General features: G+C 35.5%; 2 protein-coding genes and 2 long non-coding RNA genes across 6 annotated transcripts in view; 2 read left to right on the top strand and 2 right to left on the bottom strand.

Moving 5' to 3' along the window:
- LOC142173887 (uncharacterized) overlaps window positions 1–809 on the top strand; it is an 860-nt gene extending 51 nt beyond the window's left edge. The window contains exons 1-2 of the long non-coding RNA XR_012703247.1: window positions 1–118; window positions 542–809. The exon at window positions 1–118 is cut by the window's left edge and continues 51 nt beyond it. This is a non-coding gene — a long non-coding RNA (uncharacterized LOC142173887). The remainder of the gene's footprint in view (window positions 119–541) is intronic.
- Window positions 810–9,059: 8,250 nt separating this feature from the next.
- LOC107794302 (uncharacterized) lies at window positions 9,060–10,757 on the top strand. The gene is made up of 4 exons (XR_001649904.2): window positions 9,060–9,261; window positions 9,396–9,484; window positions 9,618–9,704; window positions 10,523–10,757. It is a non-coding gene; the product is annotated as an uncharacterized LOC107794302 (long non-coding RNA).
- An 11,736-nt stretch (window positions 10,758–22,493) lies between these two features.
- LOC107794301 (uncharacterized) lies at window positions 22,494–24,034 on the bottom strand. The gene has a single exon (XM_016616785.2). The coding sequence runs from the start codon at window positions 23,665–23,667 to the stop codon at window positions 22,660–22,662; it is 1,008 nt and encodes a 335-aa protein (XP_016472271.2). The 5' UTR covers window positions 23,668–24,034; the 3' UTR covers window positions 22,494–22,659.
- Window positions 24,035–30,868: 6,834 nt separating this feature from the next.
- Window positions 30,869–41,133, bottom strand: LOC107794300 (ent-kaurenoic acid oxidase 1-like). Of its 3 annotated transcripts, XM_075238832.1 has the most exons (9): window positions 40,992–41,133; window positions 36,264–36,378; window positions 33,171–33,648; window positions 32,662–32,925; window positions 32,477–32,566; window positions 32,299–32,377; window positions 32,096–32,202; window positions 31,436–31,557; window positions 30,869–31,190 (listed from the first exon to the last, which is right to left on the bottom strand). In XM_075238832.1, the coding sequence occupies exons 1-9, from the start codon at window positions 41,131–41,133 to the stop codon at window positions 31,082–31,084; spliced, it is 1,506 nt and encodes a 501-aa protein (XP_075094933.1). In that variant the 3' UTR covers window positions 30,869–31,081. The 3 variants fall into 3 exon arrangements, with proteins under 3 accessions (XP_075094933.1, XP_075094932.1, XP_016472270.1); XM_075238831.1 differs by lacking the exons at window positions 36,264–36,378; window positions 40,992–41,133 and adding an exon at window positions 34,318–35,105; XM_016616784.2 differs by lacking the exons at window positions 36,264–36,378; window positions 40,992–41,133 and adding an exon at window positions 34,786–35,105.
- Window positions 41,134–72,089: the final 30,956 nt, after the last annotated feature.

Genomic DNA, 72,089 nt, shown 5'->3' with positions numbered 1-72,089 from the left:
ACCTCCCTTTCCCCACTTTTCTATTTTATTCTTTAACCAAGGCTAAATTAAGACGATCGAGAATGACAAAGAAGAGCGAGAGAGAACCCAATCGCTTCTCTATTCTCGGACAGAAGAGGTAAGCTCATATCTCTATATTTTAGGGCTTGTAAATCTTTTTATATCTACTTCACTTGGATTTTTGGGTACAATTTTGCGGACTATTCCAGCAATTTAATAGATATTGTATCTTATTTTTGATAAGTAGTGATTGAGAATTTGAACAGAAGCAATATTACAAAATTCGGATGAAGATAATTTAAGTTGTTTAAAAAGTGTTCAAAATTTTCTTTTTTACTTCTTTTGTTGCTTTGTATATTTTCCTTTTGTTATCTATTAGAAATTCTTGTAAAATATTTATCAATACATGTTTTTTGTCTGCTTGAAATTCTATCAATATTTTTACTAATTGAGCTTTCAACTCAGTCGTACTTGTTAAAAATATATATGATCAATTATTTTTGTTTCGTGATGTTAAAAATATTTTTTCATTGACCGGTAGATTGGTGGAGTTAGAGCAATGACAAGTTAAGACCAAGATAAGGTGCAGTTAAAGACCCGAGGAGTGAAAGAAGAAGATGGTGTCGTAGAAAAATTGTGCATTGTGAATGCTTCGAAATTTACAATTATGTGTAACTTGAAACCTATTGTGGAATATAAATTTTTTTTATTCTTAGCTACGTTATTAAAAGCTTATGTGTAACTTTGAATTTGTTTTGGAATCTAAAATATTTGGAATTTTAGCTATTATGAAAATTATTTTGACTAGTTATTCTTGTAGCAAATTCTTTAATTTGTGGCAATAAAAGTTTGAATTCGTGGCTATATATATATATATATATATCACGTAACAAAAATATGGTTATACATTCTCACTTTTTGTAGCAAATGAAGAAATCTTTAGCTATAATTTTATATATTTCATGGCAAGAGAATGGATTCTTAGCTACCTAAATATTTGTGGCAAATACTTCAATTCATAGCTATGAATTTTTGAACTTGTAGCTGAGAAAAATACTATTGCCACGAAACTAAAATACAAAAATAGCCGCAAGATTTGAATTTTCGTGGCAAACAAATTAAGTCTTTTGCCACAGTAAAATACCTTGTAGCACAATACAAAAATTGCTATATAGTTTATTTGCCTTGGCAAAGGACTAAGATTATTTGCTATGAGTTATATATATTTCATAGCAAAAACGTATTATCAATATAGCTACAACGCAGAAAACATTCGTAGCAATAAGTATTAGTCCTTAGTCACGAATCATATAAAATCTGTAGCTAATTTTTAGCCACGCTACATTTTGCTACGGATGCTACGGAAAAAAATATTGTGGCTAAAGTGTTTAGCTACGGAAAATTTTATATTTAGTTACAATGTATTTTGTAGCTATATATGCAAAATGTTGTAGTGGAACTTGTTACTTAATTTTTTCCTAAATTACATATATATTTTTATTTTTTTCCTTTATTCCACCTTTTTTTTACTAAAACCCACACTTAAATTGCGCTTTGCGCTTAAAGCTCAGTACACATGGAACGCTTTTTAGAGCTTTTCGCCTTTGACAAAACTGCATAATTCTATAGTACAGAAAGTTCAACCATGATATTGTTGTAACTATTTACTACTCTATATATTGAGCATGATTTCTTAAATCTCCTTACAATTTTATACTATAACATCAACTAAACTTTAGTTCCAAGCTAGAAACTGATAGGTATATAAACATAAATGTATGGTGAAAAATATACCCACATCTAATAAACATGATTATACTAAAGAATGTGGAGTACAGCTTGAGAGTAGAAATAGGTATAAACGAATTTCTTGCTCAATAAGACTAACCAACAACATATGAGTTGGTTTGTGCTCTTATAGTAATCATGTTTTCCCTAAATGTCACCAAAGATCACATAGACACATAGAAAAGAACATAACAGAAGTTTACAATGAGTCAATGATATATGGTTTGGCAAGTTAGCAAATTTTCTTTTTCCTTCTTAACTTTCTTCTTTGGAGTATGGATCTGATGATTCAAGACATATTTCACATAACTTTGAAGAAAGGAATAGTTTGTTCACAGTTGCAAAATGCACATTTTGATGTTTACCATGGTTTATTGATGATGCATGATGATTCCTATCAATTGATAGTAGTTTTCCTGTTCATCGACTCAGCCAATGATTTTTTTCTCGATCAGGTAATTGGTTCAAGCTTGTCAATGTCTGTTGCAATGCATGAAATACATTGAAATAGTGAAGAGTTCAAGAACCAAATAGTGTCTCGCAAAAGATTTCCTTATCAAACACCTTAGATGCATCACTCTGCAACTGTATAGTAATAGTAAGAGACATTTATAGGAATCACATAGTATTACACAAAACTCAAAGAGAGAGAACAAAACTGGAGAACAGAAGCATCTCACTGCTTCAGATCCACTTTTTTAAGAACGAAGAAATCAAATCTAAAGAAAATCAGAAAAACAAACTTTTTGAATTCACCTTCAATAGGCAACTTCAAATAATAAAATTTGCACACAAAAACACTGTTACACAACCAAAATTAGAAACAAAAAACACGCACCTAAGTATTTATTTCCAAACATGCATATGAAAATTAGATAGAACTTCTGACATGTACGTAGATCTAGCAAGAAATTATTCAAAAGAATGTAAAAACAAACACAACAGAGGCTAGAAGATTTTTATCCAGCAAGTGATAAAATTAGAAAGAGACAGAATCCATGAAATTAAAAAAAACAAAAATAGGAGAAAACTCAAACCTATTGAAGTAGCTAAGCAAGAGGAAAATTGCAGAGAGCGAAAAATCTAAGATATGAAGAAAATCAAATCGGATCTATCAAAATCAAATCACCAAGAAATGGGTGAAACAAAGAAAGAAGGAGAATGAAGTAGAATCTACCAAAAATCACAAGGACAATAGAGTTAACGCCACAAGCAACCACAAACCAATCTATCAAACAATTTCACAATTTAAAAGATTGAAGAACAAAAAAAGAGTAGAAGAAAGCTGAGATACTCACAAGGGGTGTTCATGAAAACTAGAAAAATCGAGCCAAACCGATTTAGGTTTGGTTTGTTTTTTATTTTAAATTTTAAAAATCGATCAAATTTGGTTTAATTTTGGTTTTAATAAAAAAATAATCAAAAAAAATCCGAACCAAACCGACTATAAAAGTAGCTATTTAAATTTATTATTATACCTATATATATATATGTATATTTTTATATAAAGTTTCTAAAATTTTATGGTACATATTAGTCATTTGTATTTTTAGTCTAGTTCTTTACTATTATAATAATCTAATTCTTTGCCTTCTAGTTTGATTGATAGTTTTCTTTTGCTAAGTACAATAATTTATTTCATGTTAAAAATAATCAATTTTTAATTGAGTACTTAAATTATTCATCACTATTTGAGTCAATTATCATCAATATATCTTGGTAAATGATAAATTTCTCAAAAAGCAATTAGTTTGATAGTGTTACGTTAAAAATATAATCGCCGAAATATGCGTTTGGTAATATATGTCTCATATTTTTAAAAAAATCGATAAATAACCGAAAAAATTAAAAAACCGATAAAAACCGAATCGATAAAAAATTAATTTAATTGATTTAAAATAATTTTAATATTTAAAAAAATAACTTACTTGATTTAATTTTTTTTAAAAAAAAAATAGACCCAAACCGTACCATAAATATCGCTCACAAACAGAGATGGCTCACAAATAGAGATGGTCTTCTAAATGAGAGAGAAATTGTGAGTTGTGAAGTACTACTATACACTATAGTTGAATGTAAGTGCAGTACACGTGGTTTGGTCAAATTAATAGTAGCACACGTGTCCTTATGAGAAGGTATGAAGAATTACACATAGACTATATTTGAATGCAAGTGCAGTATACGTGGTTTGGTCAAATTAATAGTAGCACATGTGTCCCTATGAGAAGGTATGAAGAATTATCAATTTACCCTTAGATTTTTTGAAATCCCAGTGTTCGTCCCAATGTTCGTACACCATAAGTGCGGCTTCTAAATTAGTTAAAATGTGAGCTTGGCATTGTGTAAGTCTTGTTCTGAACCTATGAGTCCGTGATTGCAGAATCAATTAAGTCGTACTACCTCTGTTCAAATTTATGAATCTATTTTTTTGTCCGTTTCAAAAAAAATAATTATTTTATAAATTTAAAAATAATTTAGCTTAAACTTCTAATACTAGTATTCTTAATGAGAAATTTTTATAACCATATAAATACTTTGAGCCTCTTTTTAATTTGTTTAGGATCACAAATTCAAAAAAAATTTATTTTTTCTTAAATTATGTGTCCGGTCAAATAGGTTCACATAAATTAGAAAGAATAGAGTAATATTTAATTTTCTATATACATACGGCTGGGTTCTCTCTCCATTCCTCGTGAACTTTAGAAATCACCTCATTGATAGAGTCATATAATGATGGATCGAGATAAAAATGAGCAGAAGACGACCTATTCAACCTCCGTTGGAGCATTTTCACACTAGTTTATGGTGTTCTTGATTTATACATTGACGTTGGATTTGTTTTAAATTAACCTAGATCCCATACCCTCCTAATCTGTTCGATACTAAGGATGCGAAGAGAACGGTAAAAAAGAGTGCCAAACCTTCCTTCCCTTGTTTGATTTAAGGAAGAAAAGTGTAAGAGATATACAATTTTCTTTTACCTCGCTATCTTCTCTCATATTGTTTACTTTCTCTTCTCCTTTTGTTTTTATTTATTGTACGGTATATTTAAACCATGTAGCTCTGCCCAGTGGCTCTTTGGTCCCCAAGAATTCGCAGAACAACATCTCACCTATTCTAGAAATTACTCCATAATGTATAATAAGATGAGTTAAAAGAAAAATATTTACATTGCAAAGCTCATTTGACATCTGAAAGAGGTTTGACATGAATAACTTCTTTTAAAATTGACAATTTGCCCTTTATTTAGAGGCGTTCTAGTAAGATTTGTAATTTGAGTACTCTTGCGCTTTGCAGAAATATAAGGCGCCATTTTAGGAGTACTCCCTTTCTTTGTTCCATTATAGTTGGTTTGAGTTTTGAACAAAACTCAAACTAACTATATAAATCCCACTACATGCCTTGGCTTATGGAGTTGTCCGGCTGGCATTACTCAGGCCTAGCTTGCTATCCAAACAATTTTTTGAATTACATAAATATGTTTGAATTCATTTGACATATAGACACTTCTAATGTAGCATTAAAAGTGGCATTAAGGTGGTAGGTTCAAATTCTAAGCGTAGCTATTGTTTTTTTCCCATCATTATCCAAAATTATTTTTCTTTCTTTGGTTACGTAAAAGTCATTCAACTTTATGTTCATTATCCAAAAGTCATTTTTCTTTCTTTTGTTACACAAAAATTATTTTATTATGCTCTAGTTATCACAGTAATCACTTTGACCAGATTTTACAAACATTTCACCTGAAAAATCTATTATGTTATAAATCCTCTCATTTATGTAATACCTTCTATATAATATACTTTTGCCCAAATATTTTACGTATAATTAAAATAACTTAATATTATTTTATTTATTATTTTTATAAATATTCGTACATTTAATTTTTTTCGTACCTAAAGCAGGGAAGGGCCGCCCCGGCTAATTAGTCGATTTTAACAATAGAGTTTGTTTTATGACGAACAATCGAAAGGAACAGTAGAAGTTAGAACTACTAGTAATTTAGTTAGATAAATAATGTTTTATACAGTGATAATGACGTTAAAAAGAGACTAAGAGAAAAATGGTTTACCTTTTTCATTTTTTACCCTTTTCTCATATATCAGAAAACAATTAATCAGAAAAGCTTTACTACATAAATCAAGTAAAAGCCCTAACGGAAATAACCTGGTGGCCTGGTGCGACACAGAAGTAACAACTTGCATGTGAATTGTGAAATCATCTTGTATACTGTCAAAACCGTTTTCAACCTTATTACGAACTGGTCGAAATGGTAATGCATTGGATCGAAGAGAGTCTTCATAATATCAGGTTGAGGTTCGAAGTCAGGTCATCAAGCTTCGAGCCCTAGGGACCGATCAATGTCGAGCTCGATATCTTATCGAGCTCGAATCCAAATCAAACTATGATGCGAAGTGAAGTTATCGAGCTTATGAGGCAGAGACCGACCAACACTGATCCCAAATCAATACAAGGCTCCGAATCAGAATCGAACTCGAGTCAAGATCGAGAGCTCGAGTCGATATCGAGCTCGAGTCAATATCGAGCTTATAGACAAGAGTCGTTTTTGAGCGGTATAGAATACCGATAAATTGGTCAAAAAGTGCGCGTAAGTTTGTCAAAAATATCGATATTAAAAAAAAAAATCAAATCGAAATTTCAAGTTCCCGTATATATAACTTATAATAGACAATCAAACATGTTTTCTTGGTCAGATCTAAAAGGAATTTTTTTTTATCTGGATTTGAAAAGAGAAGCAATTATATTCATGTTTTAGTGGAAAAAAGTTACTACTTAAATACAACTAAAAAGTACGTAATAAATAATATTAGCCCTTTATCCACCAAATATTTGGTCGGTGACCTATACAGTGACGAATCCAATTTTCTAGCAAGGGTGATCCCATTTATTATATTTGACTCAAAATTAAACATATTTATGTCTACTAGTTTTAGTGTACGTGCGTTGCACGTGTACATCGCGTCAATTATTATAAAACGTGTAAAAAAGAATAAATTATTGAAAAATAACAATTGATGTTAAAATAAATGCGATATTTGTTCAAATGCTTACAATAAATGTTATTGCATTAATACAATAATTGAATTCAATATTTTCAAAATATATAAAGATGATGAATTTAGTTGAATTAGTTATATAGTATTTGGAGTTTTGGGATTTATTAATTATTATATAGATATATGTTATGTTGTTATATCACACGCAACATCTCTTTTATTAATGTTATATTCATAATATCATAATAAAATAAAATAAAATAAAATAATAAATTAATTATTACCTAATTAATTATTAATTTGGGACAAACAGGTATTTTCAATGCAAATAATTAAGCACACCGTTTTCAGTTGGTATAAATAAAGTATAAAAACTTTATGATAATCATCGTGTAAGGAATAAATTAGTTTTCTATTTTATTGGACAATACAAAAATAAAATCTAATTTTAATTTATCAAGATTCTAATATAAATATTTTATGTAAATAAATGAGGTTAAGTTACTTTATAACAAAAGATATTAAAAGTCTAAAAAAATGTTCTGCTCTTTTCTTTTTTTCCTTTCTTGGGTTTAGTCTAACATTAATTTTTTTAATTTAAATATTTATATGTATGTTTTTAGCATGTGAAATTTGTTCTTTATAACTTAAATACATAAAACTCTTATTTGTTCATTTAAAGGTCATCAAAATTATATATACAATAAGTGAACCTCTTCTTATGTAAAAATATTGACCAGATTCTTATTGGTCTAAGTCTAAATTCCTTCTATACATATTCATCGAAGACCAAATAAAAGCTAACATTACGTTAAACTCATTCTGAATAATCTCTGCCATTGGTAATTTTGCAATTTTAAAATCATGTTCGCTAAGACAATTTTTCAAATTTTTAGTTATTTCAAAGTTCCAAGTATATTAATTTATTTAAAGTTTAAATATCATTTATAGTTATAATTTTACATAGTATGGATATAGATTAATTTATTTTTAAAATTAACATTAACAATAATTCTAACTTCTAGAAATTTATACCTAAAGTTAAATCAAAACTCTTTAAAAATAAAAGGAAAAAAATAACATGCATTGGTGATGTCTTTTAGGTAATCAATTATTGAAAGTATTTGTAAAAGAAAAAGTTACTAAGAATTATATACATCAGAGGCTAAGGATACACATTAAACTTCAAAAGCATGCTTAAAGTCCGCAAGGATATAATGTTGGTTTAAGGAAAGAATTGAAGTAAAGTAAATTTTAATTGAATTTGAAGTCCCAAATATTAGGAACTTCTATGTAGTTTAAATAAGAATTTTTTTTAAAAAAAATTTAGTTGATTATTAACTCCTAAATATTAGAAAAATAATTAAATGATTGTTTTATCTAGTATAAAATCTATTTTTAAAGGGTAAAAAAGACGAACAATATTTCACTAAGGACCTTCATGCTTTTAATATAGTATAGATATAGATTATGCGCGTTGTGTGTGTTCTCTTATGATTGAATATTTAAAAATTTAACATACATATTATTTAAAATATGTTCGAATGTAAAATAAATTTTTAAAATTATAAGTTTCTAAAACGATGAATGCTTAATAAAGGAACCTTATGTAACATTTTTCTTTTCATTCCTACAATCAAACGGTAGAATACAAGTCCGTTTAGGCTTTTAAATTAGAAGCCTATAAGGACTTATATTCTACCGTTTGATTGTGGGAAAGAAGAGGAAATTGTTCAAAGTTTCCTTTTTTTTTTCTTTTTCTGTTTGATAAGTAGCAAAGTTTTTGAAATATCCTTACATAAAATAGACAGTTTCCTTCATACGCAGTTTTGAAGGATTTGTAGTTAAACTTAAATTCTAAAATATAAGTTTAGTCCTAAATATTAGAATATGATTTTTTTTATTTAGGTGCAAAGATCTAGAAAAGTCAAAGTGGTGTATTTATAATAAATACCAAAATTCGCATCACATAATAAAGTTAAAAAATAAATAAAGAAAATAATAAAATTTTAAAGATTAATTGTTATTACAAATCCAACATAAGTGCGGTTACAAAAAGTAAAAAGTTGATCACTACAAAAAAACAGTGAGTTTGCGGAGGTTGAATTGCGGTAGTTATTATAACTTCCGCAATTTATATTAACTTGCGGGGTTTATACAACCCTCACAAATATATTATATTTGGGGCGATCAATAACCTCTGCCAACCTTAAAAAAAAAAAAAAAAAAAAAAAAGAAAAAAAAAGCGCACTAACCCCAATTTTTCCCTCTTTTTTTCCCAAATCCCTCCCTCACTTCCATTTGGACCGTAGGGCTTTTTAGCTTTCAAAGTTGAGGAATAGCTTTCCCAACTTGGGTTCACGCTTGGACCGTCACTAATGTAAATTTTTGCTTTCTTCCCCATTCTATGAAAGAGATTTACAACGCTGAGTTTGATTGTGGGTTCAGATCTATAGTAATTCCTCTTCCCCATTCTTTGATTTTGCTTTTCTGTGTTTCTTTCTTCTTGCATGTGGGTTTTAGGTTTATTTCCTCCGTTAATTTGTGTTTTACCTTAACTGATTTTTCCTCTAATTTGTGGCTTTTCAGTTTTCGATTTTCTACTGAGAGTAACAAATTTTTTTGTTGAATCGGTGTATTTTGAAGAAGGATAGAACACTCTCTTTTAAATTAGAGATGTAAGTCTTCTTTCTCCTTCTGCATTAGGTATTTTAGGTTGTAAAATTTAGCTTTTTCGGTATTTTTGTAAGTTAATTTCTGCTATTTTGGGTCTACTTAATTGAAATATTTCCTCTTGCATGTGTGTTTTAGAACTCTTGAGGACCTTCAGAGAAGACGCAATTGTCACTAGCTACTATTCCTCTTTCTGCTCTACATGGTGTTTGAATCAATCTCATGGTACAAACAGATTTTTAGTTTTCTTCGTAGTGTTGAATATTATTTTCTTTCTTTCTAGGTTTGTAATACAAAATGCGCAGAAAATAGATTAGGTTGCATGAACATCAATTCTGCTTTCTTTCAAAAGGCTAATGAATCAATAACATATTTTCTATTTTATTTGTCAAGTGATGAGGAATATATTAGACTGATATTATCAGTTTATAGGATTTGGTTAACAAGTAATTACGTATGTATTGTAATTATTTTAGTTGTGATCGTTCATAACATTATTAACATATATCACATTTGCAGTTTCCTACAGTATGTTTCTTTGGCAATTTGACTTCATCTTCATGCCTTCTCTTCCGTGGAAGAAATTCTTCCACAGAAAATACTAACAAATGTATGTAAATTGCGGGTTTATTTGGAAAATATATGTAAATTGCGGGTTTTAGTTCTTTTTTATCCTGGAATTGCCTGGAGTTTGACACTCCCCTGAATTATGCTTCACAACATTGTTAAGATATTTTTTGTTGGCTTTTTGGAAATTTGGATGTTTACTGTGGAGAGCATTGCCATTTTTTGGGCTATATTATGGCATCATTGATAATTACAAGTTATTAGCAACTTAGCAGAAATGTGTAATGTGGTGCAAGTAGAATGTGTCTGGCTGAATCTAGCATTTTGCATTATCTTTCTAATGGAAGGATGTGAGATAATCTTTTTCCTGTATTTGGTAACAGACCTTTAGAATAGGCAATATCTGAACAAAATGTTAATCATAGGGGTTAGTCTTTCTAATACCGGTTTCCCTCACAATGTTGTATTTGATGAAGATGAAATCCTAGCTGGTGTTGATGTAAGTAAGATTTCCATGCCTGAAGAGGAATATCTGAATGGACCAGGGGAGACTTACTCTATCACTTTGAGTGAGAAAGGAACTTACAGTTTCTACTGTGCACCTCACCAGGGAGCTGGAATGGTTGGCAAAGTTACTGTTAACTAATTTCTCACTTCTGTATCATGTAAAACTTGATTTGAATTCGCATCATTTCACCATTTTCGTTTCAATATTGTCCTTCTTTTTTAGGTAAGGAGAACTCAGAAGAGTTACAATACCCTCTCCCAACTTGTATGGAATTTTCCATTCAAGTACATAATAACAGTTTGTGATATAAACAGGAAATGTATTCTCAGAAATGAAAAAACTTAAGAATAAAATTGTCATTCTTTCACATTGGAAATATAGAATAGACACAGATCAGATTATACAGCAAATGGACGAAAATTTTCACTCTACATATTTATTTTTAGTTCTGCTTTTGAACCAATTGACAAAGCACTTTTTTGTAATACCAAGAACTGAATTTTTTCCATTTGTTCTCATGCTTATTTAAGAATAAGAAGTTATTTTTATTTGGCTTTAATGGATGTTTCTTGTTATCTTGAAGTGGATGTCAATGGTGAAGAAATCTTTATTGTTGATAAGGTAGATTTTCTTTCATTTAGCTTTCTGCTTCTTCTCTTTTGACAAGTATGGAAGGATTGTTCTTGAAGCATCTGCAGCCTGATGTTTAATTGAAAATTGTGTTAAATCTTACTGGTGCCAATCGATTGAATGATTCTATGAGCGTATGCTCTGCTTTTGTGGTTGCGGCTTGTGGTCTAATTGACAAGGCATATAATAGGCAATTCAAACATAAGGAATAACGAATTACAAGCTTGATGCTAAAAACAGGCATCTTTCTGTTATCTGTATCTGCCAACTTCTCTCTTGTGGGGGTATCACTACTTTTATGCTTCATGTCACACCCTCTTTTTACCCCCCCCCCCCTCCCAAAAAAAAAGGTATAAAGTGGATTAAAGGGTTTTTTCAATTAAAGTGACAAAATTGAGTAGGGATTATTTTATTTACAGAGTCGCCACTTGGAATTGATTTTGTTGGTGTTCCAAGTCACCTTTTATTTGAATCCCTAATCAAAGGAAGATTTGACTCTATTATTATTGGTCTGCGAAAATAAAGTTCGGGTAAGGAATTCTGTTAACCGGGGAGAAAGTGTAAGGCATTACCCGAATCTGTGGTTCTAGCACAGTGGCTTTTATTGACTAACTTAGCTTAAATTAATTTTTGGATAAAACTGCGATTTATCGATTCCCATATTTTACCTACCCGTTTTTAATTATTAAAATATGAAATTATTTTTTGAAACGAATCACGGGTGTGAATTCGTATTGTTTATTGTGCTAAAATTATATTACGCGTACGTGTACACAATTAATAGAATTTTATTATATTAAGAATATTTTGACCAAAGTTGCGCGAACACATACTTCGATTTTAATTTTGAAAATTAAAATTATGTCACGCGAACGTGTACATAATCACGATAATTTGATTAATTAAGAGTGCACCTAAAGCATGTTATCGTATTCATAAGTTAATTAATTTCCTAAGTTTGGGATAAAATGTGAAGGTCTAACAGTTATGGAGTTTATTTATGGAGGAAACAAAATTAATTAGTTAAGAAAGATGTAGCTAGCTCATTTACTGGTCTATTTTGTGTTGGGCTTGGCAATTTGAAATTATTTAAGCCCAATCAATTCAAGTGGAGTCACTTTAAATCAATATCCTATGACCATATTAGCCCAAATCCACAAATCAACTGAAAATCCAAACCAGCAAACTAAATTCGCTCCAATTTAACCAAAATCTATTGTTTCATCAATTCATTTATCAAATTACATTAAAATATTGTCTAAATTATAGCATACTAAATCATGATAACATTGATACAAACATACATCAGAAAAGACTAACATGAAACTAAGTTTTAACATAGATAATTTAACATCCAACGCTATCATTTAGCAAATACGATGGACACATTCATTTTTTGTAAGATAGCACGGAAAAAAAAACACTAAAACTCTATCATATCAAATGTTAAAAAGAGATTGACATAATGAATCAAAGAACAAAATGAGAGAAATGGACCTTTTATTGTAGCAAAATATTCTCTTTCGGATTATAGATCCTTCAAAGTAACTTGTATAACAATAATTCTTTGGAATTTGACGAACCCAAAACCGGAAAAACTCGATTCGGCAACCTCACAAACTCGACTAAATAGCAACGAACGAGTAGTCAAACGTGACTACAAATAGACCTCAACTGCCCGGAAAGCTTCGAACCTCAAGTGACTCGAACGACGACTTCAAACAATGAGCCCGAATTCGCCGATAGCCTCTGTTTTGACATAGAAAGAGTGGCTGTTTCGGGGTGGTTTTGTGCTGATTTTTTTTTTTTTTGTTGGTATTTTTGGAGCTGTTTTCAGCTGGGTTTGAGGTGTTTTTTTGTGCTGGAATTTTGCTGAGTTTTGGAAATTCTTTTGGGGTGGTTGTTGGTTGGTTGAAGGAGGCAGTAGGGAGATGGAGCTATGTTTTTGTTCAGGAGGCAGGGATTTTCTGTCCGTTCTCTCCCAGGAGAAAGGAATTGGGGGTTGTTTTTAATGGGCAGGGAGAGTCGTATAGAGTTTGTGAGCAGGGATAAGCATGGGGACAAGGAAAAGTGGAGAGAGGACAAAGTGTAGGGGGACAAGCATGAGGGACAAGAGAATGTGGAATGGGGACAAAGTGTAGGGGACAAAGAGTGGAGACACGCGTGGGAAGATGAGAGCGGAAAATATTCAAGCACGATAAAAATTTAGGTGCTCACACTTCACTGGCAGTGCATTACAGTGCTAAGTAATTACTGATTACTGATACTTGAATGAAACTAAGTGATTATTAGTTAGGATATTGTTGAGATACTTTTTGTTAATTATATTTTATTTTGATTGTTTTATAGCCAAGTGATGCGGCTAGCGGATCCATTTTACCCATGGATATAAGAAGATCATCCGGTGGAAGTAATCCTAACGACAACTATTGAAGTTGCTTGCAAATATATTAGATAATTAAGTATCGTACTCGATTGAATGATCATAGTTGATCTTTTGTCCATAATGGTTGGAGTGGATGTTCTCTTTAAAGTTAGTTTTAAGACTTATAATATTGATGTTTTGTGTTTAATGGTTGAAGTAGTTGTGTTTAAAGTAAATTTTTGAGACTAATGATAATTTACTTTAATGTATTTTGTGGTTTATTAATATATTGATGTTATTTGATTCCAGTAAGCAATTTATATAATTTGTTGATGCCTCATTATATTAATATAATTGAAATTGGAACAGTTATGGAGTAACATTGCAGAAAAAAAAATTCAATGAATAGCGGAGGTTATAACTGCCACTATTTAACCTATAATAATATTGTGTTATAAAATTTGTGGGGGTTAAATAAATAAATTACGGAGGTTTAGACCTCCGCTATTTTTTTTAATAAGTGATAGCCAAACTACCAAATTGCGGAGGTTATACTACCGTCAAATACCTGCCGCTATATGATAACGGCGGTCTGTCAAAAAAAACCCCGCAAATTGATTGCGGCGAACATTATTGCGGGGGTTTTGGAAACTGCCGTAAAAGTATATTGCGGAGGTTTCTGATCGCCGCAATATGTAAATAAAACCTCTTCAAATTCAGCGTTTTTTTTGGAGTGGATTAGCTATGTTAATTTGAATACTTTTCAGTATTGAATCTTTTCTTGACATGTAGTTGTAGTTAATGTTTATCTTTAAATTTCTTTCTAATATTTTGTATAACTACATATAATTATGTAAAATAAGAGAAAGAAAAAACGGACTCCTAAACCTAAAAGAAAGGGAAAGTGCTCGATCAATAAGAATTGTTTATGGAAAATGTGTGATTTTCGTGTACTATTAATATTGGAGTATATTTTTTTATTATGTTACATAGTTAAAATAAGAAAAGATTTAATACAAGATTTAGTTGATTTCGAAATCCTAAATATTAGGAAAATAAAATAACTATTTTGTCTAATGTGAGGTTGATGTTTAAAGGGTAAAAAAAGGCGAACGACATTTCGCTAAGGGTATTCGTGCTTTTAATACAGTATATATATAATTTATAAGAGATAAAATTTCAATAAATTTAAAGTCCTAAATATTAGGAATATGTACATAAACACATAATCCTAAACCCAAAAGAAGGTAAAAGTGCTTGAGATTTTTACCAATAAAATAAAAATTTCCTGAACCTAAAAGAGGTGAAAGTGGACGAAAAGTTTACCTGAAATATTTATAAAGAATTAATAAATTTTCACCTCACAAAATTATAAAGAATTAATATTTTTCTTGTAAAGAACTAATCGGTTAATTTCCTTTGAAAAACTATTCCTACACCTAAATCAAATTCTCACTTTTTTATAACTTATAACAAAACAAACAACTCCTAAGCCTAAAAGGAACTGAAATTGCTCAAAACTTTTAGCTAGATTACCTAATTTATTAGAATTAATTATAGAAGTGTATGATAAACAAAAATACCCCAAGACGTAAAAGTGATTCAGAGTTTATGTAAACGGCTATTTTGAAACACTTTACATACTATTTTGATTTTTCTTCTGCAAATTTATTATGTCACATAATTTAAATAAGAAAGAATCTAATACACAAAATCTAATTGATCTCGAAATCCTAAATATTTGGAAAATATTAAATAATTATTTATATTACCAATATTAGAGAAATAACCAAATGAATATTTTGTCTAGTGTGAAATTTAATTTTAAAGGGTAAAAAAAGCGAACAACATTTCGCTAAGGGCCTTCATGCTTGTAATGACTCAACCGGTCATTTTAACTTTTAGAACCCCATTCCTTAAAATAAAATTTTTCGTATGTGCTTTTAATGATTTATGACTTGCGGGGATGGTTGGTTCGGGATTTGGAAGTGTTTGAGTTGAAATCGGAACACTTGGTTCCTTAAGTTGGCTTTAAAAGGCCAAGTTTGACTTCGGTCAACATTTTGAAAAAACGACCCCGGAATAGAATTTTGACGATTCCAACAGTTCCGTATGGTGATTTTGACTTAGGAGCGTATTCGGAATTTTATTTGGAAGTCCGTAGTTAAATTAGGCTTGAAATGACTAAAAACAAGAATTTAAATTTGGAAGTTTGACCGGGGAGTTAAATTTTTGATACCGGAGTCGGAATCCAGTTCCGAAAATTTAAGGTTGAAGTAATGATCTTTAGTATGTTGTGTTGTCGGGCCTATATAGAATAGGGTGACATGGGATCACCCCGAGTAGGTACATGGTAAGGTTACACGGCGGTTTGAGGGCTTTGGCACAACTCTTGGCAGGTTCGAGGACGGACGTATGTTTAAGTGGGTGAGGATGTAACGACCCAACCGGTCGTTTTGAGCATTTGCACTTCGCTCGGTAGTTTACGATCATGAGTAGCTCTGTATGATGTATTATGACTTATGTGAATCGTCGGTTTTGGTTTTTAGGTTATGCGGAATCGATTTGGAAGAATGAATTTCATGATTTAAGCTTTAAGCTTTAAGATGAAAGAGTTGACCAAGTTTGACTTTGTGAATTTGACACCGAAACGGAGTGTTGATGGTTCTGTTAGGTTCGGATGGTGATTTTGGGACCTGGGCGTATGCCCGCATTTGCATTTGGATATTTCTACAAGGATTCGGCGCTAAATGGCGAAAGTCGGAAATTTGAAGGTTTGGAAAGTTCATAAGTTTGATCAGAAGTTGACTTTGAGGATATCGGGTTCGGATTGTGGTTTCGGGAATTTGAATAGCTTCGTTATGTCATTTGGTACTTGTGTGCATAATTTGGGTTCATTCCGGGTTGATTTAACATGTTTCGGCGGGAGTTTTGGAAGTTGAAAGTTCAAAGTTCATTCTAGTTCGAATTTAGGTGAGATTCGCCGTTTCGATGTTGTTATGTGTGATTTGAGGCCTTGATTAGGTTCGTGTTATATTATGGAACTTGTTAGTATATTCGGACGGGGTCCCGGGTGGCCTGGGTTAGTATCAGACGAGGTTCGGATCATTTTCGTTTCATGTTGCATTGTTGTAGGTATGCTGGTTCTGGTGTTTCCGCATCTGCGGAAGAATGGGCGCAGATGCGGACAGTTGATCGCAGAAGCGCAAGTAGGCTTGGCTGGGGAAGATCGCAGAAGCGGAAATAGGAGCGCATATGCGGCCCATCAGAAGCGAGGTCCTTGGGCGCAGAAGCGAGATGGAACGCAGAAGTGCGTTTGGCTTCGCACCTGCGGTTGCGCAGAAGCGGATGGAGATCCGCAGGTGCGAGGAGTCGACTGACTAGTGTAGTCCGCAGAAGCGGAGCTCGTTTCGCAGAAGCGGCTCTTGTGTCCGCAGAAGCAGAATGACTGGGCAGAAGCTTTAAATCGAGGGTTTAGTCGTTTTGTTCATATTTTGAGATGTAGGACTCGAATTGAGGCGATTTGGAGGCAAATTTCATCACAAGGATTGGGGTAAGTGTTCTAAACTCGGTTTTGGTTATATTTTGATATTTTATCTTCATTTTTGGCAATTGGATTATGGACTTTAAAGAGAAAATTGGGGATTTTAGCCTAAAGTCTCATAGAGTGAATTTTTGAATTTTCAATGTCGAGTCAGAGTCAGATTTGAGTGAAACTAGTATGGTTGGACTTGTAATTGAATGGGTTATCGGATTTTGTGAGTTTCATCAATTTCTGAGGCGTGGGCCCGGGTTGGGCTTTTGTGTCGATTTCGGGTTTTTGATTAAGATTCGACCTTTATCAATTGGAATTGTTTCCTTGGGTTTTATTTGATGTATTTGAGTTGCTTTAGGCTAGATTCGAGTCATTCAGAGGTCGGTACGCGCGGGATGGCATTTTGGAGCATTGCTTGGCTTGCTCGGTACTGAAATTGGCCTGTTCGAGGTAAGTAACACTTCTAAACTTGTTGTTGAAGGTATGAAACCCCGAATTTCGTATTATGTGTATGTTGTTGAGGTGACACACATACTAGGTGACGGGCGTGTGGTCGTGCACCGTGCACCGTGTGAATCGTAACTCCATTATTTCTGTGGTACTGTGTAGTTACCTGAGCTTATCTGTAACCATGAAATCTCTACGTACTAGAGTTATTGAGTTGTGATCCATGTTAGAAACCATGTCTAGGCTACATGTTTATTCTGTTGGGACCCACTGAGGTCATTACTGCTGTTGAGTTATTTGCTTACATCGCAATTTCATATTCAGTCATGTTCATTCATTACATGTCATATCTCATTGTCTCTGTTGTTATTTATTGATACATCATATCATCATTTTGGGCTAGTTTCATGATATAGTGAGCCCGAGAGACTGGAGAGATTAATGACTGAGTAAGGCCGATGGCCTGGTTGTGAGATTATTGATACTATAGCACGTGAGTTGTCCGTGCAGATCCATATATTGATACTATGGCACGTGAGTTGTCCATGCAACACGTGAGTTGTCCGTGCGGATCCAGATATTGATACTATAACACGTGAGTTGTCCGTATAGATTATAGCGCTTGGGCAGAAGGAACCCTTCCGAAATCTGCACACACCCCCACTGAGCGCAGGTACCTATTGAGTGTCGAGTGCGAGTGCCGAGTGATTGGGAGGACTGGGTGGATTGATACTCTGAGAGTATACATATGGTTGTTCACTATGTTGTACTGCATTGACATGCACATTTGACATACAAGCATAGAGACGTATTTTTTCTCACGATGTACGGTATCACGTCATTTATGACTTCTCATACACATTGATAATGAAACATTTACCTGTTGAAAAGTTTGAGAAGGAAAATCACGATTTTACAAACTTACTCATATTTTGGTGTTTTCGGTAAAAGATTTGGGTTTTCACTTTTATACTTGAAAAACATGTCTATTTTCTGAAATCGTGAATGAGGTGAACATTTTATTTCTGAGTTATTTCCTGTACCACTTTTGTTATATTGTTATGAGTTGTTGTTGGCTATTGGTGTTGGACTTTGACCTGTGTTCTAGCTCGTCACTACTTTCAACCTAAGGTTAAGTTTGTTACTTATTGAGTATACGGGGTCGGTTGTACTCATACTACACTTCTGCACCTTGCATGCAGATGTTGATATTGCTGTGATCGATGGGAGCTGGATTTGAAGGCGTACCTGAGTTCCGGTTGTAGCTGCCTTTTGTTCATGATAGCCTTAGATTTATAAAAATCCCTTTATGTACATTTCGAATAGTGGATGTATTTATTTCATACCAGCTTTATAGATTCCAATCTTAGAAGCTCATGATTTGTACTACCAGTCCTTGGGAAGTTCTTGTATAAAAGCAGTTGTATTTTTATTTTTTTTCATAATAAATCTCATTTAAAATGGTTAGTTGTCAATTGACTTACCTGACGGGTTGGGTTAGGTGCTATCACGACTAGGTAGATTTTGGGTCGTGAGATTTCGAAGATAGACTGTGCCTTCACCTTTTAACAGAGAGGCATAATGCTGAGCAATCGACTAATTGCAATACAGTCAACACAAGGAGTCTTTTGCAATGCGCTCCGTCTATCTATGATCACTTTTGGAGATATTCTAGAATGGATTACCAGAGTATATGTTAAACGAGTGAATTCAACTTTCGTGATCAGAGAAATCCTGGTGAATTTTCAAGATGTCGGAATAATCCGAGTAGAGCATGGGTACTGTAACATGAACGACGGATATCGTATTCTGTACGGATCCGACAAACTTTCTTCTTTTCTTTGCTATTTAGTCACATACAATGATACAACTACATTATATTCTGTACAAATTCACTCAAACACATTGTATTTTTATATAAATACATTTTTTTGCTTGTATTTATGTATTTCGAAGGCTTATATTTTTTAATACAGCTGAATACACCTGTATTCATGCATACTGTACATAACAGTATGCATGAATACATAATATAAACATTAAAATATACTGAATACAAACATTAAAATAGAACATAATATAAACAGTGAATACATTTAATTTTAAAATACAGTGAAATATAATAAAATACACTGAATACAAATAGAAATACAGTGAATACAGCCAATGAAATATACTGAATACTGTAGTAAGAACATATATTAGGAATAACTAAATTACTATTAATACAAATACATTTGAATACACTGAATATAAAGTAGCGAAATACAGTAAATACGAATATTGAATCTAATGAATGTAACAGTAAAAAAAATATTGAAACACACTAAATATAAAAGTTAAATACACAGTTTTATACAACTGAAAAATCATTCTAATTAATTGGGTTGATAATGAGGCATGTTAGAATTGATTTTGTTGAGTTATATTAGGAGTGTATCACGCTAATTGATATTATTTCCGTTATTAGACAGACCTATTTTTAAGGTGATTGCCGTTACTGTATTCATGAATACATGGCGCGAATACATGTGAATACATACGCGTACAACTGGATTTTTAGACGCTTTTTGCTATTGTATTCATGTATACAATATCGCGAATAAAACGAATACACTACCGTAACAACGGAATAGTAGATATAGGAAGTAATTATGTATGTGATAGCTATAAGAAATTAATAACCACTAAAAAGTAGTGATTTATCAAAATTCCTCTATATAATTTACTATTGTAAAGCCTTAACACTGGATTGTTTGGTCATTGGTCATTGGTCATTGCATAATTCTCGTTGGTGCTCGGGATGGTTTAGGTGCACCAATAACGGAGTTAACAAGGAGGCCGCTCAAGGAAGCCACAAGTAATGTCATGAACTTCATTCTCCTATTTTTCAAATTATCTCATGTTCTTTTAGATACATCATATTGAATTAGAACAACATTAGAAAAATACTTATCAATATTTGTTGTTTACACCAAATTAATGATAAACATGATATATGTATTTTATACAAAGACGAAATTAGGATTTAAATTTAATGAGTTCAATCTCTAAGGTTCTTAGTATAAACCGTTGTATGTTTAAAATTAAGGGTTCATAATTTTTGTATTTTAGTTTATTTGTACACATGACATAAGTTTATGATCCACGTCAAAAGTACTGGATCAAATAATCCGGTACCACTATTTTACATCCTCCTCTGATTTTATATACACTTTTTCATTTAACTATACTTAATTAATATGTATTTACACCCCCCCCCCCAATATATAAATGCACTAAATTATGATAAATTATATTGATTTAGTGTAGACATTTCAATGTGGTAAATATTTACCAAAACATTATGCGTTTTGTTTTCATGAGTTAGCCCAGGGTAACTCACTATAACAAAATGACAGCTAATAGGGAAGAGAAAAGGATAGGGACTAGGGAGGAGGACCACTACAGGTATAAAGAATTTGCTGGCTAGAATTAGGTTAATATTAAAGGCCAACCACTTATTGCTTCACAATTTAAGATCCTATAGATATTTAATGCCCATTGTCATTAGCAACGGGTCGTAGAGTTAGACGTTAACAACGTGATACATGCATGATCAGTGACAGACCCAGGATTTTGTGCAAGCGAGTTCAATCTTAGAATTATATAAATTTAATCGTAAAATAGTAGTTGTCAAGTTGGTTCAAATAAAATATTTATGCAAAATTTACACAGTTTTAATCCTAATTTATACATATACACATTATTATTTTTTGTGAAGCGGGTTCAGCTAAACCCGCTAATCACCACTTGGGTGCTAGTCACCCTTGGGTCCGCCACTGTGCATGATGCATCAACAATCAAATCCCTACAATAGCATAGCCTAACAATATTGATTTACGTTGAGAAATTAAGTACCCATAATATTTTAACAGTATACTCTGTGCATTAACTTATGTTTCCTGTCATAACCAAATGAGATATATACCAAGATTTAGAGTTGGTGGGTTTAGAATAAATGTGAATTAATCATAATATATGTAACATCTTTTATTTGTATATCTATAAATAATTCGAGTTGAATGCAAAACATTTAGTTGAATCAACTAAATCCGCTCTAGATCCGCCTTTTATATAGCGTCACTAGGTAAAAATTTACTATAAATGTTCATCCACTTTTCACCATCTCCATTAGCTAAAGAATATCTTTCCCATATTATGCTTTCCAAAGTAGGACGTTGATTTAGAGGAACTAACTTGTAAAAAGAACAATTAGGACCAATTTGCTTTTAACTTTAAGCACTCTATAGCAAAACAAATTTTGTAGAGTAATTATTCTCCAAACGAATCTAGCTAGCAAATTCATACTAAAAACCTTGAGAATTTATTTCCTCATTTTAATTATCGGCATGACCACGACTAAAGGTAAAATAGGCTTTTGATTTCTATGACCAAAAAATATTTGGCATTTTAAACCTGATAGAGCATAAGGATAGAAATCAATATTTACATATTAGTAATACCTGTGATCCTTGTCAAATTCTCTATGTTAAAAGAAATTGCCGACAAGAAGCAGTGTATTTTACTAACACCTAATTCAAAATCACATGTAACAAAGTAGACAAACATTCAGCGCAAATAAAGATTAAGGGAATAAAGAATCTCCTGCTGCGAACCCCAAGTAAGTTTAACATACCCAAAGATTTCACCTACTTGTGTTAAGTAGAAAGAAAGAAGTTATAGTTATGCACGAAAGTGCGGCCACATGCACAAATCATCCCGTATTTGGTTCGAAAAAGAACCGTATTTCAAGGAATATAAGCATTTGAACCGAAAAAGAACCGCATTTCAAGGGATATAAACATTTGTGACTGCTTCCAGCTCAGTTCGAATCCCTTATCTATAGGTAATGCAAATACAACTTCACTTTTGTTCTCCTTCAAGTTATAGTTATGCATAATCAAATGAATAAACTTAAAATGAAAGAACACAAACAAAACTCTCAATTTAAGCTATATACACTAACAATGTCTCTTCATTGCATTTCCTTCCATTACAGAACACATAAGATTAAAGATAAGAAAAGTAAATGAGGGCTGAGATTTATTTAATTTGCTCTATCTCAAAACCATCACAAACTCATAAATCAAGCAGTTTCTCCACCTTTCATCTCCACCTCCAAGCTATCATCAATTTGCATGTTCCCTTTGAGAGGCTCATAATACTCTCCCAAATACCCACCAAGATGACTATACAAAGCACTCTTATCAATCCTCTCATTATGATAACTCTTACACACATAGTAAAACAAGCTTTGAACCAAAAGCCCCACCAAAATCACAACCACAAGCACACCAATCAAGATCCCTCCAATCAAAATCCTAGCAAATATACTGTAACTAGCCTCATGTTCCTCATGTGCACCACCATCTACAACAATTGCACTAAAACCACTGCTAATCAGACCAAAAATAACCAAATATCCTAAAACCATTACAGCTGCAATCCTCATCTTTCCCTTTAATAATTCATAACTTTTCTTTAAAGCAGTAACCCCTTGGATTGGTTCAAGAACAGTAACAACACTAGCAAGATGCCATAAGGCACTTAAATAAACATGCACTATGAGGAAGAAAACAGAGAGGACAAAAACAGAGATGAGAAACAGAGTTACACTGTTCTTGCTTTCAAAGACAATTAACATGAGCACAATGAAAAAGGACAAGACAGCGTTGTAAACAAGCATGGATAGAAAAACCCATATGAAAGTTATGAACAGACGTCGCAAGATGCTAGGAATAGCAGTGATTATAGAGGAGAAAGATACTTGCTTTGAAGTGTAAAGTGAGGCGACAGTGAAAACAACAGCAGCAGTTGAAAGGAGAGAAAAAGCCAAGAGGAAAACCAAGTAGCAGAATTGGAAGAAGAGGAGTTTGGTCCATTGAGAAGCGTGAGAGGATCTTGGATTTTCATGGAGCTGATCAAGAATTGGATGAGTGAAAAAGGAATGACCCAAGATTGCAAAAGAGAGTGGCAAGATTAAGCTGAGAGTTATACGGTAAAAAGTTTGTGGAGATCTCTTTGGTATGGCAATTGATTCCTTCAAAATTGATGGTAAGCTTAAGTGTTGAAGCTCTTCTGGTGGCAGATCCATGGTTTTCTTGGTTCAAAATTGGATCTTTTTGTTCAGAGAAGAAAGGTTGGAAACAGGGGGGTAGGTGCAAGAGATGGTGTCTCTGGTTATCTGAGGTGAGAGGGCAAAGACAAGAAATTATTAGAGTAATGAATTTGCCCCACAGTGGTCATCTACCCAAAGCTAGAAAACAAGAATACCATAAATTATTTGCATGTATCAAGGACGACAATACTTTTCAGAGCTAACACAAGTCTTTGGATGACTTCACGTGGAACACCTTTTTTTTCTTTTTTCTATATTGTCGTCAGTTGATTTTTAAACAATGATATGGAATTGAAAAAAATAATATCCCCTACTGTTTCAAAATTTTAGTCTGTTAAGTGAATTTTTGGGCATGAAAATTATCAGAAATAATTATTGCATTAATTACACTCTTTTAGTTTGTCATTTAGAGGAGGAAATCTTAGTTATGTGATAATTTTCCTGTTCTAAAACGATGGTAAGTCATGCCTTTGTTCATCTATCTTACTCGTTCTTACACTTACTTGGCTAGCCACGTGTATCCCACGTATCAAAAAACCTTGAAAGGGAGTACATAAATAGATTTTTTATGTCTTTTGTTTTTCATTTCTTTCATCAATATTTATAATAATACTCTCTCCGTCCCAATTTATATTGCAGTGTTTGAATTTTTAGAGTTAAAAAAAAATTATCGTAATTTTTCATAAATGTTCTAAATATTTCATATTTTACATTATTATGATTTATAATAATTCTTATGTAATAATTTTGTTTTTAAAAAAATAAAAATTTTATGTCCAAATTGTCTAAAGAAGTTTGAATCTCAAAATTCTAACTACCCATAAATTAGGAAAAGAGCGAAGTTAAGTGACCTGAAATCGATAGTTCATGCATAAAGAAAGAAGCTAAAAGAATATAAAAGTAAATTAATAATTTACTTAATACATAATGTACACTTGTCCGTTTATAGATTTTAGTAGCACAAAAATTCTTAGCAAAATATCGTTCGTTTTTTTACCCGTTAAAAGTAAATTTTATATTGGATAACATTATCATTTAGTGATTTTTTTAATATTTAAAATTTTAAAATTAAATAAAATGTAATTTATTAAAACTTTCCTTATTTGTATTAGGTTTAGGCCTTTAAAATCAAATAAAATTTAGTTTATTAAAATTTTCCTTATTTGTATTAGGTTTAGGCCTTTACAATCAATTAAAAGATCTTTTATACTCTGGCAAACAACGAAATAGAGAACGTGAAATTAAAAAAGAACAATTAACCCAAATAGCTGTTCATCTAACTACTTAAATTAAAAATAACCGATAGAGGTATAATATATATAGAATTTATGTATTATATGTGTATAGTTGTGTATAATCAATGTATAATTCATGTATATGACTAAAAAAAGTAAACAATGAATATGACCGGCTATTTGTGCAAAGATCCCTACGTTAATTATGTGTTTAAACACGGAAACTCGAAGGATTCTAATTTATTGCTTTCTAACGTAATAACTGATAACGAAATAAGGAAACGAAGTTTCTTTAGTTAATTATAAAGTTTTAACAATATATGAAATTTAAAGTGACCGGTCTCTTATTTAATTTAAATAAGGTTAAACTGGTTCTCTAATATCGGTAAAACAACATCTTCCCGTCGCAAATAACAATAGTAAAATATGTACAAATTTTGGACTAAAATAAATATGTTCAGGTCTTTAAAATTAAATGTCACTTACGTTAAATACGATTTTGAGCATTCATTTTTATGATTAAAATTGCCGTTCTTTTTTAGTTTATCATATTTCTTAATTCACTACAATTGAAGAGTGTATGTTATTTTATAGAGTACTGTCAGTCTTTCTCTTTCCATCTCGGGAAAGAAGATAAGAAAGGATTCATTTTTTTCTTTCATGTTTATCCGTTACTAAAATACCAATAATTAATGCATCTATCTTCACGTCAATTGTTATCTCAAATTCATTCTTATTTTATATTCTGTACGCTTTTTAATAACTAGTCTTAGGATACTATCCGAAATTTTTATATTCGAGATCGTGGTGACGCCTAATATTTCACTTGCTAGGCAAGCCAATATTAGAATAATATTAGCCATTTTTAAATAATTTTAAATTAATTAATAATAAAGAAATAAATACGGAAATAAAGTCTGAAATAAAGTGGATAATCCATAATAATATCGATATCTAAATACCATCCCAGAACTGGTGTCACAAGTGCACGGGCTATTAGAATAATACAAATAAAGGTCCGAATGAAAATGAAGTTGTCTCAAAGAAATACACAGCTACGATAAAGTGGAAGGGGATTTCAGAACTGCGAACGCCATGCAGTTATACCTCAAATCTCCTGCGAATAGCTGAATCCGAGCAAATCTACTGTACAATACTGGGACCAACTCCGGTATCTGCACAAGAAGTGCAGAGTATAGTATGAGTACAACCGACCCATGTACCTAGTAAGTGTCGAGCCTAACCTCGACGAAGTAGTGACGAGGCTAAGGCAGGTCACTTACATTAACCTATACGCAATAATAATAATAATAACAATAATGATAGAAATAAAACATGTAACTCATTTCAACAGTTGAAGCCAACTCGGCAGTCATAACCAATTATTATTTCAATCAATTTCCGTTGCGACGTGCAACCCGATCCCACAATATATTCATATTCAATTTCGTTGCGGCGTGCAACCCGATCCCACAATATATTCATATACAATTCCGTTGCGACGTGCAATTCGATCCTCCAATATATTCATTTCAATCGATTCTGTTGCGGTGTGCAACCCGCTCCTCCAATAATATAATTTATCAATTCTTATAAAACAAATTGCTCCAATAAATTCAACAATTAATATGAAATTATAAAACAACAAGCATACAATAATTATGATTTATTTAGAAATAAGTGATGACAAGTGGCAATTATTGTGGAAATTAAGGAGGAAATATGCAATTTAAATATTAGTATGCTAAATGTCAAGTAGCAATTAAGTCACATATATCAAATAAGCATGTAGCAACTATAGCATGGATTCAAGGCATAATATTGAGCAAGGAATATGAGAGAAATAAGTAATATAATAATTAATTTATGATTTAAAATAATTTATAATTTTTAAATAATTATGCAAACAATTAATTTGACGATGTATAGACACTCGTCACCTCGCCTATACGTCGTTCACATGAATTTCACATAACAAATAATTCAAGGGTTCTATTCGCTCAAGTCAAGGTTAACCACGACACTTACCTCACTTCGCAACCAATTTCAAGATTTCAATAAATCTTTGCCTCGCGAATTCATGTCCGAAAGCTTCAAATCTAGTCACAAACAATTCAATATACTCAACACGAATTGTAGGAATTAATGCCATATGAATTTACTAATTTTTCAGATTAAAATCCGAAATTCATTTTAAAAATCGACAGTAGGACCCACATCTCGAATCCCAAAAAAACTCACGAAATCCGAACACCCGTTCTGATACGAGTTCAACCATACAAAAATTATCGAATTCCGACATCGGATTCACCTTCAAATCATAAATTTCGTTTTTGAAAAGTTTTACAAAAAGTATAATTTTCTTCTATCTAAATCTGAAATAAATGATGAATATAGACATGAATTTATGAAATATAATCACTATATGATAAAGAACACTTAGCCAATTCAAAATCGTGAAAAACTCCTTTGAAATCGCCCCTAAGCCGAGCTCTAATGGAGGGTTTGTGAAAAATTGGAAAAATCTCATTTTTGGTCTGTTTTAATCACTGGCGTCAGGCCTTCTTCGCATTCGCGATGTGTAGCAGCCCAAGTGGCATTCGCGTTCGCGAGTCCTCCAACGCGTTCGCGAAGGCTGCTTCCCCTGGCTTTCGCGTTCGCGAGCCAATACTCGCGTTCGCGTAGAAGAAACAACGATTCTCCCTCTCCAGGTCACAAGCCTACGCGTGCGCGGGAAGCTGGTCACGTTAGTGAAGGGTAAGGACCCCTATTGCTCCGCGTTCGTGATGAAGAAAATTCCCTTGTTCCAAATTCCTCTTCGCGTTTGCGAAGCACATGATACCAGAAAACCAACAGAAGTCTAGAAAACAAGATTTTTCAAAGAACTAAGGTCCGTAGGATATCCGAAACTCACCCGAGCCCTCGGGGCTCCAAACCAAATATGCACACAAGTCCAAAAATCTCATACGAACTCGCTCGCGTGATCAAAACACCAATATAATGCCTAGAACTCCGAATGGGACACCAAATCAAATGAAATTTTCAATAAAACTTTAGAACTTCTATTTTAACACCCGGTCGTTCGAATCACGTAAAACTAACTCCGTTTTTCACCAAATTTGACAGTCAAGTCATAAATATAGTAATGGACCTATTTCGGTTTTGGAACCAGAGTACGGACCCGGTATCAACAAAGTCAAATATTAGTCAAATCTCTTAAGTCATTAAACCTTTAAACTTTAAAATTTTGACAACAAGCGATAACTAGAGTTAGGAACCTCCGAATTTGATTTCGGACGTATGTTCAAGTCCCAAATCACTATACGGACCTATCGGAACTGTCAAAATACTGATCCGGGTTCCTTTTCTCAAAATGTTCACCGAAGTCAACTTAAGTGAGTTTTAAAGCTCTATTCCATATTTTTATCAATTTTTCAAATAAAAACTTTTCGAAAAAATTTACGCACAGTGCACGCAAGTCGAGAAAAGCTAAATGGTGCTATTTAAAGTTTTAGAACACAGAAATAATATTTAAAATTAAAGATGACATATTGAGTTATCACAGATACGTGCGTTACGCGTGCATCATGTCTTACTAAATATATATTTTTGAAAAATTACATAAATAATTTATTAAAAAATCTACGTTTGAGTTTTAAAATGAAAGTTAAACAAAAAAAATGGGTTCCTAAAAATTGATGATTATTTATCTAACTCAGCAAATAAAGAAACAATGATAATAGAAGTCCTCGATCATCTTGGTCAATATTTTCAACTTAAGTTTTGTTACAGCTTTATAATTTCATTACTATAATTTCACAAGTTGTCGTGCTTTCTTTTCACTTTCACTAAGAAAATATAAAGTCCGGAAGATTTAAGAGGTGTTTTTTTGAATTTTTTTTAAAGTATATACTCTTAAATTTATTTTAGAAAACAGAAACAGATTCAGTTAACTAACAAAGTAGTTTTTGTCACAAGCAAAATGTAAATATCTATTTCTTTGATCAATAAAAAGTACTATAGGAATTATAAAATAATTCAAGAAAAAGAAATGAATTTTGAGGATTTGGCCAAACAGGCTCTATGTTGGCGAGATAAGGGTTGCGGAACATTATCAAGGAGATTAAAGTCTTATATTCAGTTGGAAAAATCTATTACTATATAGCATTAAGGTGCAGACCTAGACGGCAAATGTTAGATCGATAACAATTATTACTGACATCCATATTCCTAGCATAATGAGGTCAATTTCATCTTTTCTATAGTTTTTCCATGCACTCTATCAATTGTACCTTGTAATATCTTTATATAAGATTGTTTTTTAGTAAATATTTTAGTCTTATGTTTCTAATTTTATGTAATTTTTTCATCATTTAGATTTTTTTATTTTTTTTTTGCAAAACAATATATTGCATGTTCACAGAAAATAGACACGCTAAATACTAATATTTCTCATGTACTATACATAAATAAGTTTATAATAAAAATATAATACTTATAAAAAACTACAAGAATATCGTTTAACTTGACTTGTAATTCCGCATTTGAATTGATAGCTATGTAGATCTTGAAGTCGTTTATTTTGGTGTTGCACTCTTTGTTAGTATTAACTATTAAGGATACTAATTAAAGGAGTAGTTTATTTTCTTGTTAATTATTTTCTTTATGCTACGGCTTTATTTAGTTTATTTGTATTTACTATTTTTTCCATTATAAAGTGCATTAACAGAGAGTAAACAAGGCGAACGACATTTCGCTAAGGGCCTTCGTGTTTTTATTACACTAAGACTAGTTTTGTTAAAAGTTTAAAGAACCAAAAGGTTTTGTAATATTCGAAATTATAATTAAGGATGTATATATAACAAGTCAAACTGTCAAAGATAAGTAATTTGTACGCAATTCTATCTTAAAGACTGATACGATCCGTTGATTGGCCTTAGTCATTCATATCTTAAAAAATCTTGAAAAAGGTGTTTGACAATTCTAAAGGATTTCAAAAAGAGGAATTTTAAGGTGGCTGTGTGAGAAGATTTAGGCATTGAATTGAAAGGGAATAAACACAAATGATCAATTCTAATTAAATTCAAGCCAAAAGTAGATATAGATATAGAATAAAAAGAGTTAAAATCAACCCAAACATCAAATTGTTTTGCATTGTTCACTTTATTTTAACTAATTGTTATTGTATTTTGCATTGAAAATTTTACATATAATGCAATATAGTCATAGAACAGCACAAGTTTATCGGATCCCTGTAGAGGTTGTGGCTTTGTGCAGTTGTGTTTTGACCTGTCCTTTTTCAACTGTGTGGACAAGGGAAAAGCTTTTAACCGGGAATTTGAAACTTTAGTAGGGAGAAATGCTTTTTCTATGCTGTGAAGGATGTTGTTCCTACAGGCCATGCTTGTGTTCTCTGGCAATGGCAATGGCAATGCAGATTTATGCCTCTCGCTTGCTTTATAGCTGCAATTTACTGTAACGATAAAGTCCTCGAAAAACTTCAATACACACTATTATTCTCAGTAAGTTTCCACAGCCCCAGCCTCTAGAGGCAGTTGCCAATTTGATCTCTCCCTGTGTTTAGCCAGTTTTTAGTGAGGTATAGTATTCTTTATTCATCAATTGTTCTCTTTTTCTGCTTAGGTTCTATTCTTTTCTTCCTTAACTGGTCCTAAATATGACCACTGTGGAAACACAAATCTGTTGAATTGATGTTAACCAAACCAAGTATTTATCTTAACCAAGACTGATCAAAGTTGACATGAATGATTACCATGTACATTGATCAACAAATGAAATTGTCAAATCTGTGATTTGGAATTGTACGCAATATTCTCAAAAAAGACTCCTGAGTTTTCTTGTGCTATAGAAAGCAATATATATATATATATATATATACTAGTTGTTAACAGTATTACCAAAGAAGGAATCAGTCCAGCAAATGTAACCAACTTTTCTTCTGCATTTATTCATTCTGAGCAAGAAATGTGGAAGAAAGTAAAAAAATGACTGAATTTTTTTGGACTTCTTTTTTGCCTTTTTTTTTTTGGTTCCTAACTATTTCCAAGCATCTGCTTTGCTGGTGTAGTTTTCCACATCCAGCTAAAATTCTAAATAACAGAGAGGGAGAGAAATGTGGTTTTCTAATTTTGGACCTATGCATTTGTAGTTGATAAGACTCTTTTTACTCTGCCCAAACAGTTATCTTTAGGCCTACAATGAGGCAAATACATCAAGGGGCAAGAAGGGTTTTCCCTTTCAAGCCTGCAACAAAAACAGCAAATCACCAATCAATAATCAACCAAAAAGATTTTAAGTGCTCAAAACCTATGTTGCACGGACTCTCCAAAATGCTGCCGCAGCCGTGATAGATCCTCCAAAACTACATTGCTTTTGGAGGATCCGACACTACCCGGTGACATTTTCGGAGAGTCCGAATAATATAGCTCAAAAACAGATTTGAAGGGGAAATAAAAGAAAAAAAAGGAACGGAAGAAGATTTAACTCACTCATAATCTAGAAGAAAATAATGGAGAAAAATAGATATTTCAAGCTTGGCAAGGTCATTTCCTGGGCACAATCTGCTTCCTGCTCCAAAAGGAAGGAATGTTCCTGCCTTTGGTGTAAGTCCCTAAAGATTCAAAAGGCATAAATTTTTAAAGAAAGTATGATAGTTAAATCACGTTAAAACGCTCTTCTTTTCCGGAGGAATGGTAAAAAATTTATCGACACTCGGTGTTTAAGCCAAACCACATCACTTTACATAGTTGAGTATAAAATTGAGGTAAAGAAGTGTACTTTAAGTGATAACAACAACAACAGCAACAACAACAATCCAGTATAATCCCACTAGTGGGGTATGGGGAGGGTAGTGTGTACGCAGACCTTACCCCTACCCTGGGGTAGAGAGGCTGTTTCCAATAGACCCTCGGCATCCTTCCCTCCAAGAACTCCCACCTTGCTCTTGGGGTGACTGGAACTCACAATCTCTTGGTTGGAAGTGGAGGGCGTTTACAATCAGAGCAACCCACCTTTAAGTGATAACAAATGTATGTAAAAGACACGCCATGAATTCATAAGATTGTTGTAAACACAAACACCGAGTGTGGATAAGTTTTTTCCCAAGCGGTGGTGGGATTTAGGTAAAGCAAAAGGTTTTTCAAACTTACATCCCATCTTGAAGGATTAAACTCCAATGGATCATCATAGATTTCAGGATCTAAATGAACAGACCTAAACCACACCAAGACTTTCCATCCTTTTGGAATGGTATAACCTGGAAAACAAGACAGTTAATTTGTGTTAGCCATAAGCACATAACTTGGTTATAATTGAAAGAAAACATATCAGGAAATGATATATTATAACTAACCATTAATCATGAAATCTTTCTTTGCTTCCCTAAAGACTACAAAGGAGAAGGTAACCACACGAAGCGTTTCGTCGATCACCTATAAAGGAGCAACAAAATGGTTTCATTACATTAACAGATTGGCTTGAGAAATCAGAATTTATATCCAAGAATGTTAAAAGGAAAACACAAGAATTACCTTTGAAAGGTAGTCCATCTGCCTAATTTCCTTGAGTGTCACACCCTTTTGATCACATGGCCTATTTTTCACAATAGCCTCTTGCTCTGCCTGTTTTTGAATCCAAAATATGACTTCTTAAGAAACAGAGAACACTTCCAATGTGAAGATTGAAAAATGTTCCAAAAATGGAAACTTTTGGCTACCTTAGCTTTTTTGAAGATTTCAGGATGTTTCTGAAGAAAATAGGTAGCCCACATTGTAATATGACCAGAAGATTCATGACCAGCATTAAGATACATTACCAAAACATCAATAATCTCCTCATCATTCAATTTCCTTCCATTCTCATCCTCAACTTCTAATAGAATATCCATCATGTCTTTCTTCTCTCCTGGCCCTCTTTTTTCCCTCCTCTCCCTTCTATCATCCACGATCGATTGGAAGATTTCCACAAGCTTTTTACGCGCCTGAAATAGATTGTACAAAGCCTCTTTTAACAAATAAAGATGATTTTTCGCGCAAAACATTTATCATTAAGAGACAATTTTGACAATGTGACAAAGTAAGGAATATTTTCTCGTATTAAAAAAGAAAAGGGCAGCCCGGTTTGTTCACGCAGGGTCTTGGGAAAGACCGCACCCTAAGGGGTGTGATGTAGACAGCCTACCCTAATGCAACCGAACTCGTGACCTATACATAGAAAAAGGGGTACCTTGAAAGCTTTATGATAAGCAAATCCTGGCAAGTTGATAGCCATAGCTCTAACACCATAATTGAGAGTTGTGTATTCCCTTTCTAAGGCATCCATAACTTGTTCACTTCCAGAGCTAAGAAAAATGTGCATGATAATCCGAAAAGTAAGCCTTCTTAGCTGTGTTAAGAACTCAATTTGTCCCATGGTTGCCCATTTCTCCAAAGCTGATATTACATTTTCTTCAATATATTTTATGTACATTGACAACGCCTCGTGCCCGTTAACAGGTGCTGCAGTTAGTTTCCTTAACCATTTGTGTTCTTCATATGAAATGCCAATAAATGATTTTTTCCCAATGAGTTTCATTGTAGAAGTAGGCCAACCAGGCTTGAAGGCTTCATCATCAGTTAAAACTCTCCTGCAAGCTTCTGCTGTTGTAACAATAACACTTGGACTACCAAACATCAATGTCTTGTACATTCCTGTTCGTCCGAATCTACCATATATAATATATGGAAAAGTCAGCGACCGACACAGTCAGGAATTTTAACAAAAAGAAAATTGCTAGAAAGCCGCATTTGTGAATCACTTTTGTTATTAACTTCCGAACATTGATAGTTTAAAAATAATCTCACTTAAAAAGTAATAGGATTAGTAATTTTAAAAAAATTAATAGAATACCTGCTAAGATATATTAAAATATATTAAATCAAAAGAATACAAGAATCCTTTTTTCCTAGGTATTCAAAAAGTAAATGGCTTAGTGGGGGCAGGTAAGATGCACGTTGTTATCTTGTCAAGTTGTCTACCAAAGTAGTGGCAAATAACTAACGAATAGACTATACTTGTGAGATTGTTGTTCCAAAGATAAGATTTTAGTGTTTTTCAACAGGAAAAAGTATGTGACAGTTTATTGAGAAATCGTATGTTCAAATAATTTTCTCTAATAGATACTATTTCTATTTCCAATCCCAGGGTGTCTATTACTGGAGTACTAAAACATGGAAATGTACAGTTATTCTTATCTCCTCGAGATCCAAATATTGGATATGTTTTACTACGATAAAAATAATGATCTAATAAAAGAGAACGTCAAAATATGTTCGACGGATATTCAAGATTCAATGGGTTGAAAAGTTTTGACATAATATAATAAGATTAATACCTTAATCAAACAAGTCTTTTCTTCTTCTGTTTTTTTATTTACTCACTTTTTTATTAAGTTCTAACAATGTATTTTTCTTTAAGGATAATACATAATTACTCCTCAAAAGCTTTCGAGCCCCTTCACTGGGAAACCCCTGCCCGTAACCCCCATTAACCTTTCCCTCACTTTCTCTCCTGATGTCGTCAACCACCAGAATAACAACTGACCACGCTTCAAATTTTTTTTTGAAAAAAAGAGTTTAATTAGAAAAATAAAGGAAACTTTTGAACTTAATCAACAAAATCCATATCACACTGGAAAAAAACAGCGCATTCCTAGATTCTCTCATTAACAAAATTAAATCAATTTATGAAGGAGAGGAATTCCACGGCTAGTTTCACTGCTAAATCGTTGCATCAGAGAAAAATGATTCGATTTCAGCAATATTCGTTTCATCTCTAAAATATGTAACCCAATAAGACCCACAACTATTTCGAATCGGAGCTCCGGCGACTTTGTTCTTCCTGAACGGTCTTTGGAAAACAAAATCGTGGGATTTCATCAGGGTTGCTCCGACGACTTTGTATTTTTTTTTATGGTTGAAGCTTTTTATGTTTTTTTTTAAAATCGATGTGGTGTAGATTGTAGCAATCAAAGTGATGGGGGTATGATTTAATGGCTGAATATGTGGAGTGCAACTTTTTTTTCTGTTGAAGAAAAATTCTGGTGGATTTGGTGGAGACGGAGGCAGCAAAGTGGCGGAGAAGCACCTGTTAATAAAGAAGAAGGGAGAAGCGAAGAAAGAAAAGGAAAGAAGAGTAAAAAATTATACGTATTTAATAAAAAATCTTGCAAAAAATTAAAAAAATTAACTTTCTTTTTCTGATCCCATCACCCTCTTTAAGCAAGTGATATACACTCTCCAATAGACCCTTATGTATTAATGCGTATTCAATTTATGATAACTCATTTGACTGGACACGAAATTTAAGAAAAAAAAAAAGATTTTTGAAGTGTGAAATAAAGCATATATATTTTGTGTGATTATAAATCATTGTATATAGATAAATTATTTTTAAATAGAGAAAAAAATACTTTTTTTTGATACATACTAAAAAAAATAGGTTCATATAAATTGAAAGGGAATATTTCTTTTCTTTAGTAGTACTATTACTTTACAGTTTTAACCAAACTTTAATTGTGAGGATTGGACAATTGTGAAAAGGGAAACGTAAGTTGATATAGGAAAAGGAGAGAAATTATAGAGAATGTCGTTTTGTTCTTGTAAGGCCAAAGAAAAGTGACAGGTAAAATGACAAAATGTTGTCTGCCTCTTTTCTCGATTTAATGAAAAACTTTGTGAGACATGCAATAGTTTTCTTTTTCCTCTTTTCTTCTTCTTTTGTTGGTTTCCCTTTGACTAATATCTCTCACTAGATGACATTAGAAATGAGGGAAATGGTTTTTACCATTTAGAATTACAGAAAATGGACAACTTGCAAAACCGCCGAGCAAATTTCCACTAAGTTGCTTATACAAAAGGCAACCTTTTTTTTCAAGATTATACTTGGCTAATTTTCAAAATTTTCTAGCAAACCAATGCTACAAGCTTCAATAATATGAATTCATTAGATATCTGACATTTTAAAAAATTCTATAAAGAATGAAAAAATAAATAGAAATAATCTTTTAATGATTCAGATTTAAGACTTCTGAATTTATGACTGGAATTTCCCTTGGTCAAGACTCAAGAGAAGAAAAAAAGGTTTTGTTATTCCTATCATGTAATAGGTACCGCTAGTAGCGGTGATTACGTAACAACGAATTTAAAATTTAGACGTAGATTTTGAAATGTACATCTTGTACTAGTTTTAAGTTTTAACCACATATTAATATGTACGGTTCGATTCCTAAATACTGATGAGAGAGAGAGAGAGAGAGAGAGAGAGAGAGAGAGAGATGACCTGGAAACAAAGGAAGAGATGAAAGAATCAGGATTGCTGGACTTGAAAGCTCTGAGGAAGGACCACATAGTACCAATGAAAGGCCAACCTAAATCACCTGGTGGCAATGATAATGCTGCTCGGTGGGCCGGGCCTGAACCGGACCGGACCGGGCCCGCGGTCCTAACGGGCCTGGTGGGCCTGGTGGGCCGGTCCTGGGTGGGCCGGTCTTGGTGGGCCTCTGAGCCCGTCACGGGCTGGTCTCCATGGTTGAGCCCACGAGCCCGGGACCGTTTGGCCCGGGACCGGCAGGCGGGCCTGGGCCGGTCCTGGCGGGCCTGGCGGGCCCAACGGCTATTTTAAAAAAAAAAAAAAAAAAAAAAAAAAATCAAACGGCCATATTTAAAATCTAGCCGTTTGGGCTGAAAATATGACCGTTTTTTAAGTTAAAAAAATGGCCATTTGGCCCCCAAACTTTATTTTAACCCCAAACTTTATATAATTACACTTTTCCCCATTTCTCAACTATAAATACCCCCTCATTCTTTCATTTTTATTCACCAATTCATCAATATCTCTCAATATCTCTCAATCTCTCTCAATCTCTCTACTACAATTACTTAATTTATTGTTGAAATTTCGTGAAAAATTGTGAAGTTGTTGAATTGAAGTTTTCAAGTGTTCAACGATTTTCAATTTTCAAGAAGTTGTTCGGCAATCCGGTAAACTCGTTTCAACTCTTACGTTTTTATAATATATTTTTGTGTGGTTTAGTTTGCATAATTATAATTAATATGGCATTTACTTTGAAAAAAATGTTTGGTAAAGGAAAAGATAAAACCGGTGAAAGTAGTGGCCAACCAACTACCCTTCCCCCGGCTCCCCGACCTAGAAAAGATAAGCAAGTTGAAAGTAGTCGCCAACCTAGACGTCCTCCTCCTTCCGTAATTCTTGATAGTGATCACCCTTGTTTTCAATTTACCGATAGTGAATTTTATCATAATGTTGCACCAGGTGATAGATTAGATGATGAAATTATGAATGCTCTTTATCCTAATGAAACCATCTTAGAAAATAATGAGGAAAATGAGGATGATGATGAAACTCAAGCACCGGATTTAGATGATACACCTACTAGTCCTCTTAATAACCCAAGTGATGCACCGGTCGACCCACCTGTAGAAACTCCTACTTTTAATAGAGAACCTGCTAAACGCTTAGAAACATCATTAGTTTGGAATTTTTTTACTCAAGTAAGAGAAAAAAATAAGGCTAAGTGTAAAACTTGTGGGAAATTAATGTCGCATAAATATGTAGGAGACCGTAGCGGCACAGGTAGTTTGACTAGGCACATAAAAACACACCCTAGAGATAAGGCTAGATTTTTTCAAATGAAAGCGCATCTAGAGGGGACAAGTGTAGATTCTGCGATTAACCCTAGTACAGGTTCAAATCTAGTTCAACCAGGAATTAACACTGTCACTGGAGGTATTTTATATTACGATCCAAATAGAGATCGTGAAGAATTAGCAAAGATGATTACTGTTATGTGCTTACCTTATACTTTTGCTTCTAATCCTAATTGGGTTCATTATATTAGAAGAGTGTTTAATCCTACTTATAAAGGTTGGCCTCGCGCAACAGTTAAGAGTGATATTTATAAATTCAAACATGAATATGAACAATATTTGCGTTATTTATTTACTCATATACCTAATCGGATTTCTATTACTACTGATATTGGTAGAAGTGGTAATGATTGTGATTACCTAACTGTTACAAGTCATTGGATAGATGAAGAATGGATAATGCAAAAACGCATAATTGCATATAGAATAATTAATTCGCGTCACACAGGTAAATTTATAGCTAACACTGTTGCAGATATTTGTAGATATTTTTGCTTTAGCGATAAAATAATGGCAATTTCAATGGATAATGCTTCTAGTAACACCAGTGCTATAGGCATGCTTACAACAACACTAAATCCTGCATTTACTAATATTTTCCATGTTAGATGTATTTGTCATATTTATCATTTAATTGTCGGTGATGGTATGCGAATATTAAACATAGAAATTGAAAAGGTTAGAATGGCTCTTAATTGGCTTTTTTATTCAAACCGTAGAAGTAGACTTAGAGAGTATTTTAAAAAATGTGATGAATATGGCCTTAGAGAAAGAAAGGTTCCTAAACCTTGCCCGACTAGATGGAATTGTATGTACGAAAGTTTAGTAGTAGCATATGAATATAGAAACCCAATTAATGCAACGTTTAATTCTCGGGTAGGTGGTGAAGATGATGATGAAATGCTTACCACTCAAGATTGGACTAATGTTAAAATTCTTTTAGATTTTTTAGAACATTTTCAAATTGCAACAAATGCATTTTCTGGGCAATATTATCCTACTATTTCAAACTGTTTAGTTTATATTGCAGCACTATCTGATTTGTTTGTTGAATTTAGTGAGGGTGGGGATATTTATGAACTTGCTATAAATGAAATGAAACAAAAGTTTAAAAAATATTTTTTTCCTATCCCTCCTATTTATGGTCTTGCTGCAATGCTAAATCCTACAATGAAATTGGGAGGTCCTCATTTTTGGTATTCAAATATTTATAAGGCTTTAGATCTTTCAAATGAGGAAATTGCGACACTTGCAGATGCAAAAGCTTCAATTAAGATTAACGCTCAAACAGTTTATAATGCTTATCAACTTGCCTTAGAGCATGCTAGGCCAACTATTCCAACCCCTACTTCGTCTAGCTCACAATCCTCTAAAAGAGTTGCGGGCTTAAAAGCTCTTAAATCTTGGACGGAGTTCAGGGGTCTCAAGGTGAAAATTATGATGAAACTTCACATCTAAATGAGCTTCAAGTTTATTTGTCTCAGGGACTTGAAAAGGAGAATCCAGACGGCTCTTTTGATCTTTTGGAATGGTGGAAGGCAAGGGAAAAACATTTTCCTGTTCTTGCAAGGATGGCTCGGGATATTTTATCAATTCAAGCTTCAACTGTTGCATCAGAGAGCGCTTTCAGTCAAGCAAGACTGCAAATAGGTGATCATAGAGCGTCTATGAGGGATAGCTTGGAAAAATCAGTATTGTTTAGAGATTGGATCCGCTCGGAAAGAAGAAACTTTGGAATTGCAGAAGCACAACCGGCGATAGATGAAGCTTATGAAGAAATGATAGCGGAACTTACGGAGGATTCGGCTTCGCCCGGAAGTGGTGATGAACAAGCTTCTTTTCCACCACCACCAACGCAACCTCCTCCGAACCTTGAAGGATTTATGAGATTTGTTAGAGATAATACATAGAATAATATGTAACTTGTATTTTGGCACATCTTCCTTAGTTTTTTTCCTTCTAATGGTGGTATTAGTACCTTGTTGTGCTCATTCCATTGGGGGAAGGATGACTAAGAAAGATATGTCATTTTTGGTAATAAAATTTATTGCTTCTACCCATGAGCTTCTTTTCGCAATATTTCTTTGTCTATACTTAGAATTATTTATATGCTACAATATATACATAATATACAATATATATACTACAAGAAAATATATTTATAAGATACAATATATACATAAGATACAATATATATACTACAAGAAAATATATAAGAGAATATATATACATAAGATACAATATAATATACTACAAGAAAATATATTATGCTACAATATATACATAATATACAATATATATACTACAAGAAAATATATAAGAGAATATATATACATAAGATACAATATAATATACTACAAGAAAATATATTATGCTACAATATATACATAATATACAATATATATACTACAAGAAAATATATTTATAAGCTACAATATATACATAAGATACAATATATATACTACAAGAAAATATATAAGAGAATATATATACATAAGATACAATATAATATACTACAAGCAAATATATAAGAGAATATATATACATAAGATACAATATAATATACTACAAGCAAATATATTATGCTACAATATATACATAATATACAATATATATACTACAAGAAAATATATTTATAAGCTACAATATATACATAATATACAATATATATACTACAAGAAAATATATAAGAGAATATATATACATAAGATACAATATATATACTACAAGAAAATATATTATGCTACAATATATACATAATATACAATATATATACTACAAGAAAATATATAAGAGAATATATATACATAAGATACAATATAATATACTACAAGAAAATATATTATGCTACAATATATACATAATATACAATATATATACTACAAGAAAATATATTTATAAGCTACAATATATACATAAGATACAATATATATACTAAAAGAAAATATATAAGAGAATATATATACATAAGATACAATATAATATCAAGAAGTGATATTTATGCATGACAATTTAGTGTTTTACTATTGTTTTGTTATTTTCTTTTTCGTCAAGCACTTTAATAATTAGATATACATATATACTACATATTAATATAGCCATGATACTACAAGAAATTGTCTTTAAAAAAAAAAAAAAAAACCCGCTAGGCCCGCGAAGCCCACGAGCCCGGCCCGTTAAGCACAGGACCATGTGGGCTTAGGCCCGTCACGGGCCGGTTCCACCCATTAGGCCCACGAAGACCGGGACCGCCAGGCCCGGGACCGCCAGAGCCCGGGACCACGAAGCCCGGGACCGCGAGGCCCGGCCCGTTAGGCCCACTAAGGCCCGGGCCCGGGACAAAATACAGCCCTAGGCAATGATAACCTCTTCTTGTCACTCAACTTTAATTTTTCAAAGTACCAAACATTTACACTTCCAAGTACCCATTTCAACCCCAAAATCACACACAATATGCTCACAATCAATCCAATTAAAGCCATTGTAATAGCTTGGAGTACTACTTAAAGCTTATATAATTTGATGACTAATGATGAAAGAGAACTATAATGGAGTTTACTTTTTTCTTTATTCCTTTTCAAAGGCTGAAAAAGGAGGAGGAGGAGGAGGAGGTTGAGGTTGAGAGAAAAGAAAGAATTAGTGTGAGATTCAAAGACATATGTTGGTCCTATGTTGCATTACTGATGTCTATATCTATATATATAAGTGTGACAATGGGGAATTCTAACATTACAAAAGGACTTTTGGGATTTAACTTTTTCGTAATTTCTTTTAATGAGAGTCAAAAAGTATGTCGTTTAAATGCCATAAGAATTCTTAAAATGGAAACTCATACGAAAATTTATAAAATATGTATTAATTTGGAGTTCCATCTTTTTACCGCTTACAACAGGATTGGTTTAAAAGAATATGAACGGAAATATGGTAAAAAAGAAGATTAGTACGTTTTACGAAGACATAATTAACTAAAATAAAAATTATGCTTTTTTTAACTGTTTAAACTTTTACATAAAGTGATCGATCGTACAATTTAACATGGGAAAAAATATTTAATTAAACAAGTGACAATGAAGTAATAATTAATTGATATAATTTATAAAAGAAAATAATCTATGCACATTAATAGTCATTTTTCCGATTGGGTGAAAAAAAATTATGAACACAAATTTACGATATACAGTTTATATTCGTACGATCAATATATAGAAGATGACAAATGGAAGTGTTTGGATGACTTTCTTGCCGGCCTATTTTCTACTTTGTGTTGTCGTCTTGTCATTAGCTTGCTCTACTTTCCATCTTCTTTTTTTATTTTTTATTTTATGAGTTTGCCACTTGAATGAGATATCTTACCGCAAATTAAATGTATCTCAATGGTCTCATACAGTACGAATTGAATTAATTGAACCAATAAATTACGAATATTATATGATCATAAACTAAAAAAGAATTTTACCTTGCCAACTTTGGCTACATCATACTGTTGTCCTTGTGTATATGATCATAAACTAAAAAAGAATTTTACCTTGCCAACTTTGGCTACATCATACTGTTGTCCTTGTGGGTCATGTAACTTTTGGTTCAAATAATTAAATTTATATAAATGAGGGTTAATCTTAGCTAATAATAATATCCCTAAGATGAAGTTCTTAAAAGAGCTCAAACACTGTGCAGATATAATCGTACAATGGCGATAACATGCAATAAATATTCCAGAAATCAAAGACAATAATGTAGCATTCAAAATATATGAATAGCAATAAATGACATTTAAGTAAATATAATGAATGAGTCACCCAAGAAAGGATGAAATAAGTGAATATTCTTTCGATGAATGATGGACAATCCCTTGAATATTTGAGTTATTCTCGGATCTAGTGGAAAAGTATAGACAAGAATCTAAGTGAAAAAATAATGTTTGTATCTTAGCAATGAGAACTGATTCTCTTTCTCAAGTCAAAATGTATTTTTACAAATGAATATCACCTCCCCCCTATCACTGTGTCTTTTTCTATTTATAGGCAACATGCTCCTAAGAAACCCTAATAGTACAAGTGTAGAGAATATCCACTACATATTCTCTTTAACATCCTATCTTGAAACTAGTCGTTACAACTATGTCAAAGGTACTCGACCTCGGCCTCGACCCTTGTTGACGCCTAGACTTCGGCCCTTGTTGACTCCTCGACCACAAACTTTGCTGCTTCTTGGGCCATTTCGACAAACGACGACTTAAAAACTCTTCCCTTGTTACTATCTTGGCTTAAATATTCTAAAGATAGATTTGACCCATACAGTTAGTCCCTCCGCTTATCGAGGCTGATTTCAGGCAGATTCGATTAGCGGATCTTGTTCTTTATGGTCGAAACAATCGAGCGAGCTACACAGGTCGTGGTGGTTGCGGCAAACTGGCAGCGTGGCGCTATGTGGGCAGCACATTTCAAACGCTTCGATTTTCCAGGGCGATTTGCTGGGATTATGTTGCCCATGAGTTAGGATGACGTCATGCGTCATTATGACACATATTCCCGATGCGTTGCTTCACTTCACGTGTGACCTTTGATTAAACCTGCCGCTTTGGTTCTAGCGCCAGTAATGATGAGCTGTTTTCGGTTCTGGTGCCAGGACCTTTATAAATAGAGGTATTTGGATGCGATTTAGAGGTTTAAGTTTTCTGCTGTTTCGAAATCCCATATTTTTCTCTTGCTTTCTTCTTCCTGCGAACTTTTCTTCTCTGTTCCAATGATTTGTTTTATTCTTAACTCTTCCTTGTTTGATACCTATCTTTCCTACATTAAACTATGTCTAATATATCTACTGAGTCTATTGAGGGAAGTCATGTGGCCCCCTTGGCAATGGTGTTTCCCTCCAATGAGGAGAGTGTTCATGTCACTGTTGAGAATGGAACCTTCTCGTTGGTGGAAGAGATAATTCCACGCAACTCTGAGTCCAGATCCGATTTCACCAAATCACCTGATGTTGAACATGGAGCCTTTCGGTCAGTGATGATAGTGAAGGAATGGGAAGAGCTTAAGGCTAGGTTTGGCCTTCCCGATCACATTGAGTTAATCCAGTTGGGTGGGATACAGTGCAGATCCACCGTCCTGGGTATTACGCCTTTTACGCCTACCCCTTCTAAGTCGGCTATTCCCTTCCTCTCCTACCGTTGGTCAAGGAGTTATGTCGTTATTACGGCGTTTGCCCAACTCAGATCGCACCATACGTTTATAAGCTTACAAAAATGCTTACCAAATTTGCCGAACTAGCCGAGGTCGAGTTGACACTTCGGCACTTAATACATCTGTTCGCCCCTAGCTTTTATAGGGGAACGATGTTGAATCTTCGCCACCGAGGGGGCAAGTGCTTGGTGGTAAAGATAGATGATAAATCCAACTGTCAATTCTGGTTCAACTTCTTTTTGGTCAGAACCGAGGACGTGATGGCCAATGTCGACGGCTTTCCTAAGGCTTGGAATTATTCCCGTAAGAATCTAATTCCCCTGCTTGTAGGTATCTGGTTTTTCTTCTGTGCTTGGTCGTGGGTTTTGACCACTTGTCTTCTTCTCATGCAGCCAAGACCTCGCCTCTTCCTTTGGTCGCTCAAATTTCTGACTGGGTCGATCAGCTCCTCCCTCATATCGTAGAGATTCGTGAATGGCCAAGTTTTTTCAAGAAATTTGGGCCTTCTCTCCCTTCTACTAGTAAGTTATTTTTACCATCGGTGTCTTAGCTTCATTTGTTTGTTTCCGTTTGCTGATCTTTCCCTTTCCTTGTGTTTTTGTAGATTCAGCCAGGGGATCTTCGAGGAGGTCATGAGCTCCTGCACCCTCGTTTCGGAAGAGGAAAGCTACTACGTCCTCGACTCTCGCCCCTTCTTCGACTGCAACTGATCCTGCTTTTGTCCCGGTGCTTCCTAATGTTGCGTCCAAATCTGTCCATCATTCGGCCGTGGAGACTTTGGCTTCTCCCTTATATGCCCTCATAGACGATGGTGATGAACCTTTGCCTGGTGATGGAGATTTGATGCCTCGTAAGAGGAGGGGCGGGAGAGAGGTCGACGGCATCCGATGTAGGAGACTGTGGTTTTGTCCTTCGAGAGACGGCCACAGAGCATATCGGGGAGAGACCAGAGGCTAGTCCCGTGGCCATTTGTTTGGAGAATATAGATATACGACATGTGAAGGACGCGGTCGAAGGCATGGTGGGCAGTGACGGCCTTATTCTTCCAAGAAGCGAAGAGGCCTCGTCTTCTAGGGTTGTGGCGGACGTACCTTCTTTGACTGATGATAGACGAAAGGCTGTTTCTTAGGAGGATGTTGGATCCGATTCCGACATGGATGTAGACAAGTTGAGGATGATCGACGAGGGGCTTACTCAGCTTGAAGTGAGTTTGGAGGGGGGTTCAATGACTATTACGATCCCGATGGACCGTAATCTTCTCGTGGATACCAAGAAGATAATCCCCTCTCTTTTTCCCTCTTAGTTCCGAAGTTGAGGGGTACGACCCTCAAGACTATGAATGAGAGCGACATGTCAAATGACATTGCCGGCCTCGCCCTTCGAGTAAGTACATTTATTATTTGTTATTTTCCTTAAGTTTTGTCCTTTCGTAGGCCCTAACTTCATTCGTTTTGTAGACGGTCATCTTGGAGATTGAGAGTGCTCGTAGGTAGAAGAGGCGTAAAGACATCTATGTGAAGTTGAAGGACAAGTACTTCAGAGTCCTTGAGAAGTACCGAGAGCTTTGGTGTCGGCTTTGTGAAGGCGGCGATATGCACCAATTGAGGAAGGACTTGAAGGCCATGGACGAGGAGCTGGTGCGGATGGTGGGGAAGTGCAGCGTCCTGGAGGGGACGTTGAGGAGCAAAGAGGAAGAGCTTGAGCTTAGCAAGGGGGTCGAAGTCCAATGCAGTGATCTCCAAGCTCAGGTAGTCATGTTGCACGGCCAGCTCGAGGAATGTCAATTTAGGGCGGAGGCTCTTAGTGGCGAGTTCACTGAGAAGCAAGAGGAGCTAGAGAAGGCGGAGTCTGCGCGGTCAGAGTCGTTGAGGAAGGCAGAGTCCCTTGAGGTGGTGATCCGGACTCTCCGTTCCATGCGAGAAAATGATTTAACGATGGCAAGGCTCAAAGAAGAGTGGCTCGATGAAAGGATTGGGAAGTTGGAGAAAGAGACTTCTGATCTCCACGATCGAGTTGCTGCTCTTGAGGCCGAGAAGGCCCAATTACTAGCACAACCCTCCTCTTCCCGTACTTCAGATTTTCCTAATGTTCATCTAGAGTTATATGAGGAGTGGATTAATGACGAGGCCCAGATAGATGTCTTTCGATATTTGCATACAGCGGGATCCATTTCTGAGGCTGCCCTCGAAGATGTTCGCGTTAAGGCTCATGAAGCTCTAGTCGCTTGTGGGTATGATCCCACTACGCCTGAGGCCGGTGAGGATGAGGGGGACGAGGGTGTAGACCTCGAGGAGAGTTCCTGGTATGATGCCACATATCCTGAGGGTGAAGGTGGTGATGGCGAGGGTCTTGATGGTCAGGGTGGCGATGCTGTTGAGGGCCAAGTTGGCGAGGATGTTGAAGGCCGTAATGGTGGTGACCAATAGTTTTCTCTTTTGATTTTTCATGTATCTTTTGTCGGCGTCTTCATAAGCCTATTGTAAAAAGTTTTAAGTATATAAAATATCAAAGTTGTTTCTTGCATCTTCTTCTCTTCCTATGGTTTATTTTCTGTACTTGTGTATATTTTTGTTTCTTTGTTGGGATGTGGCCGAGGGCCTATAGGTATTTGTTCGAGCGAGATCGAACATTATCTTTCCTTAAATTGCGGCTGAGGGGCGGTAGGTGTTTCTTCGAGCTTAGTCAAACATAACCTTTCGTTAAATCGCGACTGAGAGTCGGTAGGTGTTCGTTTAATCGTAATCAAACATAGCCTTTCATTAGATCGAGGTCGAGGGCCAGTAGGTGTTTGTTCGAGCTGGGTCGAACATAACCTTTCGTTAAATTGCGGCCAAGGACCGATATGTATTTGTTCGAGCTTGGTCGAACATAACTTTTCATTAAATTGCGGTCGAGGGCCGGTTAGAGGTGTTTAACGAGCGGGCTGGGATGGGCTGCACACAAAAAAACCAGCCCGTCCGTTTAACGTTCCGGGCTGTTAGCGGGCTGAATTAGCGGGATGTTAGCGGGTTGTACTTTTTCGGGTTTTTTTTTGTCCGTCCAGGTTCGGTCTTAGCAGGCTGGACCGGGCCGGACTATTTTTTTTTAAAGTAAATTTTATTTTTCTTATTCAATGTAATTGATACTTAAGTGTTTGCAAACTTTTAAGGCTTAGAATTAAACTTTGAAGTTTAAAGTTTTAAATTTAAAATTTGAATTTTAAAATTTTAAAATTAAAATTTGAAAGTAATTGAAGTATGTTTGTGTGTGTGTAAATATAAAAGGTGAAAAGTGTAATTTATCAAATATTAGCGGTGTGGAGGCTATTTTCTTAAGGGGGTAGGCCGAAATGGCCATTTCTGCAAAAAAGGGCCGTTGGCCCACGGTCATTTTTGAATTTGACCGTTAGCAACGGTCCAGAAAATAAAATAAAAAAAAAATTATAACGGATACCAGGTTGAACTGGGATGTAGCCCGTTAAAAACTTGTTAACGGGTTAGCGGGCTTAGCGGGTTCCGGTGCACTGGTATCAAAAAATTATTCGTTTGAAACCCGCTTCCCGCCCAACCCGTCCCAGTCCGCCTCCAATGCTACAGTACCGGGCTGACCCGGGCTGAACCGGGTTGTAAACGGGTCAGCCCAACCCGATTAACAGGTATAGGGCCGGTAGGTGTTTGTTCGAGCTTGGTCGAACATAACCTTTCGTTAAATCGGGCCGAGGGTCAGTAGGTATTTGTTCGAGCGGGGTCGAACGTAACCTTTTGTTAAATCGCGACCGAGGACCGATAGGTGTTTGCTCGAGCTTAGTCGAACACAACCTTTTTGTTAAATCGTGACCGAAGGTCGGTAGGTGTTTGTTCGAGCTGGGTCGAACATAATCTTTCGTTGAATCGTGGTTGAGGGCCGGTAGGTGTTTGTTCGATCGTAATCGAACATAACCTTAACATGAAAAAGGCGTGTTGATAAGCGTAAGTTTCTTATTGCTTTGACATTGTTGCTTTGGTTACATACTTGGAGAAATTTACAGATTTTTGGGCGTTGGCTGGCGTTCCAGTCCCAGTCCCAGTCCCAGTCTATCTAGTCCCTTCATTGGTTGACCTAGAGAGTATTGATAGGTCGAGCAATGAAATAGTAACAATGACCCTACCTTCTTGTACTTCTATTCGAAGCTTTCCCTTCGTCGCCTCGTTAAAAACCTCCTTGAGAAAACCCAAATGGGACAAAACTCAAGTGAGGGAAAAAAGAGTATGACTTGGGGGATATTCTAGTTGTTTGGTAGTAGCTTTCCTTCCATTGTCTCTAGTTGGAATGAACCCTTGTTTGCTTTGGCTATGATTTTGTACGGACTATCCCAGTTTGTTCCCAGCTTGCCTTCTCGGGGATCTTTGCTCGCTAGAGTTTTGGCTTTCAATACGTAGTCCCCGACTTTAAGCGGCCGGACCTTTGCTTTTTTGTTGTAATAACATTCTGTTTGTTGTTTTTGGGCGGCCATTCTTATGTAGGCCATGTCTCTTCGTTCATCAATTTCGTCGAGTTCCTGCCTTTTGCTCTCCTCGTTACTCGTGCCGCTTTCATAGAAGTACCTTAGGCTGGGTTCTCCGACCTCGATCGGTATTACTGCCATAGTCCAAAAACAAAAGAGCAGGACATCTCTCATGTGCTCGTCTTCGAAGTAGTTCGATAGGCCCATAATACTTCTGATAGCATTTCCGGCCACAGTCCCCTGGCATCTTCGAGATTTTTATTCATGATATTTAGTATAGACTTATTGGAAGATTCTTCTTGTCCGTTACCCTCTGGATGGTATGGGGTTGAGAGTATCCTCTTGATATGCATTTCTCAAAGAATTCGGCGGTTTTCTTTCCTGTGAACTGGGGTCCGTTGTCATAGCTGATTTCCATGGTTAGGTCGAATCGGCATATGATGTTTCTCCATATAAAGGTGATTACCTCCTGTTCCCATATTTGGGCGAATGCTCCTGCTTCCACCCATTTAGAGAAATAGTCAGTTAAAATCAAAAGGAATCGTACATTACCTCGCTGCTATGAGGGGGCCCACGATGTCTATTCCCCATTTAATGAACGGCCAAGGGGAGGTGACCGAGTGGAGGTGTTTGCTTGCTTGGTGAATCATTTGGGCGTACTTTTGGCACAATTTGAATTTCTTCACGAAGTCTGCGACATCCTTTTTCATGGTGGGCCACTAGTATCTCGCCCGTATGAGGCATCTGACCAGTGCTCGATTGCCGGAGTGAGCTCCAAAATGTCTTTCTTGGACTTATTCGAGGACGCGTTGGGTTTGGTTCGGGCCCAAGCACTTCGCCAGAGGGGCACTGTAAGTCCTCTTGTACAGGTCGCTATGAAGGAGATCGTATCTGGCCGCTTGCATTCATAGTTTCTTGGCCTCTTTTTTGTCGCCTAGGAGTGTGTCGTCCTGCAAAATATGCGATAATACGATTGCGTCAGTCCTAAGTTAAGTTTATGGTTCTTATCTCGATTTGTTCTAGTAATTAGTTGAGGAGGTGGACTACGCTTTTATCTCCGATTATGATCTTTTTAGTAGTTGATGGATTGTTTGGCGAGGCCATCTGCTTCGGCATTCTGTGCTCGTGGGATTTGATCGAGCTGGCATTCGTCGAACTGAGGCAATAGCTTGCAGATTTCGGTCTGGTATTTTTGCAATATTTGTTCCTTGATTTGGAAAGTCCCTGTGACTTGATTGACTACGAGCTGGGAGTCACAGCGAAGTTTCAACCGTTTCACCCCATATTTGAGTGCTAGCCTTAACCCTACAATTACGGCCTCATACTCGGCTTCATTGTTAGTCATATTCGAGAATCTTATGGACTGGCGAATTACTTCGCCTATTAGGACCTCAAGTATGTGTCCCAATCCGGACCCTGGTGCGTTGGATGCGCCATCGGTGAATAGGACTCAGAGGTCTTGTATTTGGAGGGAAGCTTGGACGGTTTCCCTTTCGACTTCAGGCATTATTTGTGCACTGAAATCGGCGAGCACTTGTAACTTTATCACCATTCGTGGCTGGTATGTTATATCGTGCTCACTTCTATTTGGCCAGCCTCCTCTTTAGCTCGGATTTATGCAAAATGCTCCTCGGGGAAAAAGTTGTGACGACCGAGATAGGGTGGCATTGGATATAAGGTCTAAGCTTCCGTGAAGCTACGACCAAGGCCAGGGCCAGTTTTTCGAGGTGTGGGTGCCTCGTCTCGGCATCGACGAGTGTTTTGCTATTGTAATAGATGGGAGATTGCATACCTTTATTTTCGCGGATCAAGACTGCGCTTACTGCAACCTCGGATACGGCTAGGTAGACAAGGAGTTGCTCCCAAGGTTCGAGTTTCGAAAGCAGGGGCAGTGATGATAGGTATGCATTTAGTTTTCGCAGATCCTGGACGTACTAGGTAGTCCATTCGAGGCCGTTGTCCTTCTTGAGTACGCAAAAAAAATTGTCACATTTATCCGACAATCGCGAAATAAACCTTGATAGGGCGGCGATACGACCAGTCAACCTTTGGACTTGTTTTTTGGTGGTTAAGAGTTCTGTATCGTCTGAGTATGTCGAAAGTTTCTTTCAAATGATCGATGTGATTCTCTGTCCTTTTGGACTTTACCAACATATCGTCTATATATACCTCCATGGTCTTACCGAGCTGGCCTTTGAACATCTTGGTTACCAACCTTTGATAAGTAGCTCCCGCATTTTTTGGTCCAAACGGCATGACCATATAGCAATACGTTCCTTGGTGGGTGATGAACGTGGTCTTCTTCCTCCATGAGAAATTGATTATAGCCTGAGTAAGCGTCCAAGAAACTCAATAGTTCGTGCCAGGCTATTGCGTCGATGAGCTGGTCGATGTAGGTTAACGGGAACCAATCCTTCGGACATGTTTTGTACAAGTCTGTGAAATTCACGCACATCTGCCATTTCCCATTTTTCTTTTTGACCATTACTACGTTGGCAATCCACTTAGGGTACTTCGACTCCCTGATGGAGCCGTTTTCTAACAGTTTTTCCACATTCTCCCAGACTGCATCGTTGATGACGGAGTTAAATTTACGTCTGACTTTCCTTACTGGGGTGGAATGGGTCGACGTTAACTTGTGTGTGGCGACTTTCTTTGGGATGCCCGGCATATCTGCATGGCTAAAAGAAAACAAATTTGCATTAGCTATTAAGAATTGACTGAATTTACCTGGTTCCTAGAGTTTACAACCGATATAGGCCTTCTTGCTATGATTGTTGAGGTCTAATTGAATGGGGTCGAGGACTTCTATGGTCGAACCTGCATCCTCGACCATGTCGGGATCCATGATGACATCCCCGGTTTCTTCTTGCTTCCACCTCGACCCTGTTAATTGTTATGTCTCTTTTTCTTTGTCTTTTTTCTGTTGGATGGTCGTGATGTCTAAGGCAATGCGGTAGCATTCCCGGGACGTGCGCTGTTCTCCGCGTATGTTGAATATCCCCCATGGTGTAGGGAACTTAATTACTTGGTATAGGCTGGATGAGATGACTCTCATGGGGTGTATCTATGGTCATCCCACTATGGTGTTGTACGCAGTAGCCTGGTCCATGATGTGGAATGTCATCTCCAGAGTCATATCGCTAGCCAAGACGGGAAGTGTAATTTCTCTAGATGTTCGCTCAACTACATTATTAAAACTGGTTAGCGTGATGCAGCGCGACACCAACTTATCCCCGAGCCTCATTATGAGGGAAAGTCAAATCGTCGGTATCTGACTCGTCGAAGATGATACTTTCTTCGAGTCCGTCGTACCATTTGCGGGTGATAAACCGCTTGAGTTTGTGAGTGGTTGTGAACTTCACGCCGTTGATAGAGGCGTCGTCGCTGCCGCCGATGATCATGTTGATGGTACGAGCTGGTGATGGTGGATTCGGCGGGCCTTGATGTTCACGTCCTCCAGGGAAGTTGGTCCTCCCCTTGCCGTAACATGTTTACGACTTCCTGTCTGAGGGCGATGCAATATTCTATTTTGTGCCCGCGTTCCTGGTGTAACTCACAAAGGGCGTCAGATATTCTGGTGTTAGGATCTGATCTCATCTTTGGCGGCCACTTCACTTTTGTTCCGAGTTTCTCAAGAGCATAGACGATTTCTATAGGTGACAAAAAAAATTGTAAGCAGATAATAAAGGAGACATACATATTTTGTTCCCTTAAGTCCCTTTCCTTGGTCTGGACAGGCCTTCTTCATAGCGGAGGTAGGGTGCGGTGGCCGCCCTGACATATGGTTGGTGTCGTTCCCTGTTAGGTCGCGGAATCAGATGATCTCTTTTGGTACTGTTTCTTCGTTCTTTTATGGATTTTGCCTGTACCGAGGTTAGCTGGTGAGTTGGTCCGTTGATATCGTCCTCGTCTGCTCGGACCTTGGCACAATAAGCATTGTGGATTTCATCCCAAGTGATTAGAGGATACTTCATCAATCGGCTCAAAAGTTTCTAGTTACTCTTGAACCCTCTTTACTTAGCCCATTCTGAAAAGTTGCGACTGCCATCCCTTCGTATACATTTGGCAGAGTCATCCTTACTATGTTGAACAGGGTGAGGAAGTCCCTTAGTCCCTATCCCAAGGACTGCTTAATATCAAATATGTCGTTTACTCTCGCCTCGGCCTTTTTGGCTCCGGCATGGGTGGTTACAGACTTATCGGCCATTTCTTCAAAAGTTTCTATGGAGCGGGCTGGTAGCTGCGAATACCATGTTAATGCCCCTCCCGTAAGGGTTTCGCCAAACTTTTTCAGCAAAATGGAGGACACTCGTTCCTTGGCGAGGTCGTTGCCTTTCACGGCGGTGACGTAGTGAGTTACATGATCTTCAGGATCGGTCGTTCCATCATGTATCCTGAGGTAGGGCGGCATTTTGAAGGTCTTTGGTATGGCATGTGGGGTTGCATCATCGTTGTACGACTGCTCTACGAACCTGTCGGCGTCCCTTTTTGGCAACAGCTTAGGAGTGCCTTATTTTCAACTCGTTCCTGGTGCTCTTTCATCTAGTTTCGGAGTGCCTTGTTTTCATTCTCCATTTCTTCCATCTTCCTTAGAATGGTAGCAAGGGCGTTGTCACCTGCACTATCAGTAACACTTTGTGTTATACCTTTCATTGGAGGGAGGGGTCGGTTGCAATGCTTGTCTGTTTGTTGTATCGTGTAGGCCCTTGTGATTTCTGCAGCCATGCCTGGAGCGGGCTTGTTAAGGACGCTTGCTAGCGTGTCAGTCAGCCATGCCTCGAGGAGTTTTTTCACAGTTGGGGGCGTTTTCTCCTCTGTAGACATGGAGGCCCCTTTTCCGCTGCAGTGCGGGGGTGGTGACCTCTCTCACCTAGGGGACGCGTTGGGCAACGTGTCCTCGCATATTTTTTTGCAACTTTCGTTGATGACATTCATGAGGTTGGTTGGGAAGTCACTTATTATTTTTGTCCTTCGTTGATGACATTCATGAGGTTGGTTAGGAAGTCACTTGATATTTTTGTCCTTTCTCCTTTGTTACCTGCCATGTAGGGTTTTGTATATACAAAGAAAGGATATCTCGCGGATTTTTGATGTTAGTGACTTGCGTTAATTGTAGATCTAGAGGAAACTAAAAGTTAGCGAAGAAGTCCCCATAGACGGTGCCAAATTGTTTGACCATAAAATAGGGATCTTGGTTCAAATAATTAAATTTATATAAATGAGGGTTAATCTTAGCTAACAATAATATCCCTAAGATGAAGTTCTTAAAAGAGCTCAAACATTGTGCAGATGCAGTCTGACAGTGGCGATAGCATGCAATAAATATTTCAGAAATCAAAGACAATAATGTAGCATTCAATATATATGAATAGCAATAAATGACATTTAAGTAAATAGAATGAATGAGTCACCCAAGAAAGGATGGAATAAGTGAATGTTCTTTGTGACAATGATGAATTATGGACAATCCCTTGAATATTTGAGTTATTCTCGAATCTAGTGGAAAAGTATAAACAATAATCTCAGTGAAAGAATAATGTTTGTATCTTAGCAATGAGAACCGATTCTTTTTCTCAAGTCAAAATATATTTTTACAAATGAATATCACCTCCCCCTATTACTGTGTCTTTTTCTATTTATAGGCAACATGCTCCTAAGAAATCTTAATAGTACAAGTGGGAGAATATTCACTAGAATATTCTCTTTAATATCCTATCTTAAAACTAGCCGTTATAACTATGTCAAAGGTACTCGACCTCGGCCTTGATCCTTGTTGACGCCTCGACTTCGGCCCTTGTAGACCCCTCGACCACAGACTTCGCTTCTTCTTGGACCATTTCGCCAAACGACGACTTGTGAACTCTTCCCCTAGTACTATTTTGGCTTAAATATTCTAAACATTGATTTTGACCCATACAGTACCACCCACCCTCAAAAGCTCAACTTAGTTTATTTCAAAGGCTTCACTTCAGAATTAATAGAGAACCTTTCGCCTGAAATTTGTTTAATCCACTTAATGAGTTTACTGACACAAATTCAAATTAATTGGGTACTATAAATCTCAAATATCGAGAGATTAAACAAAAATAAACCAATTTAGCAAAGAAAACACATTCAAAGCTGGTTGTGAATGCACTATTCTACTGAGTATTCCAATAACTCAACAAAAAGGCAGCTAAGTATTTACACCCCATGTTTCGTACGTGAAAGTACGTCATAAGTAAATTGATGGGAGCTCAGAAATGAGATGTTACATTCCGTATTTTCGTACGTTAAAGTTTCGTCGTAAGTTAATGGACGTAAGTTCAGGAATGAGATTTATTTTGGGATTATAAGTATTACACTATTTCAAACAAGTGATAAGTAAATTCGTGAATATTAAAGGGTAAACGAATCAAAGAAAATGAATTTCGTTGAAGGTTGTCAATTTGGAATAAAATACGGTCTGAGCTAAAATACCTGGTATTTATGGACTAGTGCCATATAAGGTACCACATGACCATGATAGTAAGGTATATAAAGTGTGTTGAAAGTGAGTAGTATTTTAGTAATTTGAGATAATTCTTAATTCTGTGGATAACTGATTAATTGTGGGAATAATTGAGGTATTAAGTAGGATTAAGTGGATAAAAATCCTTTTGGGGCTGCCACATGGCATTAAGCCAAGCCCAAGGTGGCAACAATATGAATAATGAGTCATAAGACCTAAGATGTTTTGTCTACACGTAAGAATCATTGGATAATTACCTTAGTTGGGTTTCTTTATTAGTGATATAACTTGGAGAATAAGAAGGAAGTTATGGCAAGCTTACCACTTTATAACTTAGACCAGCAACGTTGGTGATTAAGGGGTTTAATGGTTATTCATCCTTGCAAGTGTTATTTTTCGATGGAGTGAATATTAAACGGATAAGAAATAACGTGCTATGATATCGAGAATATCATACGGATTTTTTTTCTACTTCAATCCGCCGTTACGTATTGTAGCAATTGACGTGAGTTAGAGGGATTGTCAAGAGAGTTGGCTCAGCTATGTTAAAGCTAAGCCTTTCCTTCATTTTGGCATGATCTCGTAATTACATGTGTTTGATAACGAGGCATAAAGAGAAGTTCATACTCCCGAATCTATATATAATATTCTAATCTCATAAATTACAGTATTCTCCTTATCGGGACTTCATATTTAATCGAGTATTGTCTTCTTCCAATCAAGAGAGCAGAGAGCCTATATATACAATATTACAGTATTTTCATTACCATCGAGCTATAATCGATGGACAGGCCCCTATTGGGCAACCTCTAATCAGATGGTAAGTTATATACCGAGCCTACTGTGGCCGAGCACCTATGAGCGAGCCCAGTTGGCCTACATACAAAGCCTAGTATGGCCGAGTGCCTATGAGCGAGCCTACTACGGCAGAGCAGTTATATATATACCGAGCCTTATAGGGCATATTGAGAGAGTTGAGTCAGTATCATCAGGTAAGCATATCTTCAGATTATCTTTGAATCCCAGTTACTTTCGGTTATTATATTATCAGTTCAGTTTCAGCTTTCAGTATATTGCCTTACATACTCGGTATATTATTTCGTACTGACGTCCCTTTTGCCGGAGACGCTGCATTTTATGCGTGCAGGTTCAGACAGATAGACGGGTAGACCTTCTCATTAGGTGTTTACCGAGTTCAGCTTGATCGGTAAGCTCCATGCCCTTCAAAGTTGCCGGGTCTAGAGCTTTATGTAGATCTTGTGTATATATGTTATGAGTAGGTCGGGGCCCAGTTCCGATAACAGTATATCCATCAGTAGAGGCTTGTTGACATATCCTGTCAGTTAGTGCAGTATGTTGAGTTTGTAGGCCTTTTATGTATATTTTGTTAGTTTGCCAGCCGTAGTAGTTATGACGTCCCTTAGTCGCAAGTTGGTACGCAAAGATAGGTGAGGCACCGGGTGCCGGTCTCGCCCCCAGGTTCGGGGCGTGACAAAAGTGGTATCAAAGTAGTTCTGTCCTAGGGAGTCTACAAGCCGTGTCTAGTAGAGTCTTGTTTATGGGTGTGTCGTGCACTACACTTATAAGTAGGAGGCTATAGGGCATTTAGGACTGTCACTCTTTCTTCTTACTCTAGATCGTGTGGTAAAGCTCACTTGTAAGAACTCAATTTCCTAAACTCTATCTTATTCATAATACAACGATCCCTACATCTAGAGAGACTGTTGGTAAGAGATTGCATGTTGCTATGGAAGAGTTGAGTCAGAGGAACTCGATTTTTTCATGATGCTTACGATGAGTAAATGTAAGGTCTTTAGTAGATCATGTGTGTACTAAGATATGTAAGCCTCTTGATAAGGAGCCTTAAGGTAAGAATATCTATCTACCTATATGATGAAAAGAAATGAGAGATTTAGAAGGTAGATACAAGCTTCAACAAGTAAAAGGAGCAAGATAAGAAGGGTACGAGGTACCCAATTAATGAAGATCATCGGTATTTTCAACTCAGGCAGAAAAATATATGTATTGTGAGTTACCTTCAACAGTAACAGAAGTAGTATAAGAGAAGGACAAATATTAGGATCCGGCTGGGGTTAGAGTGACACAAAATGGTGGATGGATTGTTTGCATTAGTTGACATTTCCGAAGGATATTACAAAGGTGCTAATAGATCTCCTTGTGAGACACCCAGATGGTTCACTCTAGAATATTACAATTAGATGTGAATACTAGTATGATCGAAAATTCAGAAGATAGCTTAAGCCTACATGAAGGATGATCAGAAGGAAGAGGAAACTAAAAGAGTTTAATCAACTAAGTAAATTCGGAGTCTGATTATTGCACCCGAAAATAGGAATCATGATTGAGAACATAGCAGAATCACTCTTAATATCAGAGGTACAAGAGAGATAGTACAACAACCATATTTCATAACGGCTCTATGATAAAGCCAGTTAGAAGAGTACCAGCCTCATAAGAAGTCAGTATGAAGCTCCCACTGGACTGTGTATGCACCAGAGGTGCGAGTATTATAATAGAATTTCAAGTTGTGGATATGAATTATACCTATGTGGAAGGAAGGTCATGAGAGATATAGAAGACGTGATGCGATATTTTAAGGTAAATAAGCTGAAGATGAACAACGTACGAGATACTCATGTGCAGAAGGTTGTGAATAATCCATATTTCAGATAGAGGGCTAGAAACGTTGGGATTTAGTATCCAGGAATAATAGCAGTGTCATTAGTGGCATACCTTCTAGCCTATGGTTTCTAGGTATCGAGAGATCTAGTCAAGAGAACAAAGAAGAGTTGGAGATGATGTGATGTCTCGCTTGATGTTCCAAAATAACATAAGGAAATCTGTGGTGCAATCAAGTTGAAGGAAAGTTGTAAGTAGTATAAATTAAATACATATGTGTAGGTCGCAAGTTAAAGTATGGTAGAGCGACAAGGTTTTAGGATGACAGGAGTAAGGATGAGAAAGGGCGAGTGAGAAGGGGACGAGAATGGATAAGTCCTCAAGATTAAGCCCATGAAAACAAGAGAGTTGATAGTCCCTCTAAGTTATAGATAGCTCAGTATAGCCTGAATGAACTCAAAGGAGTTTAAGACTAGTAGCACTCAGAAGAGATGGAATGCTGCTCGGGTAGTAGAATAAGGGTGGAATTGGGGTAAATAAAGGATGATGTTTAGGCCTTTAATTGGGTAATGATTTGAAGAAGAAAAAAAAGGGACTTCATGAATTTTACAGGATTAAAATATCCACGTAATGTGAATCGCATTGGGATGCTATGAAATAGGGTTATGGAAGTACAGTATCACCCCCAGGTGGATCAGTCTAATCATTTCAAATTTTCCCCGATGAGACGTGAGCCCTAGCAGCAGTGTTACATAAGAGGTCAAGTCATCAAGTGGTAGATTATACATCAACATTAAGGTGAACCAACAATAGATGGATAAAAGTTCAACAGTATGAGATGAAATTAGACCATCATACTTAAGATGAACAATAATGAAGAGGCGTTAAAGGACTTAGATTTATACATATAAGATAAGCAACGAGAATAACCTGGAGTTTGGTGGCAGACCTCAGTAACGATAAATCGAAGTAAGAGTTATGGTATAGTATGACCTACCTAGATACAGTAAAGTCATGCGGATAGATAATCAGGTCTATGAAACAAGATATAGCAATATTCGTAAGTTCAATAAAGTACCGAGCAAAGAACTTCAGTATACCTATAGATGCCTAAAGGGATATCTTGCCAAGCTCTGTATATGTTTACAAAGTGAGGCATAGAGATTGGCTAAAAACTGGAGAATAAAAAAAGAAAGAAGAGTTGCATAGGCGTAATTACAAGGTTAGAGTCGTACATGCTGCATGATAGAATGTAGCAACAGTTACGAGATTGGAAGGATTCTGACTACAAGTCGTGGTGTCAGAAAGAGGCCTAAAGGGGGGAATGCCCTGGCCTTTGGGGTTATTCACAGAACAGTTGCCTAGATAGCAAGGAGAGTACTAAAGTATTCGGAAGACATAACTTATGAAAATGATAAGTGCATCAGTCAACATTTGAGGACGAATGTTTCAAAGGGGGGAATGATGTTACACCCCATGTTTCATACGTGAAAGTACTCCATAAGTAAATTGATGGGAGCTCGGAAATAAGAGGTTACATTCCGTATTTTCGTACGTTAAAGTTTCGTCGTTAGTTAATGGACGTAAGTTCGGGAATGAGATTTATTTTGGGATTATAAGTATTACACTATTTCAAATAAGTGATATGTAAATTCGTGAAGATTAACGGGTAAACGAATCAAAGAAAATAAATTTCATTGAAGGTTGTCAATTTGGAATAAAATACGGCCCGAGATAAAATACCCGGTATTTATGGACTAGTGCCATACAAGGTACCACATGACCATGATAGTAAGATATATAAAATGTGTTGAAAGTGAGTAGTATTTTAAGTAATTTGAGATAATTCTTAATTCTGTGGATAACTGATTAATTGTGGGAATAATTATGTTATTAAGTAGGATTAAGTGGATAAGAATCTTTTTGGGGCTACCACATGGCATTAAGCCAAGCCCAAGGTGGCACCAATATAAATAATGAGTCATAAAATCTAAGATGTTTTGTCTACACGTAAGAATCATTGGATAATTACCTTAGTTGGGTCTCTTTATTAGTGATATAACTTGGAGAATAAGAAGGAAGTATGGCAAGTTTACCACTTTTATAACTTAGACCAGCAACGTTAGTAATTAAGGGGTTTAATGGTTATTCATCCTTGCAAGTGTTATTTTTCGATGGAGTGAATATTAAACGGATAAGAAATAACGTGCTATGATATCTAGAATATCATACGGATTTTTTTTCTACTTCGATCCGCCGTTACGTATTATCGCAATTGACGTGTATTAGAGGGATTGTCAAGAGAGTTGGCTCAGGTATGTTAAGGCTAAGCCCTTCCTTTATTTTGGCATGATCTCGTAATTACATGTGTTTGATAACGAGGCATAAAGAGAAGTTCATACTCCCGAATTTATATACATTATCCTAGTCTCATAAATTACAGTATTCTCCTTATCGGGACTTCATATTTAATTAAGTATTGTCTTCTTCCAGTCAAGAGAGCAGAGAGCCTATATATACAGTATTACAGTATTTTCATTACCATCGAGCTATAATCGATGGGCAGGCCCCTATTGGGCAACCTCTGATCAGATGGTAAGTTATATCTCGAGCCTACTATGGCCGAGCGCCTATGAGCGAGCCTAGTTGGTCGAGATACAGAGCCTAGTATGGCCGAGCGCCTATGAGCGAGCCTACTATGGTAGAGCAATTATATATATACCGAGCCTTATAGGGCCAGACAGCTATTTTACTTACTATATTGAGAGAGTTGAGTTAGTATCATCAAGTAAGCATATCTTCAGATTATGTTTGAATCCCAGTTACTTTCAGTTATTATATTATCAGTTCAGTTTAAACTTTCAAAATATTGCCTTACATACTCGGTACATTATTTCGTACTAACGTCCCTTTTCTGGGGGTGCTGCATTTCATGCGTGCAGGTCCAGACAGACAGACGGGTAGACCTCCTCATTAGGTGTTGCCCGAGTTCAGCTTGATCGGTAAGCTCCATGCCCTTCGGAGTTGTCGGGTCTAGAGCTTTATGTACATCTTGTGTATATATGTTATGAGTAGGTCGAGGCCCTGTTCTGATAACAGTATATCCATCAGTAGAGGCTTGTAGTCATATCCTGTCAGATAGTGCAGTATGTTGGGCTTGTAGGCCTTTTATGTATATTTTGTTGGTTTACCAGCCATAGTAGTTATGACGGCCTTATCGGCCCCGCTTTATATTGATGTTTAGTCAGCATTCACAATTGTCTTGCAATGTGGCCCATGGCCAAAGTATGACATTATATGTTCAAAGTCCCTTAGTCGCAAGTTGGTATGCAAGGATAGGTGAGGCACCGGGTGTCGGTCTGGCTCCCAGATTCGGGCGTGACATAAGTCATGTAATGATTAATCACTAACTTAAAAGTGAATGTGTATATTAATAAATAAAGTCACAAACAACATATGGACATTAAAATTATGACGAGTATACTCTTTAGATTTAATCAGATTACTTTGGACTAAAAGATGGGTTATATTACAGATAGGCATTCTATTTTTTCTTATTATAACAAAGTTATAAATTAACAGCAAAAGGGTCAAAAATACCCCTACTTATTAAATATGGCTCACCAATACCCTTTGTTAAACTTTTGATCCATAAATAAATGCCCTTAACATTATCGGATTGGTTACAGTTCAATTAAAAATGTGATGGCACATGGAAGCTAGGATGTTTTATTATCCCAGAGACCATAAGACCCCTGCATTTTCTTTTTCTTTTTTGTATTTTTAAAGTTGAAAACAGATTTAAAAATATACAATAAAGAAGAAAAAAGGTAATTACGTTAAAATTGTATTTGAAAATAAAAAATGGACAAGGTTGGACAAGGTCAGTTTAAATATCTAGCCATATATATACATTTGATTCATGTGCGCTTGGTGAAGGAAAAATGCATTCTTTGGGAACTCAATCGAAAAGAAAATCTTATGAAATAATTGCTCCATATAAATCAACAAATATAATAAGTATGAATTTGTTATAAAATAAAGACCGTAAAGTAAAGACAAGTATAGAGAGAAACTGATATATTATTCAACTTCAAATTCATGTACATAATGAACTGAAAACTCCTCTATTTATAGAAGAAAGGAAGCAGCTGCGAGGCTTTTCAGGAAGCAGCTGCAAGGCTTTTCTTTAGCTGCTTGTAAGCTGTCTGCATGAGCTGCTTGCAACCTGCCTGTTTAATCAGAAGCTGCTGCAAATTATTTCATTGAGCTGCTTGCAACCTGCCTGTATCAGCTGCTTGTAGATAAACTTCAACAGAGTACTAAATGGATAATCTTCTTCAGGAAGATTATCTATAGCGGAGTAATAAATGGACATCCACAATATAATTATTTTCATAACACTCCCCCTTGAATGTTCATTAAACGGTATTGTGCCTCGTTAAAACCTTACTAGGAAAAACCCAGTAGGAAAAATCCTAGTGAAGGAAAAAGAGTACACATATTTAGTAATACGTATTTCTAGATGCCTCATTAAAAACCTTATAAGGAAAACCTTGTGGGAAAAAAACTTAGTAAGAAAAAAAGAGTACATCGCGTATTTTACTCCCCCTGATGAAAACCTTATTTCAAATATTTGAGTCTCCGCATTCCAATCTTGTATACCATCTTCTCAAAAGTTGAAGTTGGCAAAGATTAAGTGAATAAATCTGCCGGATTGTCACTTGAACGGATTTGCTGCACATCAATGTCACCATTTTTCTGAAGATCGTGTGTGTAGAATAATTTTGGTGAAATGTGCTTCGTTCTATCTCCTTTTATAAATTCTCCCTTCAATTGGGCTATGCATCCAGCATTGTCTTCGTATAAAATTGTGGATCTTTTATCACACTCCAAATCACATTTTTCTTGAATAAAATGAATCATTGATCTCAACCATACGCATTCCTACTTGCTTCATGAATAGCTATTATCTCAGCATGATTTGAACAAGTAGCAACAATTGACTGCTTTGTGGAGCGCCGTGATATGACAGTACCTCCACATGTAAACATGTACCCGGTTTGAGATCGAACTTTATGGGGATCAGATAAATAACCTGCATCTGCATAACCAACAAGATCTGTACTATCTTTGTTAGCATAAAACAAACCCATATCAAGAGTTCCCTTTAAATATCGCAATATATGCTTAATCCCGTTCCAATGTCTCCGTGTAGGAGCTATATCTTGCTAGTAAATTAACAGAAAATGCTATGTCAGGCCTTGTAGCATTAGCAAGATACATAAGTGCACTGAGATAGGGTATTTCAGGACCCAGGAGTTCCTCATCCTCTTCTGGAGGTCGGAACGGGTCCTTATTCACTTCAAGTGATCGAACAACCATTGGTGTACTCAATGGGTGCGCTTTATCCGTGTAAAAGCATTTTAAGACCCTTTCTGTATAGGCAGATTGATGCATAAAGATTCCATTTGCTAAATATTCAATTTGCAGTCCAAGACAAAGTTTTGTCTTTCCAAGATCTTTCATCTCAAATTCTTTCTTAAGATATTCAATTGCCTTTTGGAGCTCTTCTGGAGTTCCAACAAGATTTATGTCATCAACATAAACAGCAAGTATAACAAATTCTAATGCCATTTTCTTTATAAAAATACATGGACAAATAACATTATTTATGTAGCCCTCTTTCAACAAATATTCACTGAGGCGATTATACCACATGCGCCCAGATTGTTTTAAACCGTACAAAGATCTTTGTAATCTGATTGAGTACATTTCCCGAGATTTTGAATATGCTTCAGGTATTTTAAATCCTTCAGGGATTTTCATGTAAATCTCATTATCAAGTGACCCGTTCAGATAAGCTGTAACCACATCCATCATATGTATTTCAAGCCTTTCACGTAAGGCTAAACTGATGAGATATCGAAATGTTATGGCATCCATAACGGGTGAATATGTTTCTTCATAATCGACTCCAGGTCGTTGTGAGAATCCTTGTGCGACAAGATGAGCCTTGTATCTTTCAACTTCATTTTGCTCATTCCTTTTTCACACAAAAACCCATTTATGACCAACTGGTTTTATACTAGCAGGTGTTTGGACTACTGGTCCAAAGACCTCTTTTTTAGTAAGTGTGTTCAATTCTGATTGAATTGCCCCTTGCCATTTTGGCCAATCAGATCTTTGTTGACATTCTTCGACAGATCGGGGTTCAAAATCCTCACTATCTTGCATAATGTTAAGTGCAACATTATATGCAAAAATATTATCCACCACTATTTCAGATCGATTTAAATTAATCCCATCACCAGTAGAACTTATTAAAAGTTTCTCGCTCACTTGAGCCTCGGGTTTATTGATTTCTTCAGGAATCTCATAACTAATCAGATCTTGGGTCTATTCAGGAGATCCCTTCATAATATCATTTTGATCATTTGTCGATTTTCTTTTTCTAGGATTTCAATCCTTAGAACCCATAGGCCTACCACGCTACAGGCGTGCTTTAGGTTCACTAGCTCTCATGCTAATAGATGGTCCTGCTGGGATATCAATTCGGATAGGCACATTCTCTGTAGGGATATGTGACTTAGTTATCCTTTTTAAATCAGTAAATGCGTCTGTCATTTGATTTGCTATATTCTGTAAATGGATGATCTTCTGGACCTCTTGATTACATATAGGGGTACGTCGATCAAAGTGAGATAATGATGAAACTTTCCACACAATTTCTCTTTTGATTTCCTTTTTCTCTCCCCCTAATTGTGGGAAATTTGTTTCATCAAATCGACAATCTGCAAATCGAGCAGTAAATAAATCTCCCGTCAATGGTTCAAGATAGCGAATAATAGAGGGTGATTCAAACCCAATATATATTCCTAACCTTCTTTGGGGGCCCATCTTACTGCGCTGTGGTGGTGCTACTGGCACATATACAGCACATCCAAAAATTCGTAGATGGGCAATATTTGGTTCATGACCAAAAACTAATTATGACGGAGAATATTTATTATAATGTGTTGGTCTGAGACGGATAAGTGATGCTGCGTGCAAGATAGCATGGCCCCAAACAGTAGTGGGCAATTTTATTTTCATAAGTAGTGGTCTTGCTATCAATTGCAGTCGTTTAATAAATGACTATGCAAGGCCATTTTGAGTATGAACATAAGCTACCGGATGTTCAACTTTTATCCCAACTGATAGACAGTAATCATCAAAAGCTTGAGATGAGAATTCTCCAGCATTATCAAGGCGAATAGCCTTTTTAGGATAATCTGGGAATTGTGCCCTTAATCGAATTATTTGGGCTAATAACTTTGCAAACGCCAGGTTGCGAGATGATAATAGGCACACATGAGACCATCTTGAAGATACATCTATTAGGACCATAAAATATCTAAACAACCCACTTGGTGGGTGAATAGGTCCACATATATCCCCATGTATACGTTCTAAGAAGGTAGGGGACTCAATGCCAACCTTCATTGGTGATGGTCTAGTGATCATTTTGCCTTGATAACAAGCATCACAAGAAAATTCATTATTTGTAAGAATCTTCAGGTTCTTTAATGGATGCCCACTCGAATTTTCAGTAATTCGTCTCATCATTATTGATCCAGGATGGCCCAAATGGCCATGCCAAAGCACAAAAGTATTTGAATCAGTAAACTTCTGGTTTACGATAGAGTGTGATTCAACTGTACTAATCTTTGAATAATATAAGCCAGAAGATAAAGTTGGTAACTTTTCTACAATGCATTTCTGGCCAGAAATATTCTTTGTAATACAAAGATATTCTACATTCATTTCATCTATTGTCTCAACATGATACCCATTTCGGCGGATATCTATAAAACTCAAAAAGTTTATTCGGGACTTGCAGGAGTACAATGCATTATCGATAATAAGTTTTGTTCCCTTAGACAGAAATACAATAGCTCTTCCGGAGCCTTCAATCAAACTTATATTACCAGAAATTGTAGAAACATTTGCTTTTTCCTTATGCAAATAAGAAAAGTATTTCTGATCTTTGAATATGGCATGAGTTGTTCCACTATCAACTACACAAATATCTTCATGATTGGTCTTTGATCCAAACATAATTTGAGGATTATCCATATTCTTCAAAATGACATAAACAAAATAAATATGATAGTAAACATTATAACTTTTATTTATGTACAACAATTACATAACTATACTATCTACTACAAATAACAGAAATTAAAATATTTACATCTCTACAGATTCACTACCGATCACATGACTTGTTTCTCCTTCTGGGAGTGCAAAGTAATCAGCTACATCCAAATGCATGAAGTCTAAATTATCTTCAGAAATAAAATTTGCTTCAATATTTTTCTCTGTCTTCTTCAGGGAAGCTTGATATAGCTTAACCAGGTGCTTTGGCGTACGGCATGTACGTGACCAGTGTGCCCTTTTCCTCCACATCTATAGCATGCATTTTCTGGCTTTGCTGCTTGCACCGCTTCATGCTTTTGTTCCTTCCTTTTTCACTGCTGATAGTGAGGAGGGTTCTTTGGTGTATTATTATTACCACAATTAGAGTTTTCTCCCCGACCACGGCCATGACCACGACTGGGGCCACGTCCTCTTCCACGTTTAGCTTGGTGGAAGTTCGTCTCATTCACTTCTGGGAATGGACAAGAACCAGTAGGTCGGCTTTCATGGTTTTTCATTAATAACCCATTATGTTGCTCGGCTACAAGAAGATGTGAGATAAGTTCAGAATACTTTTTGAATCCCATCTCTCGATATTGCTGCTGCAGGAGCATATTCGAGGCATGAAAAGTGGTGAAAGTTTTCTCCAACATATCATGATCAGTAATATTATCACCACATAGTTTCAATTGGAAAATAATTCTGAACATAGCAGAATTATACTCACTGATAGATTTAAAATCTTGTAGCCTTAGATGAGTCCAATCATAACGTGCTTGTGGAAGAACGACCATCTTCAGGTGGTCATATCTATCTTTCAAATTATTCCACAGTATGACTGGATCTTTAACAGTAAGATATTCCATTTTCAGGCCCTCATCAAGGTGATGGCGTATGAATATCATTGCTTTGGTACGGTCTTGGTTTGATGCCTGATTTTTATCTTTGATGGTGTCTGCCAGACCCATCGCATCAAGATGAATTTCGGCATCAAGCACCCAAGACATGTAGCTTTTGCCCGATATATCCAGGGCTACAAACTCAAGTTTAGAAAGATTTGACATTATTTAAAAAAAGAAAGTTCGTACCTCTGATACTTTCAAAGTATTTTCTCGAGATGACAGAGTCTCGTGCTGATAACGTGTTATAAAATAAAGACTGTAAAGTAAAGACAAGTATAGAGAGAAACTGATATATTATTCAACTTCAAATTCATGTACTTAATGAACTGAAAACTCCTCTATTTATAGAAGAAAGGAAGCAGCTGCGAGGCTTTTCAGGAAGCAGCTGCAAGGCTTTTCTTTAGCTGCTTGTAAGCTGTCTGCATGAGCTGCTTGCAACCTGCCTGTTTAATCAGAAACTGCTGCAAATTATTTCATTGAGCTGCTTGCAACCTGCCTGCATCAGCTGCTTGTAGATAAACTTCAACAGAGTACTAAATGGATAATTTTCTTCAGGAAGATTATTTATAGCGGAGTAATAAATGAACATCTACAATATAATTATTTTCATAACAGAATTAAATTTGTAACTATGTAAACGGACAATTTGTCGCTTATTTGTCCTTTCCTAAAAATTTCAGAGCGAGGTGAAATTACGCAAATTTATATTGTGTTATGTATTAGAGGATAAAAACACAAAGTGTGACAAATGATCACGCTAAAATTATATTCTGAATACGTCCTCTTCCTTTCCTGGTTTAACCTAACGTTCTTGTATTCTTCCAATCTATATACTCCATCAATTTAAGCAAAGTAAGATGCAACATATAACTTAATGAATGAAACAGATAATAAAAGCACTAAATGGGACAAGCTGAGGATTCAAATTGGTAATTAATGATGTATTAGTGTAATTTGTGAAAAATTAGGATTCAAATTCCATCTGAGACAAGAAATATTAAGTGAATTCTTTCTACCTGTTTAAGTCGAGGTGGACACTACCCCCAAACACTACCAATTCTCTCTACAAGCCATTTGAGCCGGTCACATCCCTTCGGCGACCAATAATAATAAAAAAAAAAGAAAACAATTATTATTATTATTATTATTATAATAATAATAATAATAATAATAATAATAATAATAATAATAATAATAATAATAATAATAATAATAATAATAATAATAACGACTTCATCACTGATGTGTCCATATCACTCAATCATTGAATTGTTTGCAATTCTATCAATCCAGGCAAGAAAGATACATTAAATATTGGAATGAATTAAAAAAAAAGAAAAAGAATTACTACTAAAAATATGAAAATGAAGGAATTCATGATAAGCACACAAGTCACAACTAGCCAATAAAATAACTTTCCTGATAAAATAACTTTCCTGATAAAATTTAGTTGAGCATAATCACTCTGTCCAGTGCAGTCCATTTCCCTATGCTTATGTATCGTAACTATACCGGTCAATCAGGCCGGGCTGACTCATTTACGGGTCAGCCCGGTACTGTAGTATTGGGGGCGGGTTGGGACGGGTTGGAACGAGAAGCGGGTTTCAAACGAATAGTTTTTTGATACCGGTGCGCCGGAACCCGCTATGCCCGCTAACGGGTTTTTAACGGGCTACAACCCGGTATCCGTTACAAATTTTTTTATTTTTTTATTTTCTGGACCGTTGCCAACGGTCAAATTCAAAAATGACTGTTGGCCAACGGCCCTTTTTTGTAGAAATGGCCATTTCGGCCTATCCCCTTAAGAAAATAGCCCTCACACCCCTAATATTTGATAAATTATAATTTTAACCTTTTATATATGCACACACACAAACACACTTCATTGTAATTTGCAAACACACTTCAATTACTTTCAAATTTTAATTTTAAAAATTCAAATTTCAAATTTAAAACTTTAAACTTCAAAGTTTAATTCTAAGCCTTAAAAGTTTGCAAACACTTAAGTATCAATAACATTGAATAAGAAAAATAAAATTTATTTTAAAATAAAAAATAGCCCGGCCCGGTCCAGCTCGCTACGCCCGAATCCGGACGAACAAAAAAAACTCGAAAAAGTATAACCCGCTAACAGCCCGCTAACAACCCGGAATATTAAACGGACGAGCTCATTTTTTTATGTACAGCCCGTCCCAGTCCGCCCGTAAAACAATTCTAATTGTAACCCGACACATTGGTCTTATCATTAGGAGTATTATTTTTCAAATGGTTTATTCTTTCTTTATAAATAAAGGAACAAAAGAAAATTAGATAGAAATAAAGTTAGGGTATGAAACCCCAATAATATCTCCTGCAACATACGAAGAAATGCTAGAAGACACAAGTATATATCACTTAAAACGAGACTCTTGACTAAAGGCCAAATTAGTTAATCCATCAGTTATTAATAGTCAGTTTAGCCAAGTTTTTTTTTGGCTAAAAGTATTTTTTTTTTAAATTAAAAGTGCTTTTAGCCAAAAATTGAGGTGTTTGGCCAAGCTTTTAAAAGGAAAAAAAGTATTTTTGAGGAGAAGCAGAAGCAGATTTTGAGAAGCAGAAAAATATAGCTTCTCTCCAAAAATACTTTTTTGAGAAGCACTTGTGAGAAAAATACACTTAGAATCAGTTTTTAAAAGCTTGGTCAAACACTAATTACTGCTCAAAAATATTTTTCAAATTAATTAAGCAAACACAAACCGATTCTCACCAAAAATACTTTTTAAAAAAAATACTTTTAAAAAAGTCACTTTTCAAAATAAACATATTTTATAGAAGTTTGACTAAACAATATATAAATTAACCTCATTGTAAATATGAGCGATTGAGAGACCACCAAATTTCTAACCAAGAGCTAATGAATACAGAGTTACGGCTGACAACATCAGCATTGTGATAAGGCACAAACTCTTTGGACTGTAACATCTGAACCACACTAAAACTAGAAAATACCCAACTGTTGGTCGACTTTATGTCCACGTGAACTGTCCTCGACCATGAATCCACAAATTGAAATTTTAAAAGTTCTCCATTCCCGTTACAAGGATCTTACTTGTCAAAAACATTTTATCTCACACCTAAAAACTTTATCATATAATGATCTTAATCTTGAATTATTTTCCAAAACTATTAGTACATCTTGAATAATGTTAGTATCACAATAAAATATTACCACGGTCGTACAGTTAGGTATTTTATCAGACTTTCTGATGTTGCACGATTTGTTAAAGTAGAAATAATTCTGCAAATTTTTATTTAAAATACTATTTATTTGAATTCGTAGAGGGCAACTTTACGCATAGGTACGACATTTAAAATCATCGCCCTCTATTTTATTTTAATTTACGGAAAAGCCCTTCTATTTTATGTAATTGTTGATTATGACCGCATTGACTTTATGGCCAATGATATATATATACTGCGATTTTGCAAGCCGCCATTAATGCATAAAACGGCGGTTTTTCTTATAGTACCAAAAAAAACTAGGTCTGGTAACTCAAGTGGTTAGAATGGACCATGGAATCGTGACTCATAACGACATTGGAACCATGCATTATCCATTTTCATGTCTCCGTTTAGCAGCTAAGTTCAAAGTATTGTTGCATTTGCCTTTTTTTTTTTTTTTTTTTTAAAATTGTTATATCAAGAAAGAAAAGAAGAAGGGAATAATACCTTAATGATGGAGTTTATACCCTCCATCTCAATTTTTAAAGATAGGGAGCTCACCTATTTAGCTGGCATTCAACATCTGTAGCATTATTTGACTTGTATATTGAAGTAACGAATTATTATTTGCAAGTTACGGGTTCGGTCGAATTCAGTAGCTTTGGTTCAAACCTTGTATTTGTCTTATAAAATTCATGGAATATGTAGTAATTTTAAATTTAGAAACCAGCAACTTAAAAGGATTAGAACTCTGAACCTATAACCTTCAAATCCTGGCTCCGGTCTCTCAGTCCATGGCTTAAAAGTAATAGGAGAGAAGGTCTAAATTTGTTCATGCACCTCAATTTTGCCATTATTTGGACTTTTGGTCCATATATACCATTACTGTTAGCAAATTTACTTGAATTTGCCTACCATTGAACGCGCTCCAGCGAGAAATATAAGGACTCTGATCTACGTGATTTAATTCTTCGAGAAGAAATGCCTAATTTTACCCTTTAACATGATTAGAGTTACTAATGGAAACTTAGGGTCCACCAAATAAGAGATAATTAAATGACACAACAGAGTTTTACGTGAAAAACTCCTAGCTCACGATATTAAAAACCACAACCTACACTCGTAAGATTTTAACTTCACTAACCGAGCAACTTTAGATTACAACCTATTGTAACCTAGGAATTAAACTCTTAATTACTCACTCACTTGAAATAACTCTATTACAAGTCTCTTTGTAATAACTCTATTACAAAGCTCACAACTCGACTAACTCTAGCCATGACACAAACACAATGTTTATAGTTTTATAAATAGTTTCCTACACAATGCTTCTAGCTAAGCTAAGTAGGAATTACAAGTACTTCATTCTAACAAAAGTACAACACAACTAAGGCCATATTGATAACACAGAGCTGGAAACTAGTCCTTCATTCCGTTGTTCTTTATTCTTGAAGCCTGGAAGTCACTTGCAAGATGGCAACACACTTGAGAAAACTTAATTAATTGTTCGGATGTGCAAGTGTGTGTTTTTTCTTTGTTTCATGTTAATAATATCCAAGTGATGTCACTTGGATGATGCAAGCAAATATCCGATACAAGGCATTCCCAATAAAGTGACTGTTGCACTATTGCGTGTGTGCAGAGGAACAATTGCAGCGACTTTATAGCTGCGAGGAGTGGACTGATACAGTGAGCAAGGAAATTGATGTCCATATGTTCCCTCTGTCGCCTCTTTGACTCTAGTTGTTGGAACTTGTGCTCGACTTGAGATTTGTTGTGCTTTGGCATCTTGAGGATGTATAACAAGTTCCCGATCTGGTTCTTATCATAAAGTTTGTTAGATCATCAAAATATAAAAAGACACATAACTTATCAATTTTTCCCTTTTTGATGATGACAAACTTATAATTGAAGTTCCCCTTGAGGACCAGATTACCATACAATATTTCCTGCATTCCCCCTGAACATGTTCCCCCTCTCAATTAATTTTTCCTCTTTTGGCATCATAAAAAGATTATTCACAAGTAATAAGCAAAAAGAAGTCCAGCATAGTTAATTCATGTCATATGTGTGCACATAAGCATGGCTAAAAATAGAGCATAAGGGTATAGCATGCATAGTAAAAGAATAAAATTCTCATTAATTTTAAAGAAAGGAGAACAAAGATAGTAGTACCTTTGTTACACAACAATTCATAAATCAAAACAACTTAAAAGTACCGGCCACAAAAATAAAAAAATAAAAAGGGACCAAGGTAGGATAGACAACATTTCAATAGACACTGGGAAGGGAACTGTTTTAAGGAGCACTAGAAGGGGGAGGCAGGGATGAAGAGGCAAGAGTTTTAAGGAGAATGTCTATTCGAGCATTTGCAGACACT

The sequence above is a fragment of the Nicotiana tabacum genome, chromosome 19 (genome assembly GCF_000715075.1).
Source record: "Nicotiana tabacum cultivar K326 chromosome 19, ASM71507v2, whole genome shotgun sequence".
NCBI lineage: Eukaryota > Viridiplantae > Streptophyta > Magnoliopsida > Solanales > Solanaceae > Nicotiana > Nicotiana tabacum.
Note: the sequence above shows the minus strand (reverse complement) of the source record. Positions and strands in the feature narration are given on the sequence as shown.

Coding starts and splice junctions, on each gene's coding strand:
- LOC107794301 (XM_016616785.2), bottom strand. CDS start 23,667: ATGGATCTGCCACCAGAAGAGCTTCAACACTTAAGCTTACCATCAATT.
- LOC107794300 (XM_075238832.1), bottom strand. CDS start 41,133: ATGGCTTTAATTGGATTGATTGTGAGCATATTGTGTGTGATTTTGGGG. Junction 36,379..40,991: donor ATTGCCTAGGGCTGTATTTT/GTCCCGGGCCCG, acceptor CCCACCGAGCAG/CATTATCATTGCCACCAGGT. Junction 32,567..32,661: donor AAATCTTCAAAAAAGCTAAG/GTAGCCAAAAGT, acceptor ATTCAAAAACAG/GCAGAGCAAGAGGCTATTGT.